General features: G+C 36.1%; 1 protein-coding gene across 3 annotated transcripts; it reads left to right on the top strand.

Annotated features, from left to right (window-relative positions):
• The first annotated feature begins 14,347 nt into the window (after positions 1–14,347).
• Positions 14,348–56,438, top strand: LOC131165774 (probable protein S-acyltransferase 12). Of its 3 annotated transcripts, none has more exons than XM_058123823.1 (7): positions 14,348–14,884; positions 42,839–43,091; positions 51,529–51,620; positions 52,261–52,387; positions 52,487–52,572; positions 53,555–53,620; positions 56,003–56,438. In XM_058123823.1, exons 1-7 carry the CDS (start codon positions 14,696–14,698, stop codon positions 56,117–56,119), a joined length of 930 nt encoding a protein of 309 aa, XP_057979806.1. In that variant the 5' UTR covers positions 14,348–14,695; the 3' UTR covers positions 56,120–56,438. The 3 variants fall into 3 exon arrangements, with proteins under 3 accessions (XP_057979806.1, XP_057979807.1, XP_057979804.1); XM_058123824.1 differs by having other exon boundaries at positions 56,000–56,438; XM_058123821.1 differs by lacking the exon at positions 56,003–56,438 and having other exon boundaries at positions 14,371–14,884; positions 53,555–53,929.
• The last annotated feature ends 15,651 nt before the right edge of the window (positions 56,439–72,089 follow it).

The raw sequence follows: 72,089 nt of genomic DNA, 5'->3' as shown, positions 1-72,089 counted from the left end.
TGGCCTGGTAAAAATTGGCGTCTTTAATCTTTATAGCCATGTTACTCTAGAAATAACAGAGGAAAAGTTTCCACTATTATTCTTAAGCAACAGTGCCTATAAAGAGGGGAACCTATAAGCACCCTAATTTTTACCAGGCTTTCCTAAAAAGACCTAGTGTAATAAAGTTGACTTTAAGTCTAATTTGAGTCTCGGAGCCTTAGTGCTTTAAATTGAATCCCATAATTGTAAATTGAGTCCCGGTATTTAAAATTGAGTCCTAGTAGTTTTAATCGAGTCCCGATATTTTTTTCAATTGAGTCTCGGTGCCTTAAATTGAGTCCCGTTGAATTTTAATTGAGTCCCATAATTTTTTTAAAATAGTCAAGTCTAGGTCCTTCAATGTTCGAGAGCTAAGTTTTAATTTTCATTTTGGGAGGAATAACATTGGACAAACAAAAAGCAAAAGATAATGTATATATAACATGAATGAGGTAAATGTTTGATGTGTCATGTATGTATGTATGTTGGAAAAAAAAATTTAGACTTTAAACAATGGGTCACCCAAGGCTACCTGGGGGTACATCAAGATATAGGAAAATCACAAGAATGTAATAAAAAAAAAAAAAGCCTCCATCCCCTACTTGCCAATTGGCCTCTCGTGTGTAGGTGCGCACAAAAAGCATCAGATTAGAAAAATCAAAAATACAATCTCATGAGCCCAGAATAAAGATGTTGAGAAGGAGATATTCCCGGACAATCTGTTAAAGGGAAATTGGTTGGAGGATGCTCCGCCAGAGAAAATAAGCGCCAAAGCATCATTCGACCTCCCAATAAATAAGGAGTTGCTGCACATAGCAGGGGGAAGTCATTTTTTTTATTCACTAATCACACACACAATAGGGGGGTCTTCACCTTTTCTTCACGGCAATAACCATCTCCATTATCCATCTTCCTCCAGCTCCGACCAAACGACCATACCCGCCCAGCACCTCTATAACCCCCTGTTCTTCAACCTCCATAACTCCCTGCTCATCACCTCCACAAGCTCCCTCATCCTCGCGGACAGCCATCTCACAGCTCCCATCTCCCTTGCTTTCACACTCTCATCCTCCACCATCTCTCATTCTCCACTCTCTCTCTCTCCTCTCTCTCTCTCATTTTATTTTTCACAAAAGCTTCAACTTGGACATCAAAAAATAAATAAATTATGATCTGAGATAAGACCATCGAAGGCACGGATTATATTATGTTTTTCTTCAGATTCTCTCCATCATTCTATATTCTTTGAGGCTTTTGGTTTATTCTTTACAAAAGGTTACAGATAACACAAGCAGCAGCATCATGGCAATCTATTATTTAGCATTATGATGATGATTCCCAAGTGAAGGTGATTGGACTACGAACAACATGTTTCTCATCTGACCAATCCAGACGTGCAAAGATGGTGGTGGTGCTAGAAGGCATGGAACTGTAATTGAAATTCATAGTATAGTTCTTGTTCTCATTCAGCTCACTGAAACTCAAGACCCCTAGCTCTACAGAGATATTCACCAACTCTGGCCATATAGCAGATAATTACTCCGACTGCCCCTCCAAAGAATCATGTGTTTTGGATCTGAATGCCTTCATGACCATATTTTAGAAATTGGTTTAAATTCATGATTCTCTATTCTCGTGTCCGTGGATGCATGTGCATGTGGGTTCTTGCATATCTCATGAATTTTATGATAGTTAGATTCAAGTTTTTTCCAACTTCCTGTATTTGAGGGCACCCTCTCCTCTCCGCTCTCTCTCTCTCTCTCTCTCTCTCTCTCTCTCTCTCTCTCTTCCATTTTTCTGGGTTGCTGAAATGATGACTGAGAAAGAGAGACTGTGAAAGACCCAGTGAAAGAAGTGAGAGAAAGGGACTCCAAGGTTGCCTTACGTTCGTGGTTTCCATCCCCTACACTTCTACCCAGAAGCAATGGCTTTTGAGTTCTCCCTTCTTTTATTCTTGCATTGCCCCTTTGTTTCTCGTTCTCTCTCATATGAAACTCACGATCCAGAAGTTGAAGCTTTGATGAGTATAAGACAAGCTTTGAATTATCCTCATGGAGTTCTGAACGGTTGGGATGAGTTCTCCGCGAACCCCGGTAGCTGGTGTATGATCACATGTTCCCTTGAAAATCTCGTCATTGGTTTGTGAAACAACCCGGGATTCTTACACTGGGCCTTGTCGACGAACACAGGGAATTCGTCGATGAGCGCATAAAGGGCCTCGTCGATGAAGACAAGTTTCGTCGATGAGAAGATACCGAGAAGGGTTTTTGGGATAGTTTGAAATTCGTCGACGAGGGAGGAAGTTCATCAATGAAATTATTGAAGGACTCGTCGACGAGGTGACGTGTCTCGTCAACGAATCCAGCCCTATAAATAGTTGAAACTCGGATTTTTAACCAAAATTTTAGCGCATAACGCTTCTCTCTCTCTCTCTCTTCTACGACTCCCTCCCATTATCTTTTCGATCTTGGCCCCATTTCTCACCAGATTGAAGATCCGAGGCCACCATGACGCTCTTGGCGACATTCTCTGCAAGTTTGCCGGAGCAGATCGTGGGGAAAGTTGATTTGAAATTCATCCCAAATCCAGGGTAAGGTAAATTATTCAGATTATGCCTCCCTTGTAGTTATAAGAAATGTTGTAGGTAAGAAAATACTGATATTTTTTTTTTGGGGGATATTATTTTCAGGATGTTGAGCTAGGAACCCTATGGGTATAAGGCCAAAATTTAATAGGGGCTTTTCAGAGTTAAGGTAAGGGAAATATGCTATGCTAGCAATTTTTATTATGAATACAGAAGATTATGAATGAGTGTTTCAAGCATATATATATCAGATTATTTTCCAGAGAATTATGAATATTATTTTTATAGCAGAAATTACAGAAATTGAGCATGAGACTACGTTTATTCAAATGTGTGGCATGAGTTATTACAGTACCCTACATATATAGATTTTACAGTATTTCAGATACACAGATATTCAGATATTTCAAAATATTATAAATGAATGAGACTTATAGTATTTTAAGAGAAAAACATGATTTTTAGACCATAACACTCAGACAGATTATACAGTGATAGCATCAAGATGCTACAGCATATATCATACAAAGCACATAGATATTATACAGAGCACACAAATATTATATACAGAGCACACACATATTATATATAGAGCATACAAATATTATATACAGAGCATACAGATGTTATATACAGAGCACACAGATATTATATACAGAGCATACAGATAATATAGCTCAGAAATATAGTGTTATGGTTGTTTTTGAAATCATGTTAAAAGCAGCAAGATAAGTATGTATTGTGTAATACTGTATATATATATATATATATATATATATATATATATATATATATATATACAGTATTACACAATATCAGATTCCTATGGTATTACAGACAGATATAATTACAGCAGAGCACGGTACCGTTGCTAGTTTCAGACACGTGCAACCACATGACTCAGATAGCATGTGGATTCCGTCTAACCGTGTTAGGAGAGATGGGCAGTCTCCCCGGCATGCTGGGTTGAGGTAGCCGTTTAGACGATGACAGAGGTTTGAGATAGCCCGGAGTGATTGCAGTGGGCCAAGATCTACATAAATCATCACAGATTGGTGGATGATAGAGATTGACTTACCTGGAGGGCCGACCAGAGTAAGTCCATCCTACAGGCCGCACAACCCTATCATGAGGGGATATATCATAATATATAGATCCCAGGGTATAGCAGAAGTTCCTATGTACAGATATATCACATAGAAGTAATTTATATTATTATACTAACAGTACCTTCAGATAGTAAACTCAGATACACAGTTATATTTTAAAGATTTCATGATAGATAGATATATTCTGTACATTTTATCAGTTCTCTCAGATTACAGTATTATTTTAGTATTTTAACTATTTAACTCAGCCGCCACACACTAGTAATAGCATATTTCCACTTACTGAGCGTATCTCATTCCAATGACTTACCATTTTTCAGGAGATCCAGCTAGGCGAGCAGATCGGGCTCGCGAGTAAAGATTGACTTGAACTACCCTTGTGGGAAGGGTAGGTATTTTTGAGATAACAGTATTTTTGTGATAGTATTCAGATTGTAGTGACAACACTGGATATTTTGTATTGTAAACATGTTGCAGAGTAGTATAGTTTTCTGGTATATTATTTTGTACTGTACATAGCAGTTCCCAGTTTTGTGTACCGCTGCTTAAATATGTATGACAGATAGAGTTTCGTCAGTGCTCTTTGAGCCTGGGATGTTATTTTCAGTATTTCAAACAGACAACATTTATTATGTTTAGAAAAAGAAAGAAAAAAAATTAAATAAAGTCATTACAGTTTGGTATTAGAGCCTAGGTTGCTAGGTTCTATAGACTTTAGAATGTAGTGGGTACAATATCAGAAAATAGGAAAAGAATTTGAGGATTTGTTCTGTGGTCTAAATATAGGATTATCGTGATGGGTTCTGTGTTTTTCTTGGGGTGACGATTTCAGGAAAATCATAGTAAACTATCGACGAGTTGTGTGTTTGGGTCGCAGTATTGGATTTTTGGGGTAGGAATAAGGGAAATAGTTGATAGTGAATTTGAGGTTTTAGTTGGATGGAGTAAAGTAGATTTGTATAGGATTTTAAAATAGCATTTTTTGTATTTTCAGGGATGGATCCGAGTAGCAGTGGTACAAATGCTGGAGGTGATAGAACAGGACCCTCCAATATGGGAGGTGGAGATACAAATGTCGTAGTGCGCAGCGTCAGTCAACAGGTGATGGCTGAGATGGCCAGGAGTGGAGGAGAGCGTGGTTGCACGATCGAGCAGTTTACGCGGATGAGACCTCTTTCTTTTGCTGGAGGACCTGACTCGATTGTGGTTGAGAATTGGGTTCTAGATGTCGAGGAGATCTTAGCAGTCTTGGCATGTACAAACGAGCAGAAAGTGGTGTTTGCGACATTTAAACTAACAAGAGAGGCAAAGCGCTGGTGGAGATCAGCGCGTATGATTATGGAGCAGAGGCCAGATCTAATGCCAGTGTCATGGAGTTGATTCAAGGATTTGTTCTTCGAGCGATATTTTCCTACTATCATTTGGAGCACAAAGGCAGCAGAGTTTTTACATCTGACTTAGGGGTTGATGACGGTGACACAGTATGCTGCATGATTTCTTGAGTTATACCGTTTTGCCCCACATTTAGCACTAGACGAAAAAAAAAAGGCTAGGAAGTTTGAAGAGGGATTGAAGCAGAGTTTATTTGAGCAAGTTATTGGCTTTTGAGCTTAGAAGTTTGCCGAGGTGGTGGATAAAGATGATGTTATTGAGAGTGGTATGCAGAGGAGCGCTGCAGCTCAGGGTCAGAGGAAGAGGTCTGCGCCTCAGGATTGGTAAGTGAGCTCTAGCCGAGGGCCATGGAGAGGAGATCGCTATGGAGGTGGTCGGAGTTAGATGACGGGCCATGGTGGTTTTTATGGTGGATGGGTTGCTCCTGTCTGTCCTAGATATGGCCGCAAATATCCGGGTGAATGCAGGATAGGTGAGGACGTCTGCTATCGATGTGGGAGACCCAGGCACAGATCTTGGTTGTGTCAGGGATCGACAGCTCAGGAACCAGCTCCCAGACCATACCGGGGTGGTTATCAGGCGCCCCGTGGAGGACAGCAGAGGAATACGACACCGATGAGAGTGTACGCATTGACATCGGGTGACGCCAATGCAGCTGAAGACGTAGTTACAGGCACCCTTACTGCTTTCTCATTTATAGCTATTGTTTTATTTGATACAGGTGCCACCCACTCTTTTATTTCTACGGTATATGCTAAGTTAACGGGGTATGAGGCACAATTTCTAGATATTGGGTTAGCTGTTGCCACGCCGACTGGGTCAGTGGTGAGATGTACAAGGGTACTCAGGAGATTTCCAGTAACTATTCAGGGAAAGATATTGCTAGGTGATTTGGTGATATTAGATATGCAGGGGTTTGACATCATTTTGGGTATGTATTGGTTGGTAGATAATCATGCTAGTATTGAATGTCATTTGAAAGAAGTGATTTTCAGACCTCCAGGCGAGCCAGAATATAGATTTCTTGGTTTGCGGGTACATTCTTTGCTATAGCTTGCGTTAGCTATTTAGGTAAGAAAATTGATCCAAGAAGGCTACCAGGGGTTTGTGGCTTACATTAGGAATCGCTGAAAGAAGAACTGAAACAACCTGATGTCCTTGTAGTTAGAGATTTCTCAGGTGTTTTCCCAGAGGAATTACTGATTTGCCACCAGACCGTGAAGTTGAGTTTACAGTGGATCTTCTACCAGGGTCAGCGCCAGTATCTAAAGCTCCTTATTGGATGGCCTCAGTTGAATTAAAAGAATTGAAGGATCAATTGCAAGAATTACTGGATAAAGGATTCATTAGGCCAGTGTGTCGCCCTGGGGAGCACCAGTCTTATTTGTAAAAAAGAAAGATGGGACCATGAGGATGTGTATAGATTACCGAGAAATAAATAAACTAAAAGTTAAGAATAAATATCCTCTTCCCAGGATCGATGATTTGTTTGATCAGCTCCAGGGGACCCAGGTTTATTCTAAAATTGACCTGCGGTCAGGTTACCATCAGGTGAAAGTGAGGGCAGAGGACATCTCGAAAACGTCATTTCGTATGAGATATGGGCATTAAGAATTCTTGGTGATGCCATTTGGGTTGACTAATGCACCAATGGTATTTATGGATTTAATGAACCGAGTGTTCCATCAGTACTTAGATTAGTTCGTAGTTGTATTTATTGATGATATACTGGTCTACTTGAGGAATTTTGAGGACCACGAGCATCATTTGAGGCTGGTATTGCAAACATTGAGAGAGATAAAGTTGTATGCGAAGTTTAAGAAATGTGAATTCTGGCTGAAACAAGTTTCTTTTCTTGGCCATGTGATCTCTAAGGTGGGTGTATCTGTTGATCCGAGCAAGATAGAGGTAGTGGTTAATTGGGTGAGGCCTGGAAATGTTCAAGAGGTTTGGAGTTTTCTGGGATTGGTAGGCTATTATCGACGCTTCATAGAGGGATTTTCCAGTTTATTAGGTCCGTTAACGCAACTTATGAGGAAAAATGTAAGGTTTGAATGGACTAATGACTGTAAGCGAAGCTTCCAGGAGTTGAAACAAAGGTTGGTTACAGCCCTAGTGTTGGCTATTCCATCAGGAGAGGATGGGTTTGTAATATATAGTGATGTGACCCTAAAAGGGCTTGGGTGCGTATTGATGCAACACGACAAGATTATTGCATATGCTTCTAGACAGCTTAAAGAATATGAGAAGAATTACCCTGTGCATGATTTGGAGTTAGCTGTAGTGGTGTACGCTCTTAAAATATGGAGACATTATTTGTATGGTGGGAAATGTGAAATTTTTACAGATCACAAGAGTTTGAAATATATTTTCACTCAGAGAGAATTGAATATGAAACAAAGAAGGTGGCTAGAGCTTATTAAAGATTATGACTGTACTATTAATTACCACCCAGGAAAAGCGAATGTAGTAGTAGATGCACTGAGTAGAAAATCAGTGGGACCAGTACTAGTAGCCATGGAGATTTAGCACTTAATCCTGATGGATTTGGAGAGACTTAGCATAGAGTTGGTAGAGGATAGTCCTCAGGGTTTTGTTGCCAGCCTAGTTATACAGCCTACCTTATATGAGAAAATTAAAGCAGCTCAGGGAGATGATGCAAAGTTGGCAGAGGTGATGGCTAGAGTGAGGGATGGTCAGGGAGAGGAGTTCATCATATCAGATGACAGAGCCCTGCGTTTTTGTACTAGGCTATGTGTTCCCGCTGATACCGAAATTAGGATAACTATATTGGAGGAGGCTCACAGATATCTATTCACAGTCCATCTTGGCAGTACTAAAATATACGGGGATATGTGAGAGTACTTTTGGTGGAGTGGAATGAAAAGAGAGATAGCTGAGTTTGTCTAGTAGTGCTTGACATGCCAGCAAGTTAAGGCTGAGCACTAGAGATCAGTAGGACAATTGCAGCCATTGTTTATTCTAGAGCGGAAGTAAGACCACGTTTCTATGGATTTTGTTACGGGGTTACCATCAGTGCAGCAGGAATTGAATGCAATTTAGGTAGTTGTTAATCGTTTGATGAAGGCTGCCCATTTTATCCCCATTAAAGTCAGCTATTCCATGGACAGACTGGTAGAGATATATATTTAGGAGATAGTTCGCGTCCATGGTTTACCAGTATCCATAGTTTAAGACCGGGATCCTCGGTTTACTTCACGATTCTGGAAAAGCTTTCAAGAGGCTTTGGGTACATAGTTAGCATTTAGTATAGCTTTCCATCCCTAAACAGATGGTCAGACTGAGAGGACAATTCAGACCTTAGAAGATATGCTTCGTGCGTGCATGCTAGACTTTAGGGGTAACTGGACTCAGTTTCTGCCACTAGTTGAATTTGCCTATATAGCTACCAGTCTAGTATCGACATGGCTCCATATGAGGCACTGTATGGCAGGAGATGTCATTCCCATCTCTTCTGGGATGAGGTAGGAGAGAGGAGAGTTTTGGGTCCAGAGATCGTTCGGCAAGCTTGTGACAAGGTCTGACTAATTGAAGAAAGAATCAGTATCGCCTAGAGTCGACAGAAAAGTTATGCAGACACTCGCCGCCGAAAGTTAGAATTTAAAGTAGGGGATTGGGTATTTTTGAAAGTAGCGCCTATAAGAGGGATTATAAGATTTGGGAAGAATGGCAAGTTAAGCCCTAGTTATATTGGCGCTTTTGAGATAATTGAGAGAATAGGGTCAGTTGTCTAAAGGCTAGCTTTGCCGCCAGTTTTATCCAGAATACACGACGTGTTTCATGTTGCTATGTTAAGGAAATATGTCCCAGACCCGTCCCACATCATTAGATATGCAGAGATAGAGCTTAAGGATTCACTAGCTTATGACAAAGCACCAGTACAGATATTAGAAAAAAAAACACAAATACTGTGCACTAAAGAAATTCAGTTAGTAAAAGTTTTATGGAAAAATCATGCTATAGAATAAGCTTCTTGGGAACTCGAGGAGCAGATCAGACAGAGATACCCCAATTGTTCCAAGAGGTCTAGAGGTAATCAAGTAAAGTATAGTATCTAGATAGTGTTTCTTTTACAAGTACATGTATTAAATAGATAAAAGTAGTTATTATTTTTATATATGTAATCTCCCAGAACATAGTATGTAATCACTGTATTCCTCCACCATAAGTGAGGGCAAGTAATAAAATAAGTAGACCCTTTTCCTTTATGGGATGATAAATGGAGATACAGATAGTAAATTTCGAGGACGAAATTTTATAAGGAGGGGAGAATGTAACAATCCGAGATTCTTACATAGGGCCTCGTTGACGAACACAGGGAATTCGTCGACGAGCGCATAAGGGACCTCATTGACGAAGACAAGTTTCGTCAACGAGAAGATATCGAGAAGGATTTTTGCGATAGAATGACATTCGTCGACGAGGGAGGAAGTTCGTCAACGAAATTATTGAAGGACTCGTCGACGAGGTGACGTGTCTCGTTGACGAATCCAGCCCTATAAATAGTTGAAACTCGGATTTTTAAACAAAATTTTAGCACAGAACCCTTCTCTCTCTCTCTCTCTCTCTCTCTCTCTCTCTCTCTCTCCTAGGACTCCCTCCCATTATCTCTTCAATCTTGGCCCTATTTCTCGCCGGATTGAAGATCCGAGGTCACCATGACGCTTCTGGCGAAGTTCTCTGCAAGTCTGCTAGAGCAGATCGTGGGGAAAGTTGATTTGAAATTCATCCCAAATCCAGGGTAAGGTATTTTATTCAGATTATGCCTCCCTTGTAGTTATGAGAAATGTTGTAGGTAAGAAAATACTGATGTTTTGTTTTGGGGGATATTGTTTTCAGGATGTTGAGCTAGGAACCCTGCGGGTATAGGACCATAATTTAATAGGGACTTTTCAGAGTTAAGGTAAGGGAAATATGCTATGCTAACAATTTTTATTATGTATACAGAAGATTATGAATGAGTGTTTCAAGCATGTATATAAGATTATTTTCCAGAGAATTATGAATATTATTTTTATAGCAGCAATTACAGAAATTGAGTATGAGACTACGTTTATTCAAATGTGTGGCATGAGTTATTACAGTACCCTACATATATAGATTTTATAGTATTTCAGATATACAGATATTCAGATATTTCAAAATATTAGAAATGAATGAGACTTATAGTATTTTAAGAGAAAAAACATGATTTCTAGGTCATAACACTCAGACAAATTATATAGTGATAGCATCAAGATACTACAGCAGATATTATATAGAGCACACAGATATTATATACAATACACACAGATATTATATACAGAGCATACAGATATTATATACAGAGCATACAAATATTATATACAGAGCACACAGATATTATATACAGAGCATACAGATAATATAGCTCAGAAATATAGTGTTATGGTTGTTTTTGAAATCATGTTAAAAGTAGTAAGATGAGTATATATTTATATATATGTATACAATATTACACGATATCACATCCTAGTGGTATTACAGATAGATATAATTACAGTAGAGCACGGTACCGTTGCTAGTTTCAAACACGTGTAACCACAAGACTCAGATAACATGTGGATTCCATCTAACCGTGCTAGGAGAGATGTGCAGTCTCCCCAGCATGCTGGGTTAAAGTAGCCGGTAAGATGATGACAGATGTTTGAAATAGCCCAGAGTGATTGCAGTGGGCTAGGATCTACATAAATCATCACAGATTGGCAGATGATAAAGATTAACTTACCTGGAGGGCCGACCAGAGTAAGTCCAACCTACAGGCCGCACAACCCTATCATAAGGGGATATATCATAATATACAGATCCCAGGGTATAACAGAAGTTCCTATGTACAGATATATCACATAGCAGCAATTTATATTATTATACTAACAGTACCTTCAGATAGTAAACTCAGATGCACAGTTATATTTTAAAGATTTCATGATAGATAGATATATTCTGTACAATTTATCAGTTCTCTCAGATTACAGTATTATTTCAGTATTTTAACTATTTAACTCAGCCGCCACACACTAGTAATAGCATATTTCCACTTGCTGAGCGTTATCTCATCCCAGTGACTTACCATTTTTCAGGAGATCTAGCTAGGTGAGCAGATCAAGCTCGCGAGTAGAGATTGACTTGAGCTGTCCTTGTGGGAAGCGTAGGTATTTTTGAGATAACAGTATTTTTGGGATAGTCTTCAGATCGTGCGCCGCCTATAGCTTCGTTTCCATCTCCTGGCTCGAGATCGCTCCCTATTAGCCCATCGTCTTTTACCGCCATATCCTCAAGATCCTCGCTCTGATTGCCATCTTCTGTTTCTCTGCCGTCTATGGCAACACCTCCCTTCACTCACTAACACACAACACTCACCCATGTACGCACCATTCACGCACGACCTGACTCTCCTTCATTTTCAACAACCCACGACACCAACCACTCAATCCTCTATCGTCTCCATCACCCACCGTTGGTTCTTGCCGTCAACGCTCCCAACAAGATCCCCCACCTAGCCTCCTCGTTAAGACCATCCTCTAGAATCTCCGGCCACCAACTCTCCACTCACCATAGCCACACAACCACCTCACTCCCTTACGACCACCTTTACCAACTTAATCTTCGGTCACCCCTACACTACCTCACGGCCTGCACGCGCCCACTCTCCCAGCATCACCTCACGGCTTTCATGTACTCACACACACATTAACACCTACTGCTACACACATTAAAACACATGTTGTTTCACATAATAACCTGCTACACACTAACACACACACTGCTACACACCCTAAAACACACAATGTTTCACGCACACACACTACTACACACACTAAAATAGACGTTGTTTTATGCAATCACCTGCACACATACTGACACACTCACCTACACACACACTGATATACACTCCACTAACCCACCAATTTAAAATCACCCATCAATTTAAAATCATACACACACACACACACACACACACACACACACACACCACTAACCCACCAATTTAAAATCACCCATTCACACACATTTTTCACATTCCTTGCACACACATTTTTCACATTCCATGTACACACATTTTTCACACACTTCATGCACGTACACATTGAAACATACAACTACACACTCTAAAACATACGCTAATTTACTCGCCCCATGGGCGTCGTGTGTTGACATTGGTCTCGACCAAGACCTTAAACTGGTTTTTCCCCGGACCGGTTAGTGCTTAACGGCTTCATTCCTGAACCGGTTCACCTCGGTTCTCTTCATCTCACTTGTTTATTATTATTTAGATATCTAGAAAATTCACAAAAAAATCAAAAAAATCTCAGAAAATCCCAAAAATATTTGCATACTTTGATTTCCATGGTTTTTATTTGTGTTATTTTAAAGTTCGGAAAAAATATTGAAAAAATCACGAAAAAATGTTTTTACATCAATACGCATCAAATCACTTACAATTTGATTAAATGCATTGATATGTTGGTTCAAATCTGAATCCTCCACCATCTTAAGTCAATACAATTTTTGCTTAAGAATTAATTTGTTCGATAAAGGCTTAGACATATATCGACTTTTCAGTTTTCTCCAAACTGCTATCGAAGAATCCTCATCCATGATGTGATACAACACGTCATTAGCCAAACAAAGTCGGATGGTTGACACTACCTTTTCCTCCAATTCATTCCAACTTGCTTCATCTATGCTTTCCAGTTGAATTCTGTATAAGGTCTTCACCATACCTTACTGCACTAAGAGATCCTTCACCCTTCTCTACCACAAACCAAAATTTTTGGTTTTATCAAACTTGTCAATGTCAAATTTTGCAGATGAAGTTCCATAGGTTATTACAACAATGTTTTGATACCAATTTGTTATGAAAAATGAATTGCATAGCAGAAAATATAGGATCAAACACACGCAACACTTAATGATGAAATACAGAAACAATCCATAACAAATATATGAAAGCAATAACAACACAATACGCAAGAAAATACATGGTTCGACAATGCCTACATCCATGGGAGCAAATGACAACAATTCACTATCTTATTGTCCAAAAGACATGAACAATACATCAACCATGTACAACTAGCCTACATATACATATGAGACAACGTATATATAAAGTTCCCGGAGGTTTTCCCTCCAAACCCCAACCAACTTAACGTCCCTTTATTCAAAATTTGAAATCTGCGCTAGGTTGCTTGGGCCAAATTGTCGACGGTTTCAAGCAAAGAGTAAAATCTCTCAGACACTGCTCCAAACCGTCGACGGTTACAGGGCTATCGTCGATGGTTTCCCTTGTTGCACCCTGATTTCCATCATGTTTTTTCTTTGTGCATGTCTTCCACTCAGTATGTGAGTCACATATCACAACAAATGGAACACAACAAAGTTTTAACACAATTTGGTCTTGGAAAATAATTTTTTTTTTTCATTTTCAAATTTTCAAATGATTGCAAAATGCCACCGTGTTTTATAATTTTCTCAATTTGCATAAGTAAGTTAGAAAATATCTTCATATTTATTTTTTATTTTTTTTGAATTTCTTATGTAGACACCCAATTTTAATCGAGTCTCTTCTTAATTTGGTCTCGATCTTTATTTCTTCCCTTATGGAAAATGAAATAAACTTATGTGGTGCTTTGTCACAAGTTTGCAATATGATGCCAATTTTTATAATATTTTTCATTTCAGAAATGTAAGGGTCCTTTGAATAACATTTTATTTCATTTATTCCAATTAGTATTATTTTAACCTTGTCGATAGCATTTCTTTTTTATTTTCTCCTTAATTCAATTAGGTCCTCTTACATTTTTTTTATTAGGTCCCTTATTTAAACTAAGTCTCTTTCTGATCGACCCTTTGCATATTATCCAATCGGGTCTTGCGGACATGAGCATGAGTCTCACATAGTGTACCATGGTTAGACCAAGTGTTTATGCTGTGAAGAAACTAGATCTCTCTTCTCTCTTGTCCTACATTGTTTAGAAAGAAGCAACTAGTCACCATCTAAGTCTTTCATTTAAATTTTAAATAAATTTAAAAATTTATTTAAACAAACCCATCATCATTGATTTTATAGTTTGTGCTTTCTACGAGTTTGTAATTTATAAACCTTCAAACTATCCACATCAAATTTTTAACTTAGTTACTCACGTTTCTAAATAAGTCAAACTTTGACCTCAATTTATTTGTCAAATAAACTTGGGACTTGAGCTTAAAAATTTCATATTTACATAATAAATGAGTCAAATGTGCTCTGACTTGGCAGAAATCCTAAGCCGTACACTTTTCTCTCGCACTGCGTAAAAGGTCTCCGGTCGGGGTGCTTCCATGAAAATGACGCCGTTTTCCCGGTGAAAACGTCGAAGCTCGACTAGGTGACGGCGAAACGCGAAGCCGCCGGGAAGCAAACGACAACTCAGATTCGTTGCCCACGTCTATTTGGCATTCACAATACGGATCCGCAAACCTGGCTTCAGATATCTGGAAACGCCTATTTCCGACACGAACCAGGAGGCGCGCTTCATTCGGGCCCGGCCGGCTGATCACTTCCGGAATGAATCTCAACCCGTTCAAGCTCTGCTCCGGCCTCAAAGTTCTTGGCTACTTTATGATCCTCCTCGTTGCTGCTATCGTCGCTGTTTCGTATTACGCCGTTGTCGTCGTCTCTTCGGGTCCTCACCTGCTTCGCGGTGGCCTCCAGTCCCTTCTTTCGTTCTCTATAATCACCGTGTTTCATATTTTGGTAATTTAATTTACTCGTTTTAATTTCCATTTATCTGTTGCATTCGCGTTTCATACTATTCTAGCTAGAAAAAGTTCGAAAGGACTTGAAATTCGTCGAAGTTTATTAATTGGGTCCTTTTAATGCCGTTTCTGGTTCTGGCCGGTATGGGTGAACATGGCCCGCCGTCCACTAGAATTAATTATTGTAGTTTACGAAAAATCTTTTGAAAAAATATAATTTTGGAAAATAGATGTATTTGTGTCAAAAATGGTTTTGAATTCTTTTTCAAATTTTGTAGGGTAAGGGAAGCCTTATTTTCATCTCTACTATTGGAAAGAGATTTCTCCTTCTGGTCTGGTTTTTAAAGTACCCAAAACACCCTAGTAATTACATATAATTGAGCCACAACTTGAATGAGAGGAACTTAGATAGCCTAACTTAATGATTGCTACACCTAATTCGAGGGACAGGAATCCTTATGGATCATTAATGATAGGAACCCTTTTGAAAACAATCATCTTAACATAATTTTGAACTAGTCGTGCACACATTGTGGCCCTCAAATTTCCCTAATTTTCAGATATTGTTCAAACTAATATTCAAAAGGGGAGTTTCTCTTTCTTGGTTTGATTTTTAAACTACCCAAAGGCCAAAATTCCCCCCGAACGACCTATAATTGAGCCACAACTTGAATGATAGGAACTTAGATAACTTAAGTTAATGACAGCCACACCTAATTCAAGGGGCAGTAATGCTAATGGATTATTATACCTTAATCATACAACCTAATGATAGTAACCCCTATTTGACCATCATCTTAGCATAATATCGAATTAGCGGTCGACACACATTACATCCCTTGAATTTCCTATTTTTCAGATAGAATGGGGATTTATGGAGATATTTTGGAATTCAAAACTAAAATTAGTTTTTCAAATTGCCTATGTATTAATGTTTCGAAAATGTCATTAAATGCTAACTTGTAAATGTTAACATGAGTTAAAAAAAATAATTTTTGAAAATTGTCAAGCAGTTGTGTAATTAATTGTAGAGATACTAGGAACACATCCTTTAGGGAATATCTCTGTGTTTAGAGATTAGAACTTTAATATTGGAGGTCTCAAGTTCGAATCTTAGGAGGAATATCCCTTAGCTTCACATTTAGGTTGAATGATTTTGATTGGTTTGCGATAGAATTTATCTTCAAATCATCAAGATCCTTTTGTTGCAATGCACTACCACATTGACAACATCGCTCTTCTCTCCCAACCAACATACCTTGATTTCCAGAATGAACTTGACTACTGTCGCCTTTGCCTTTTTTGCCTTCTAGCACCTCCTGACTCTACGATTTGTGATGTGAAGAACTATATGTAACTACATCTCGAGAATCCTTATGAAATTCCTTAGCTAACTTGAAAAAATTGCTTTTGAATTTTTGCCACCCATTGACCTTTGTGCCATCACGAATAAACATTGAAAATTTCTTGCCTTTTCCACTCTAGCCCTAACTTCAAACACTTTCTCACTTTTTGTCCACCTAATCAACATCCAATATTGCGATACCCTTACGTAGACTTTGGAATCCTCTTCCATTCAACCAAAGATTGACAAGCATTACCAAAGTGTTGCCTATTTAGAAAACCTAACCCACTTATTTTGAACAACATTATTCTTGACCACGAGCAAAGAAGAGATCTCCTTGACCTTGCCTTGTCTAAATGCAGATTGAATGGTTTTACTTTGTTTTGGATCAACGATTCGACATAGCTATAATAAAAGGCTCCATAGCATTGTTTGCATAAAAGGGATAGAGGGTCATTAAGAGAGGGAGAGGGAGAGAGAAGGAGCCCTTTGACAATGTGAAGGATCTATGCTTGCTCTTTTGGACATTATGAAACCGTTAGAGGTATAGATAGGTGCGTCGACTATGCCCTTGGTGGAATTTTGTTACATAAATGTCATCTTGTTGTGTACGAGAGCCATAAGCTTACTTAAGCTCAAGGGAGGGAGGTCTTAGCAGTGATTGGTTGTTGCAAGAGTTCCTTGCAGAATTTGATTTCCTTCTTAAGCACAAGGCATGGTGAGTGAACCATGTCGAAGATGCATTGGCATGAAGGTTGAGCTTGCGTAACATACTTGGCAGTGAGTAAAGTTGCTCGACAATATGAGGGCCCATTAAGGAGAACCTTGTCAAAGATCCACTTGCCCAAAACTTCATGAAGTTGGTGGAAGAGGGCAAAACATGCCAATTGCAATTAGTGGACTGCTTCCTGTTGACATATGGAAGCTGATTGTTTGTTCCTTGTGCCAATGATACCTAGAAGACACCTGTGAGAGTGTTATGATACTGGTAGGTCGCCTAAGATGATACAAGACATAGGTATGATTGAAGCAAAGTTACTATTGGCCCTGTGAGACGAGGTGGTTGAGTATACATGGCTTTGTCTCATTTGCCATCAAGACAAGATCAAGCAAAAGAAAGATTGTTGGCTGTTGGAGTCTCTTTAAGTGCCGACGAGATTGTGGGAGAGTGTTTTACTTAGCTTTATAACCATTCTTCCTAGAATCAATTATGTGGGGTCACTACTTGTGGTTATGGATAGAATTTCGAAGTATGATACTTGAAAACAAAGGTGTAGTCCCAAGAGGGGGGGAGGGTGAATTGGATTTTAAAAATTTTCTTTCAAATTTTTTAAGAATTCTTAACCTCTTATTGATTTAACAATCACACAAAACTAAATCAAACAAAATATATTCAATCAATCAAGATGCGACACTTTGATAGCTTCAGCTTTGTTGTATGTAGCCCTATGTATATGATTTATATTCAAGCCCTGTAGTGAATGTGAATTTGAACCAAGCTCTGTATATATGAAATTGTTCCTTCAATGCAAACCACAACTCAATTCCCAAACAACTCAGAATTTAAATAAACTCTTTAGTTAATTTGTCTTTGGGTGTTAACCAAACAGCATACTTCCTTTTCAGGTTTCTGCAATCCCAAATCAAAATTAAACTTCAAGTTTATTTAACTTCCAAATTACGTAGTTTGTATAATTAAGAAAATTAAATCATCCACGCAGTTTATATATGCTGAATGTAAAGAGAGTAAGGGAAAGAGAGAATGAGACCGAGTTTTTACGAGGTTCTGCTTATCCCTAGCCTATGTCCTCGCCTTTGACAAACCACTAAAGGATTCACTAAACCAGTTCCTTTGCTGGGCGGAACAACACCGTTACACAAAACATTCCTTCAATAGGCTAGAGCTCGCCCCTCCAAGTGATATCCCCTCACTCGGTCGCTCGTTCAATAGGCTAGAGCAACACCTCTCTAAGCGATACCCCACGCTTAGCCAACGATCCAAACACCTTGGAACGTCAAAGAACTACAAGAACCTCAAGATACAAGTTGCGTACAAGTATACTCTTTCAAAGAGTAGTTTAGTACAATTTCCAAACTATATACTTCAATGTAATTCAAAATATGAAATTCAGATTGAAGCTTTAAAAGTATATCACCGAATGGTTCTTTCAATGGATGAAAGAATTAGAACTTGTAGCACAAGATTGATGATTTGGAATCAGTAAATCCTCAGTAGAATTCGTGCAAGTTGAGAGTGAGAGAGCCTTTGAGAATTTTGAAAACAATTGAGAGAGATTGAATGTTGAATTTAATTCTTGATGATTAAATCAATTGAACTTGGGTGTATTTATAGAGGTAGAAAAGTATCTAGCTTGTTCCCTAAGTTTACTTGGAATAGGGTCCAAGTTTTAAATAATTTTGAGCCCCAACTAATTTGAATTTTTCAAAATATGTCTGTTATGTATTTTAAAATCTGCCGCGTGGCAGTTGACTGTGAGGTTTCTATCAGTCGACTATCAATGCATTATTCATATAAAATACACAAGCAGTAGTGGTGGCAGTCGCCTATCAACATGGGGTCAAACACCTGTCATTGAATAACTCAGTTTTTAAAGACAAACGGAAGGGTGACAGTTGACTAACAAAACTCAGTCAGTTGTCTTAAAATACACTGTCAGTCGCCTGTCAAGTCCTAGACAGTTGACTGACATGTTTCTGTCTGTACATTTTAAAATGTTTAATATGACAGTAGACTGTCCATCTGGAGTCAGTCGTTTAGCAAGTAAAAAGTCTGGTTTTAAACTTAGTTTTGTTCTCTCTCTCTTTGCCTACTTATTTCTTGGAATATCAATTTGTTTTCTTTTAAAAATATGTTCCAAGATTTAAAACTAAGGTCTCTAGGTCTTGTTTGCCTAATGAGCTTCAAAATGAAAATTCATACTTGAAGTACTTTCAAAGCTTGTCCTAAAGACTCATTTGACTCTTCTTTGCTTTGAGTTCTCTTTATTGCCGAGCTTCAATGATCCTGAATTGATGTGAGCTTTCAAGATTTATCTCTCTTGATCTTTCAATATTGCTTTAGATTTTGAGCTTTATTGATCTTTGAGCTTTCCATGTTGATCACTTGAGCTTTCTTTCTTGAAGCTTTTTCTTTAATATCAATGCTTTTATGATCTTCAAGTTTTAATCCATGCCTTAAGCTTGATATAATCATCCTTCTTTGAAGTACAAGCTTTCATGAATTCTTTAACCTTGCATTCATCATTGAGTCCTGAAAAGACATCACTAAACAAAGCATGTCAAGTTCTACTTGTTTGTTAGCATCAAAACAGGATGTTAAGCCTTATAAGACCAACAATCTCCCCCTTTTTGATGATGACAATCAAGAAACAAAAATTGGAGTGAGCCTTAAAAAGACTCCCCCTTTTAATAAGTATCATCTTAACAATAGTCGTAAGATCAATATTAATTTTAAAAACTCTTTTACAATCATGCTCATCACTTCATTTTACAATCATGCTCATCACTTCATTCAAGTTCAAGTTTATCAATCAATATCAAATACTTCTCCTCCTTTTGATATATATTATGTTCATGCTCAATTTTTGCAATACCATACTCAATTTTTGCTTAAAACTTCTCCCCCTTTTGACATCAATCAAAAAGAGTAAAAAAAATGATTAAGTTCAAATAAAGTCACATTTTGAGCATATCATCAAACATGCATATCAACATATGTATACACTCACTTTCTTATTTTTCAATGTAGTGTGTTTTATTAGTCATGCATATGTATTGTAACATCTTTACTAATAACATTTTTCCCTTTGACATATTCAAGATACCAATTGATGATTTCATGATACTACTTTAACTTTTGATTTGTGATATCAATTTAGACATTAAATAATACGAACCAAATTAAAATTCATGATACCAATTGATACCAATTGAAAAATAAGGAAACGACCATAATATAAGCAATAAGTCATAACTCTCCCCCTGAATTTAATATATTCGGTTTTGTTACCAATTGAAAATAGAATAGTGTTCCCAATTATGCTTTTATCATCCAATGTTTCAAAAAACATTGATTCATATCATGTATCAAATACCAATATCATGCCAATATCATCAATGTCATACCATGCTCATAGATATAATCATACTTGACATGCTCAAAAACCAATTGAACTTTTAGATTGTGATACCAAGTGAGCTTTTAAATTGTGATATCAATTAAAATATTCATGGATACCAAAGTCCTTTATAGATACGAAAGCCAATATCACATCATGCATAGCTCATGGATATCAATATAACTATTATTATATCTCTCATAGCTTATAGATATCAATATAAAGAGCAGTAAGTTTATTTATGTGATTCATTGATAGCATACATGGTCAAGAATTAATCTCATATCAAAATTCATGCTTATGCTCAATAATCTCATGCTCAAATTTGCAACATAGTTGGCCATATACCATAAGTTATTTTCATGTTTTTGAAGATTTCAAGATGTACACATGTAGTATATAGCCAATCAGCATAACATTTAAGTAGGGGGTATTTCATTTTCATTTGCTTTGTACCACAATATTGTTCAAGTTGTTCTCAAGTATCTTTCATTCTTAAATGTTTATTATTTTGTTCAAAATTTTTCTTGATCAAAATATTCATGCAATAAGCTTGATTTTTTTTTTTTTTTGATTTCATATGAATTTAAAAACTTCATATTTCTTTCCAAATTTTAAAACTTTCTTAATTTAAGCTTGTATGAATTATCCTATGATTTTGGCTAACAATGTTATTTATTTGTCTCATACTAGGCTTTTTATCTAGGTACCCATACCTTCTTGGGTCCGGTAGGTTTAACAAAGGATGTTCCTTTTACTCTCCATATGCTACCTATGCAAGAAAAAAAGGTCATATTATGTTTGAATGTCCATTTAAAAGAAAGGGTGTGAAAACTTTAACAAGGGATGTTCCTTTTACTCTCCATACTTGTTTAGTTTTCACACCCTTTCTTTTAAATGGACATTCAAACTTAATATGACCATTTTTCTTGCATAGGTTGCATATGGTGTTAGTGTAGGCATTAGAAGATGTGTTAGCTTAATCTTTGGATGCTTTTGAAAAATAACCCATGTAAAGATCCTTTTTTCTTTGTATTTTCAACCCCATTAAATCCAATGTCTTTTTTGTTTAAGGTCATCCTTTGTGGGCCTATCATTTTGTCAAAGTTTTCTTTACCTTTTGTGAAGTTGTAAATGATCTTTTCTTTATCTTCAATTTGACTTTTGAGATTATTGATTTCTGAATTTTGTATATTTTTACCTTTTTCTTGATTTTGAGACATTTTTATGATCTTATCCTCTAATTCAGAAATATATATGTCTTTTTCATATTCCATAGAGGATAGGGATCGAAGATCTTCTATCATCTTCTCATTCTTGCTTTCTAATTTCTTGATTTTTGAATCCTTTTCTCTTTCAACAATTTTAAGGGATTCTAACTCTTTCATCATACCTTCATTTTTATTTTTCAATGGAGTATATCGTTTAGTCACATTAACTAACATCTTATGCACTTTGAGTAAATCATTTTGAAGTTCTTCATAAGATGACATACTCTTATCATCGGTTAGATGAATCACTACGATACTCTTTATCCATTTGGATGAGGAACAATGTTCTTCATCATCATCCTATTCCATGAGGCAAGTATAAGCAACCTCTTGGTCACTTGATTCATATTCCGAACTACTTGTGCTCAAATTATCCCAAGTAGTGGCTTTCATGACCTTTTTGTTTTTCTTCTTAGAATCTTTCTTAAGTAGTGGACATTCCGGTTTTATATGTCCAGTTTTGTTGCAATTATAACATTTAGGAGTTTTATTTTTTGATTTTTTTTTGCTAATTTCTTCTTCTTCTTTATCTAATTCAGATTTGGATTTTCTTTTGAATTTATTTTTCCTTCTTAGTATTCTTGCTAGTTTTTTGGATATGTAGGCTAATTCATCTTCATCCATTTCTTCTTCACTACTAAAGTTTGAAGCTGTGAAGGCTATTAGATTCTCGGGCTTTAGTTTTTTCACTTCTTTCATTCATTGCCATTTCGTATGTGAGGAGTGAACCTCTAAGTTCATCTAAGGAGGTGTTTTTCAAATTTCTTCCTTCCGTTATGGCAGTGGCTTTTGGTTTCCATATAGGTGGCAGACCTCTAAGAATTTTTCTTATCATCTCATAGGTAGTGTAGGTTTTTCCTAAGGCATTTAGGGAATTTATTATGTGAGTGAACCTAGTTGCTAGTTATGGATTCATCTGGGTTCATCTTAAAAGCTTCATATCAGCTTGTAAGCATATCAATCCTATTATCCCTAACATCTATAGTGCCTTCGTAGGTTACTTTTGGCTTGTCCCATATTTCCTTAGCCGATTTGCAAGCCATTACTCTATTAAATTCATTCATATCAAGGGCACAATACAATGCATTCATAGCACTAGAGTTTATTTGTAACATCTTATGGTCTCTTTCAGTCATGTCCTTTTTCTCCTTAGGGATTTGTTTTCCATCTACTAGTTTGTTAGGAATTAGATCACTATCCGTGACAACCTCCCAAGCTTTCCAATCCATAGTTTGAAGGTAAATTCTCATACGCTATTTCCAAAAAATATAGTTCAAACCACAAAAGATAGGTAGCTGGGTTGAGGATTGATCCTCTTTGAAAGGAGCTACTCCTATGCGTGCCATATAGATCTTTATATAACTACTTGTTAGGATTTGTTATAACCCTGCTCTGATACCAATTGAAAACAAAGGTGTAGTCCTAAAAGAGAGAGAGAGAGAGAGAGAGGGGGGGGGATGAATTGGATTTTAAAAATTTTCTTTCAAATTTTTTAAGAATTCTTACCTTCTTGTTGATTTAACAATCACACAAAACTCAATCAAACAAAATATATTCAATCAATCAAGATGCAGCACTTTGATAGATTCAGCTTTGTTGTATGTAGCTCTGTATATATGATTAATATTCAAGCCCTGTAGTGAATGTGAATTTGAACCAAGTTCTGTATATATGAAATCGTTCCTTCAATGCAAACCACATCTCAATTCCCAAACAACTCATAATTTAAATAAACTATTTAGTTAATTTCTCTTTGGGTGTTAACCAAACAACGTACTTCCTTTTGAGGTTTCTGCAAAGTTTTGATCAACCAAAGTACTCCCGTTCGGTTTTTGCAATTCCAAATCAAAATTAAACTTTAAGTTTATTTAACTTCCAAATTACTTAGTTTGTATAATTAAGAAAATTAAATCATCAACGCAGTTTATATATGCTGAATGTAAAGAGAGTAAGGGAAAGAGAGAATGAGACCGAGTTTTTACGAGGTTCGGCTTATCCATAGCCTATGTCCTTGCCCTTGGCAAACCACCAAAGGATTCACTAAACCAGTTCCTTTGCCGGGCGGAACAACACCGTTACACAAAACACTCTTTCAGTAGGCTAGAGCCCGCCTCTCCAAGTGATATCCCCCCACTCAGTCACTCCTTCAATAGGCTAGCGCAGCACCTCTCTAAGCGATACCCCACGCTTAGCCAACGATCTAAACACCTTGGAACGTAAAAAAATTACAAAAACCACAAGATACAAGTTACGTACAAGTATACTCTCACAAAGGGCAGATTAGTACAATTTCAGAACTATATACTTCAATGTAATTCAAAATATGAAATTTAGATTAAAGTTTTAAGAGTATATCACCGAATGGTTCTTTCAATGGATGAAAGAATTAGAACTTGTAGCACAAGATTGATGATTTGGAATCAGCAAATCCTCAGTAGAATTCGTGCAAGTTGAGAGTAAGAGAACCTTTGAGAATTTGGAAAACAATTGAGAGAGATTGAATGCTGAATTTAATTCTTGGTGATTAAATCAATTAAACTTGGGTGTATTTATAGAGGTAGAAAAGTATCTAGCTTGTCTCCCAAGTTTACTTGGAGTAGGGTCCAAGTTTTAAATAAATTTGAGCCCCAAGTAATTTGAATTTTTTAAAATATGTCCGTTATGTATTTTAAAATCTGCCGCGTGGCAGTTGACTGTGAGGTTTCTGTCAATCACCTATCAATGCATTACTCATATAAAATACACAAGCAGTAGGGTGGCGGTCGCCTATTAACAAGGGGTCAGGCGCTTGTCATTAAATAACTCAGTTTTTAAAGACAAACAAAGGGGTGACAGTTGACTAACAAAACTCAGTTAGTCGCCTCAAAATACATTGTCAGTCGCCTGTCAAGTCCTAGACAGTTGATTGACATGTTTCTGTTTGTACATTTTAAAATCTTTAATATGACAGTAGACTGTCCATCTGGAGTCAGTCGTTTGGCAAGTAAAAAATTTGGTCCTTGCATTCATCATTAAGTCTTGAAAAGACATCACTAAACAAAGCATGTTGAGTTCTACTTGTTTGTTAGCATCAAAACAGGATGTTAAGCCTTGTAAGACCAACAATTGGTATAAGAGTTTAAGGCATTGATTAAAACTTGAAGATCATGAGAGCATTGATATTAAAGAAAAAGTTTCAAGAATGAAAGCTCAAGTGATCAACATGGAAAGCTCAAAGATCAATGAAGCTCAAAATCTAAAGTAGTATTGAAAGATCAAGAGAGATAAATCTTGAAAGCTCACATCAACTTCACGATCATTGAAGCTCAGCAATAAAGAGAACTCAAAGCAAAGAAGAGTCAAATGAGTCTTTAGGACAAGCTTTGTAAGTACTTCAAGTATGAATTTCATTTTGAAGCTCATTAGGAAAACGAGACTTAGAGACCTTAGTTTTAGATCTTGGAACATATTTTTAAAAAGAAAACAAATTGATATTCCAAGAAATAAGTAGGCAAAGAGAGAGAGAGAACAAAACTAAGTTTGAAACCAGATTTTTTACTTGCCAGACGACTGACTCCAAAAGGACAGTCTACTGTCATATTAAAGATTTTAAAATGTACAGACAGAAACATGTCAGTTAATTGTCTAGGACTTGACAGGCGACTGACAGTGTATTTTGAGACGACTGACTGAGTTTTGTTAGTCAACTGTCACCCTTCCGTTTGTCTTTAAAAACTGAGTTATTAATGACAGACGCCTGACCCCATGTTGATAGGTGACTGCCACCCTACTGCCTGTGTATTTTATATGAGTAATATGCATTGATAGGCGACTGACAGAAACCTCACAGTCAACTGCCACACGACATATTTTAAAATATATAACGGACATATTTTGAAAAATTCAATTACTTGGGGCTCAAACTTATTTAAAACTTGGACCCTACTCCAAGTAAACTTGAGGAACAAGTTAGATGCTTTTCTACCTCTATAAATACACCCAAGTTCAATTGATTTAATCACCAAGAATTAAATTAAGCATTCAATCTCTCTCAATTGTTTTCAAAATTCTCAAATGCTCTCTCACTCTCAACTTGTACGAATTCTACTGAGGAATTGCTAATTTCAAATCATCAATCTTGTGCTACAAGTTCTAATTCTTTCATCCATTGAAAGAACCATTCAGTGATATACTTTTAAAGCTTCAATTTGAATTTCATATTTAAATTACTTTGAAGTATCTAGTTTTGAAATTGTACTAATCTGCTCTTTGTGAGAGTATACTTGTATGCAACTTGTATCTTGTGGTTCTTGTAGTTCTTTGACATTACAAGGTGTTTGGATTGTTGGCTAAGCGTGGGGTATCGCTTAGAGAGGTGCTGCTCTAGCCTAGTGGCCGAGTGAGGGGATATCACTTGCAGAGGCGGGCTCTAGCCTATTGTAGTAGTGTGTAACGGTGTTGTTTCGCCCGACAAAGGAATTGGTTTAGTGAATCCTTTGGTGGTTTGCCAAAGGCGATTACGTAGGCTGGGAATAAGCCGAACCTTGTCAAAACTCGGTCTTATTCTCTCTTTCCCTTACTCTCTTTACATTCAGCATATATAAACGACGTGGATGATTTAATTTTCTTAATTATACAAATTACGTAATTTAGAGGTTAAATAAACTTAAAGTTTAATTTTGATTTGGGATTGTGGAAACCGAAAGGGAGTACGTTGGTTGATCAAAATTTTGCGGAAACCTCAAAAGGAAGTATGTTGTTTGGTTAACACTAAAAGACAAATTAACTAAATAGTTTATTTAAATTCTGAGTTGTTTGGGAATTGAGTTGTGGTTTTCATTGAAGGAACAATTTCATATATACAGAGCTTGGTTCAAATTCACATTCACTACAGGGCTTGAATATAAATCATATACACAGGGCTACATACAACAAAGCTGAATCTATCAAAGTGCTGCATCTTGATTGATTGAATATATTTTGTTTGATTGAGTTTTGTGTGATTGTTAAATCAACAAGAGGTTAAGAATTCTTACAAAATTTGAAAGTTTTTAAAATCCAATTCACCTCCCTCTTGGGACTGCACCTTTGTTTTCAATTGGTATCAGAGCGGGGTTATAACAAATCCTAATAAGTAATTATATAAAGATCTATATGGCACACATAGGAGTAGCTTCTTTCGGAGAGGGTCAATCCTCAACCTGGCCACCCATCTTTTGTGGTTTGAACTATACTTTTGAAAACAATTGAGAGAGATTGAATGCTGAATTTAATTCTTGATGATTAAATCAATTGAACTTGGGTGTATTTATAGAGGTAGAAAAGTATCTAGCTTGTTCCCCAAGTTTACTTGGAGTAGGGTCCAAGTTTGAAATAAGTTTGAGCCCCAAGTAATTGAATTTTTCAAAATATGTCCGTTATGTATTTTAAAATCTGCCGCGTGGTAGTTGATTGTGAGGTTTCTGTCAGTCGCCTATCAATGCATTACTCATATAAATTACACAGGCAGTAGGGTGGCAAGCGCTCGTCAACATGGGCTCAGGCGCCTGTCATTGAATAACTCAGTTTTTAAAGACAAATAGAAGGGTGACAGTTGACTAACAAAACTCAGTCAGTCGTCTCAAAATACATTGTCAGTCGCCTGTCAAGTCCTAGACAGTTGACTGACATGTTTCTGTCTGTACATTTTAAAATGTTTAATATGACAGTAAACTGTCCATCTGGAGTAAGTCGTCTAGTAAGTAAAAATTCTGGTTTCAAACTTAGTTTTGTTCTCTCTCTCTCTTTGCCTCAGTAAAATACTTCTTTGCATTGAGTTCTCTTTATTGCTGAGCTTCAATGATCTTGAATTTGATGTGAGCTTTCAAGATTTTTCTCTCTTGATCTTTTAATATTGCTTTAGATTTTTAGCTTCATTGATTTTTGAGCTTTCCATGTCGATCACTTGAGCTTTCATTCTTGAAGCTTTTTCTTTAATATCAATGCTCTTATGATCTTCAAGTTTTAATTCATGCCTTAAGCTTGATATAATCATCCTTCTTTGAAGCAAAAACTTTCGTGAATTCTTTAACCTTGCATTCATCATTGAGTCTTGAAAAGACATTACTAAACAAAACATGTTAGTTCTACTTGCTTGTTAGCATCAAAATAGGATGTTAAGTCTTGTAAGGCCAACAATACTTTTATGCTAAAATTGAAGTATTGCTAGACAAAGGAGACAACTCAACTTTTCTTCAAGCACATTGTGAAATCTTGGTGTGATCGTTAAGATATCATCAATGACTAAAACAGTAGATTTATAGGGTACTTTGGCTCAGAACATTTTAGAATCCTTGGTTCGTAGCTTGACATCTTCTCCGTCACACAAAGAAATTCGATGGGCTACTAAAGGAGTACTTGCGCTAGTTCGTTAACACCAACTAGGAGAAGTGGGTGCAACTACTCGACATGGCTCAATTATGTTTCAATGCCCCAAAGAGTTCAACGACCAATAAGATTCTTTTGAGTTTGTTGTTGGCAGTTATTGTTACCTCACATAATGAATGAGGTACAAAGGAAAGAGTTCAAGAACACACATTTTCCCCAAATAGTAAAGATAGAATGTCGAGATTGCCAAAGCGTACTTGGTGAAAGCTATAGTAAGTGATGAAAGGCTACTTTAGAAAAGTATTTTTTTAGATAAATATTGTTTTCCAGAAAAGTACATTTTCTATAAGTAGTTCCAAATGATCCCAAGTGGATAAAGAAGTGGGTAGATCAAAGGAGAAGTTTGTTACACTTCAACATGGAAGACCTTGTGCTTAAGTTCCATCCAAAGTAGATGAGGGTTAAAATAGGATCATAGGAGATCACTTTGCAAATATGAAGGACAATCCACATCTTGGCCTAATCTGAGAAGGCTTTTTACTAGGTTGATCTTTCAGCTTAGATGAAGGTGCACCTTGTGTTTATGCCCATTTATGACTGACATAGAAGATCAACTCGCAGTAAGTCAACCAAAGCACCCATTGCACAACTTGGTAGATGAGAAGTTAAAGCTCCTTGTAGATGGAGAATTCATATTATCAAGGTGACTACAACACAAGTTCTTAGTGAAGTGGAAACGCCTTGAAGATGAAGCAATTAGTTGGATGTTAGAGGAAGACATGCATCTATTCATGGATAAAGTTGAAGGGTACTTAGTGTCAAAGTCTATCACAATGTTGATCACATAAGTGGGGGGTAATTTCATGAGTCAAACTTGTTTAGGGCCTTATGTTTGCTTGTGATAACTTGTTTCGTGCACATTAGGTGGGTAACCATCATGTAAATACTATTGTATGGTGTATTCTTTAAGTAGAGTAATGCCTTAGATAAAAGGAGAGTATGACTTGTTGGTTATATAAATCGATGTTTCCTTGTGCTAGAGTGGGACTAAGGGGAGTTTCGTCAATCTTTGTATAACTAACTAGCAATTATAGCATACTTGCCTTCTTGGTTAGGTACACATTGCTTATGATGGTGTAATAAAATGAACAGCATTGCTCTACTATTTACATGGCTTTTGTGTTTACTACTTGCTTGCTTACATCTTATCGTGTACTTTGTATTTGATGCATGTGAACCTGTTTTTGTAGTGAGTTAGCAGTTTATTTTTGGCTAACTAGTTAAGCTTGTGTGCTACAACTACTGCCGCACAACCCTTAACATGGTGTGAAGGGTTTTTGCAGTTTATTTTTGGCTAATTAGGTTTGTGTGCTACAACTAGTGTTGCACGACCCTTAACATGGTGTGAAGGGCTTAGCTCGTGACACATACGAACACATTGAATTTAATAGGTAGGTAGGTAGGAGATCTCCTTGAGAAGGGTTTTACGAGACATAGCTTTAGCCCTTTCCAATTGCCAACCCTAATTACCCCAAAAAAGAACGGATCTTGGAGGATGTGCGTAGATAGTAAGCCCATCAATAGGACCACCATTTAAATATATGTGTCTTATCCCTAGACTCAAGCATATGCTTGACATGCTAGCCAACTCTAATTGGTACAAGATCGACCATATTAGAATTAGGTTGGGAGATAAACGGAAAGCTGCCTTTAAGATCCAAGATGGTTTAGTTGAGTGGTTGGTCATGCCCTTTAGACTTTCTGATGCTCGTAGCACCTTTATGAGTGTTATGACACATGTCTTGCAGCCATTTATATGAAAATTCATAGTTCTCTATTTTGATGATATACTAGTCCATAATAAGATTAGGGAGGAGCACTTGGAGATCATCAGATTTTTCATTTTTGTGACTTTGAGGGAAGCAAAGTTGTATGCTAACCTTTCTACAATTTAAGGTGCTGTTTCTTGGTTTTTGTGGTTTCTACGCAAGGAATAACCACTACGTAGTAAGATTAGAGCTATTAGGGAGTGGCTTGAGCCTTGGACTATTTTTGAGCTTCGTAGCTCTCATGACTTAACAAAATTTTATAGGCAATTTGTTGTAATACGTGGCTCATATATCGAGTGAAATACGTGTACAAAGAGAAAACATCGTACAAGATAGGAATGCTGACTTGCAGGAGGAAACTGTCGACGGTTTCAGGGAAACTGTCGACAGTTTTGCCAGGTGCAGAAGAAACAGTCGATTGTTTTTGGTCCTATTACAGTTGATTTTGCTCGGTTATTCAACGCTGGTTTTTGAATTTTGAATTGGGAAGTTGTATAGGTTAGGTTTCGGGGTGAAAACCTGTGGCAGGGTTATATATACATGTTGTATGATGTAACTCAATGTCTTTGGACACAAGATAGTAAAAATTCATTGCCATTTGATCCCATGGATGTAGGCATTGCCGAACCACGTAATTCTTCGTGTCATTGTTTTATTGCTTTTATTATTATCTACGTGATTGTGTTTTCTGTATATTTCACTGTTAAGTGTTGCATTGTGAGATTGTTTGTTTCTGCTGTGCATTCATTTGCACAACAAATTGGGAAGTTGTATAGGTTGGGTTTCGGGGGGAAAACCTCCAGGAGGGTTATATATACATGTTGTTTGATGTAATTCAGTGTCTTTGGACATAAGATAGTAAAAATTCACCGCCGTTTGCTCCCGTGGATGTAGGCATTGTCGAACCACGTAATTCTTTGTGTCATTATTTTATTGCCTTCATTATTATTTGCGTGATTGTGTTTTTTGTATATTTCACTATTAAGTGCTGCATTGTTAGATTGTTTGTTTCCGTTGCACGTTCATTTGCACAACACAATTCATTAGGTTTCTTTGGCGTCGTTATGGCTCTCACATTGTCTTAAGCTTGGGGCATTGGATAAGAAATGGGAATTTTATTGGACGACTCAGCTCGAGAGCTTTTGAAAATGACTAAAGCCCTTGTGCTCAAGGTTGTTAGGTTGTAAGAATTGGATCCTACATCGGATTGGGTTGACAAGGTTGGGTTGTAGGATCGGATTAAGGATCATAAGATTGTACTAGTGATATGAATTAAATATGAAATGCACTTATATAAGTTTTTTTCATAAATTTATAAATTCTAATTTTGAAACATTGTCTTGTTTTCAACATTAGGAAAAATAACAAATATCTTAGAGGGTAGAGCCCCTATGTAACATAGAGATCAAGTGTTCAATTTGTTGCATTCTTAAATCAATCAAATTTGCTTGTAATGATAGAGGAATAGGTACATACCAAAAAAAAAAAAAAAAAAAAAAAATAATTTTAATATAAATTAGTCAACAAACAACTTTACAACATGAGTATCCAAATATATTTAAAAACTAGCTAGCAAATGGCAAAAGCTAATCTTTCAAGCTAGTTCATTAAAATCAATATCAACAATCAGACCTCTATTGGGTTCATCAATGTTATAGAGATCATCATGGCAACTTCATCAACCCTTCATTAAATTCGTCATCATGAATTGTAATTATCATTATTATCATCCAATGCATTAGATATTAAATATCTACATATATCCTCAAGCTGAATATTTATATTTGACGTTTGAACCATTAAATACGTATATAAATGTAAAAAAAATTTATTTTTCTATAATTTTGTTAATATTATATTTACCCAAATCACTATCTAAGTTGTCCAATCCTCGAACAAGTTATGGAGGACAAAATCAAGATTGTAGTACAAGTGATTTATAATTTTTTTTAAAAAATATAATGTATTTTAGGACCTTATGATCCTACCACCATCCCCCTCATCCTATCAATCCTACTACGATTCTACTCCGATCGTGCCAATTTTTGATTCTATAAAGGATCAGGATTTTGTTTGGAAAGTTGAATTTATGATTGTACGATCCTATATAAATTTTTAGTGAAAAATACTCAGAGGCTAAACATAAATTAACACATATGACAGAGTTTTATGTCATGGTGTGATCCCTCAAACATTGAAGGTATTATTTGTTACCCTGGAGCCAAGAGTTTGTACTTTTTTTGTACCACTTTGCTTTGTAATATTTGAGTTTAGTAAGCATGTTATTTGTTCTTAATGAACATACCCTTGTTGTTAAAGATGTTGAGAATAAGGTAGTTGATGACTAGAGTAGAGTAGTTGCCCTTATCCATGTCATTTGATTGTTTGGAGGATGAGAGTGTTACTTGTCGTAATTTGGCCTTATTTTTTACAAGGCCTATGATATGAATCCTTATTGATTATTCGCTGGGGCATTCCCTACGAGTGATGTGTTGCATTTGTACCATCTGGGTGTAGCAACAAATGGGTGAGGGTGGGCTAGGTTGTCGCCCCTAAGTGACGTGCTGTATCAGTGCCTAGGTATAGTGTCAAATATGTGAGGGTTCTCACATCATTTTGGATGTGGGCAGGTAAAGAAGTTAGTTTAGGAGATTAAGATTAGATTAACAACATGGAATATAGGGACACTAATGGGAAAAAGTATGGTGATGGTGGATGCAATGATTAGAAAAAAAATTAATGTAATGTCTTCAAAAAACTAAGTAGGGAGAAAGTTTGAGAAATTGAAAAAACATGATTCAAACTTTGGTGGATGTTAGGATTCCCAAATTAATTGGGATTTCTAATTAGTGTATTAGGATTCCCAAATCAATTGGGATTTCAAATTAATGTATCGGGATTCCCAAATCAATTGGGATTTCTAATTAATGTGTTTGGATTCACTAATCAATTGGGATTTTGAATTAATTTGTTATGATCCCCAAATCAACTGGGATTCTATTTAATATTAGGATTATTTAATGTTGAGATTTTTATTTAACTGTTGGGATTCCCAAATCATTGGAATTGAGTTCACTAAGGACTTGGATTGGGATATTTTACATTCCTAATAGGAGTAAGTTTCCCTACCCTATTTATATAACCCTATGAGGCTTTTCCATTCAAGCAATAACATAATTCAAAGCCTTTGGCTAATTTAGATGCTGACATAATTCAACCAAGTGTCAGTCAATATCTTCTCCTATCTTATTGGTGAAGAAGAAGGATGACTCTTGGTGGATGTGTGTTGATTATTGAGCATTGAACAAGAACATTGTGAAGGATAAATATCTTATTCTTGTTGTGGATGAATAGTTAGATGAGTTGAGAGGTGCCCAACAATTCACCAAACTTGACTTGAGATCAGGCTATCACTAGACGCGAGGATGACATTCAGAAGACTGCGTTTAGAACTCATGATGGCCATTATGAGTTCTTTGTTGTGTCTCTTGGGTTAACTAATATGCCTTCAACCTTCCAAAGTCTCATGAACGGCATTTTCTAAACTTACCAACGTAAGTTTGTTCTCATATTTTTTGATGATATCTTGATATATAGCTCATCTCTTGAAGATCATTTAGGTCATTTGCGAACTTTACTCAACACTCCTCGTGAGCATCATTTGTTTGTCAATAAATCTAGATGCTGTTTTGCCCGATCGCATGTGGAATACCTTGGGTATATTGTTTCCTAAGAAGGTGTTTCAGTATGCAAGATTGGCCTATTCCACAAATAATCAAAACCCCAAGAGGGTTTTTGGGGTTGATTGGTCACTACTGCGAGTTTGTCAAGGATTATAGAAAGATTGGCATTCCACTGACCGCTCAACTTAAAAAGGATGCATTCAAATGGAGTAAGGAAGCTGAACAAGCCTTTGTCAAGCTTAAGCATGCAATGTCCACCACACAAGTTCTTGCCTTGAAAGATCAACAAGGTGTTCATCATTGAGTCTGATGCATCATGAGTTGGCATTAGTGCAATTTTAATGCAAGACAGACACTGCATTGCTTTTACCTGTAATGTTCTTTCTTTATCCCACATCAGCATGTCTATATATGACAAAGAGATGCTAGCCATTGTGCATGCAATTACAAAGTGGAGAGTGTATTTAATTGGTTAGAATTTCCAAATCTGAATTGATCAAAAGAGCCTAAAGTATTTTTTGGAGCAACTATTCTCTTCCATGGAACCACAAAAATGGGTCACTAAGTTGTTGGGCTATGACTATGAGATTATTTACAAGAAAGGGACCGAGAATATGGTGGTGGATACACTCTCATGACTTCTTGAACAAGTTGAACTTATAACTATTTTTGTACCTGCATGTGCTACTCTTGATCAAATCAAGAAGAAATGGTGACAAAGTATAGAGACTAGAGTAATTACACAAAAGCTACAAAAAGAGCCAACTTCAGTCCCTCCTTACTTTTGGGACTCTTTTAAACTTATTGTATAAAGGGAGGATTTTATTAGTGCCTCAGCCCACAAGAAAACTATACTACAAGAATTACACACATCACCGGTTGCAGGTCACACTGGTTTTCTTAGTACAAGCACATTTCTCAAGAATTTTATTGGAAGGGGATGAAGGGTGAAATAAAAAAGTTTGTGGCATAGTGTGATGTATGTGAATGACAGAAAGGGGAAATCGTGGCGAATCTAGGGTTTCTACAGCCTCTTCCTATTCTAGAAGAAGCTTGGACTGATATCTCCATGTGTTTCATTGAGGGACTACCATCTTTTTAATGTCTTTACTAGCGAATTTTGGATGTTTGGAAGGAACACAATTGAATATGAACATTGCATATCATCCACAATTAGATGGGCAAACTGAAGTGGTAAATAGGTGCTTGGAGACTTATCTTTGTTGCTTTGCTAGTGACAAATCGAAGGATTGGGTGTGATGGCTCCTATGGGTAGAATGGTGGTATAACACCACTTATCATTCCTCCATCAAGTTGACTCCATTCAAGGCTATTTACGGTTTTTCTTCTCTTGTTCTTGCTAGATATTCAACCGGATCATCTAGTGTTGATCAAGTTGACAAGGAGTTACATAATTGAGATAAAGTGCTTAAGCTCCTCAAGGAAAATCTTGTTACGACCCAAGTTCGTATAAAATAGCAAGCTGATAGCACCATGGTGAAAGGGAATTCTCAGTGAGAGATTGGGTATTTCTCAGACTACAACCTTATAAACAGATATCTGTGATTGTTTGTTCTTCAATGAAGTTGTCTCCTTGGTTCTATGGGCCTTATAAGATCTTGAAACGTATAGGCCTTGTTGCTTATTATGTTGACTTACCAACATGTTCTGAGGTACATATAGTTTTTCATGTCTCTTGCCTCAAAAAAAAGTTAGGGGAGCAAGTTACTGTGTAGCATCACTTGCTTGATGTTGCACCTAGCGGTAAGGTTCAAGTGCAGCCACAAGCAATTCTAGATCGCAAAGTGGTCAAACATAGAAGTTGAGACATCATTGAAGTTTTAAGTCATTGGTCTCACTTACCATCTGAAGATGCAACTTGGAGAACTTCTTAATCCTTGGAGGAGAGATTCCCGGAGTTTATTGCTACTGAGCCTTGAGGACTAAGCTGATTTGGAGGAGGTGAGAATGTTAGGATTCCTAAATCAATTAGGATTCTAATTAATGTGTTAGGATTCCCAAATCAATTGGAATTTCTAATTAATCTGTTTGAATTCCCAAATTAATTGGGATTCTATTTAATGTTAGGATTATTCATTGTTGGAATTTTTATTTAATGTGTTAGGATTCTCAAATCAATTGGAATTAAGTCCATTAAGGACTTGGATTGGTATATTTTACATTCTCAATAGGAGTAAGTTTCCTTACCCTATATATATGTTATCCTACGAGGCTTTTCCATTTTAGCAGTAACATAATTCATAGCCTTTGGCTAATTTGGAGGCAGATTCCCTTGAAGTGATCAAACCCTATTTTCTTTTATTATTTTCCCTTTTTTAAATTTCCTCAATTTCTCCACGATAAAACCCTAGTGGTCTTATCAATACACTGGAAAGGAAAAACATAAGAGTAGGGTAGGGATCATTGTAGATAGACTTAAATGATAATGTCGTAGATGTCAAAAGAATAGGAGATAGAATCATAAAAATTAAGATGGTCTTAACTAAGAGATGATAAATGTCATTAGTGCTTATGCCCCTTAAATAGGCTTAGCAAAAAACATTAAGATTTAATTTTGGGAAGATATGCATGGTATTGTTAAAGGGATATTGGGGACTAAGAAAATATTCATAGGAGCTGATTTGAATGGACACATGGGAAAGGATAATAAAGGTTATGAGAAGATACATAGAGGACATGGATATGGAGATAAAAATGAGTATGGGGATATGATCCTAGACTCTACTATGTCATATGATCTTATTACAATGAATACTTGCTTTGAAAGAGAAAAGAGCACTTAATAACTTTCAAAAGTGGACAAAATAAAAGTCAAATAGTTTTTTTTTTAAATTAGGAGGGTAGATTGTTTATCATGTAAGGGTTGTAAAGTTATCCTAGTTGAACGTTTCTTATTGTAAAGTTTCTCTCTTTCTCTCTTCTACGAACTCCTTCCTCCCCTTCACGTGCTCAATGCCATGGAAGCTTCTATAGTAGTTGATGTTGAAACGATCGATCGAGATTGAAGATAAATCCTTCGATCTATGATTAGACAAGGTTGGAGGGTTTGCATCCTTGCTTGTGGTTCATTACAATGTCTCTTGTAATAGGGAGTTAGGTTCTCTAGAGAGGCTGTGTTTTGGTTTGTTGATGACATATCTACTTCCAATCGCTCGCAAATTGGGTTTCAATTTGTTTGATTGGGTATCACAAAGCTCTGATGTTGATTAAATGGGCAAGGATGGAAGTTTTTTTTGGAGTTAGGGTTGGGATGGAAAGGGAAGAGGTTTTCAATCTTTATTCCCTAGGGTTAAAAAGGAGATGGTTGGCAAAGTTTCACTAGTGCCTTTTGCGAGATACCAAAGGATTTTCATGAGGAAACTGGGAATGTTGGTGCAGATAACTCTTCACAACACAAATCGTGGAGTCAAGTTATGTTAGAAGGCAAAAATCCTTATGGTGATGGCTGTGGTAGTCAAGCCTATTCCATAAAGTAGGGTTTGAAGGTTGGGAAACAAGAGCCGTGCTATTGGTGGGGAGATGGGTTGCATTGGAATGAACTTAAGCCATCGCAAATCAGTCAACTTTGATTGATAGGAGTGAGAAGGAAGCTAGGGTTCGCAATGGAGTAGAATCGATCAAGGGGTGGCTACGGCTGTGTTTGGGGAGGAGGCTCTGAAGAGAATTGGGCTAGGATGCATGCTTCTCATTTGGACTTGGTCAAATAATTGAAAAAGGGGATACTTCTTTTTTAACTAAATTGGGCCAATTATTTGAAAAGGCCCAGTGTTTAGGAAATGTTGATATGGGCTTCAATTTGGATCCAAAGGGCGTTCTTGTCATATGGGCTTCTCACAAAAGGGTCTTGGTGATAAGCAGACATATGATTCATAAATTAAGGTTTCTAGTATTGCTATGTTGCCTTTGGATAATAGACAAGCCCAAAGTATTGCTCCTACTTCTCAGAAGATGAGTACTGGGAAGGAAGAAGATATACCCTCGAGTAATGGAAGTCTTATTCAACTTCTAGTCGATAGAAATATTATTTAGTCTATAATTATGAAGAATATGAATTGAAATGATCAAAATTTGGAGGAAGTTAAGGATGTCGGGAGAATAGATTCAGTTCAAGACACTGGTGATAAATTTACGTCTAGTCCTGTAGAGTTTTTAGAAGATGGTGTGAGAAAGAGTGAAAAAGAAGTGGGTTTGTTGGAGAAAATCAGATGATTGTTGTATTTATGCTCATCGAAAGTTTGCTTGTTTGGGTGCTCAAATGAAAAAGATATTCGTAGATAAGAGAGAAAATTCTAGTTAGTCTACGACAAGGGTATTAAGGAGAGATTCTAAAGGAGAGTTTAGCATTGTGGAAGTTCCTCAAGTTGAGAAGAATGGTGGAGGTTCTAATGAAACTAGAAAAGAAAAGGAGGTAAAGAAATGGGGGGATTTTTTAGATGCAAAAAGTGATGATAATAGTGATTTTGATTGCGGTGGGGGGTTGTTGGATGAGATACGAGAACAATATGGCTATGTTTCTGACTCTTGCGATGAAATAGGGGATTTATCTAATGATTATCCACCCCTATTGGAAGGTTTGGAGGGAGTTTCTATTTTTGATAATGATTGGTTGGCGAATATGGTACAACGTAGGGATGGGATTTTGCCTACATTGGTGGAGGAGATATCAAAGGAGCAGTCAGAATCTCAAATTCTTTTAAATAAAATGGATTTAAAGTTGAGTGATGTGGGAGGAAATGAAGTGCATTTGGATACTGGCAAAAGTTGAAAAGTGAAGGATCATAAGGAATTAGCAAATTCGAAGAGTTCAGTAAATTTTGATGGAAAGGGTTTGAAAAGGGGGTTTCTTGGTTAATTTTGTTTAGTTCAATTTTGTGATCTTGTTCCATTTTTTTTTCTTTTCTCTTTTTACTTGGTGGACTTCTTGTCCCCTCATGTTGTACCTTCTCTCCTTTCTATTTAAAATAGTTTCTTTTTGTTATAAAAAAAAGTGAAAGCTATGCAACACCGAATTTTAGTGTTGTATATATTCATTTAAAAATATGGAAGAGAAAGGGTAATATAAATCAGTGCAAAGGAACTAGGTGGTAGAACCTAGAGGGAGAAAATATAATAAAATTTAAAGATAAAATGATCATAGATGGTGATTGGACAATAGGGGATGGTGTAGACACAAACACTTGTTGGAATAGGATAGCTAGCTTTATTAAAAAGATAGTGTTGAATTAATTGTATAGAGTGTGAGTTGATTTCTTTCTATTTGTAGGCACTTGACTTTATGTATAAAAGCACTAATATGCAATGACATTATACACAACATAATAAAAAAGTCATTCATTAGTTTTTTCTACTTGGTATTAGAGCCTAAGATTCTTAATACCCTAGCCTCATAGTCCTGAAAAAGCTCTAGCTGCACATTCCATCCTTGGGAAAACCCTAGCCACCATCAGCTTCTCTAGCACACAGACTCAGACTGAGAAAGAGGTTCAGCTGCAACCCTATCAGGCCGAGAAAGAAGTCCAGCTGCGAGGTTCAGCTGCCACCCTTTCAGGCTGAGAAAGAAGTTCAATCTCCATCCCCTTTTCAAACAAAACCCTAGCTGCCGCACATCCCTACCCACCTGCAACCAGAAACCTCACAAATCACCATGTCTGTTGACAATAAACATCTTGTGTCAGCTATGCAATTCAACAGCCAGCATGATAAATCCAACCTCCCGATGGTGTTTGAGAAGCTGAATTCCACTAATTCTGTCAATTGGGCACAATCAGTCAAGATGACCATCAGAGGGAAGAGCAAGTTGGGATATCAAGGTGGATCTAAGAAGCGGCCAGAAAAAGATGAAGCTGCAGCAGAGAGATGGGAAGATGAGAACTCTCAGGTGTTGGCTTGGCTGATCGACACTATGAAGCCAAACATTGGGTGTAGCTACCTATTCATGGAGTAGGCAAGCAATCGATGGGCTGCTGTGAAAGAGGAATTTTCAAGTGGAGGTAATGATGGTTCATTGTATGAGTTGGAGAATCAGATCCAAGAAACTAAATAAGGTTATTTTAGTGTTAGCTCCTATTTCAGTATTCTAAGGGGATTATGGATGGAATTGGATTATTATCAAAATTTAGAATTTGAGAATACTCATGTGCCAAATAGAGTTACTCGCCTTATGAAGAAGGGTAAGACATATAAATTTTTGGCTGGTTTACGATCTGAATTTGATAATGCGTGCTCCATGGTGATTAGTAGAACTTCTTTTCCTTCCCTTACTAAAGCTCTCTCGATGGTACGAAGTGAAGAGAGAGAAGAAAGACCATGACTAAGGATTGGAGTGGAGAATTCGTGGCCATGACAGTTAACAAAGATCGTAGACCTCCATATAGGAGGAAGAAAGGGAACGACAAGGACAATTTTTGATGTGATCGATGCCATAAATGGAGGCATACTATTGACACTTGTTGGGAGATACATGGAAGACCAAGAGCTAATAGAGATTAAGGTAAAAAAGTGAGTAAAGCACATATGGCTGATGGTGCTCAACCACAGGAGGAGACTGAGTCAGCTTTTACTAACAAGCAGCTTGCAGAACTAATGAAGTTACTAGAAATCCGTGCTGAGACTGCTAACTCCACAGGGGGTGGTAAAACTTCCTATGCTCTCTCTACCACTTCAAATAACTGTAATACGTGGATTGTTGATTCAGGTGCTTTAGACCATATGACAGGAAATAGCTCTGTTTTTATCTCATATATACCTAGCCTGGTAACCATAAAGTTGAAATTGCTGATGGTTCAGCATCAGTAGTTGCAGGAAAAGGAACAATTCATCTTGGCGGGAAACTGACATTACCTTAGGTTCTGCATGTGCCTCAACAATAAGCAAACCTAATCTCTGTTTAAAAGTTATGTAGGCAACTTAACTGTTTAGTGTGTTTTTTGAATCTGGTTGTTTTCTTCAAGATCTGACCTCAATGCAGAAGAGTGGTCTGGGTGAGGAAGAAAATGGGTTGTACCTGGTGAAGATGCACAACGAGCACCAACAGCAGATACAATCCACAAGTTTTCATGAAATGCAACGACCTAGTGATCCTCTTGAAGCTTGGCTGTGGCATATGAGACTTGGTCATCCATCTTTTCTTTTTTTAGTAAAATGTTTCCTAGCCTAATAAAGCCCTTTGATGTATACCAGTTTCGTTGTTCTACTTGTGAATTAGCTAAACATCATAGGGTGTCTTATCTGAAAGTCAAGGTGTTATCCCAAGAGGGGGGTGAATTGGGTTTATAAAAATTCTTTTAAGTGTTATTACAAATTTTCAACCTTTTGTAAACTTAAACAAACACACAAGAATGACTTAATTTTAAATCAACCGCAATCCAAACACAAGCCAAATACCAATCACAAACCAAACAATGATCAATTAACCAATCACAATATTTAACCAAATTATGAAAGCTTGCAACACTTTCTTATTTCAGCGTTTTGCCAAATTTCAGTTTGTAACCCTATATGAATGAATTTTTAACCGCTCATTTTAATCAAGATTTCCGCAAGCGGTTAATCAACGTACTCCTTGTAAGGTTTCTGCAAAAGATTAACCAAACGTACTTTCTTTAATTAAAAGGTCTTCTCAATCAATCAATGTAGCTAAGGGAGAAGGTTCCAGTGGAGGAGGTTAGTCATGAGGCAGCTAGGGTGTTCTGCATGAACAATGGAATAATGAAGGTCGGATGGGCTGCGCCTCAGTCTTTGATGATTAATTTAGAAATGGACCAGTTGTTTGAAAGCAATAAAGGCCTTTCAAAATTTTTGATGTGCCTGTTGGTTTAGGAGGCTCAAGAGCATAATTTTGATTCTATATTGGGCTAGATTAGAGAGGAGAAGCTTCAGCAAGGTAAATCATAGTTGGGCCAATTGGAAGGGCAGGCCCAAATGCTTAGTCAGGTTTCCACTTTCTAGTCAAAAAAAGGTCTTATGAAAACTTGTGAGGCCCAACACAAGGTTATGGAATTCCAGGTCTTTCCCATGCCTGATATTATCATTGATCTGGTCCATTTTGCTGGCCACTTGCAGAAGTCAGATAAGGGGGAGATGGATATACAGCCAGTAAACAATTTCCAAACTCCCTTTTCAGTTCTTCAAGACAAACAAAAGGGACTCAGCATACAGTGTGTCATCAGGATGATTTTAATATGGTTTTGAGAACAGGTTGGGAAGAAATTGATGATAATAACCTAATCATCAGATCAGTGGTTGATTTGGGTTTCACACAGGGGTTAGAGGCTGGTATATCCAGGAGAAATAGAAAAACAGAAGATGAATTGGGTACAAAATCTGATGTTTCAGGTTTTAATTTTGAAAAATCTAAGGGCACTAAGGTCAATGCTCATCAGAAGGCTGCTTTGATGAGTGCAGAAATGAAGAAATGATATGAAGAGAAGAGAGAGCAATCAGGTGAGATAAGGCCAAAGATTATAAGGAGAGATTCTGCAGGGGAGTTGAGTATCGTGGAAGACGCACTAGATAAGAGGAAGGATTTAGGAGTAAAGGAGTTTGCTAAGGAAGGAGGTTATGAAATGGGGAGGATTTTCTGATAATGATACTGATGACTTTAGTGAGTTTGAGTGTGATGCTGGTTTGTTGTTAGATGAGATTCAAGAACAATATGGTTATGTTTCTGATTCCTGCGATGATCTCGGTGGCTTATCATATGTTCATCCAGCCCTGCTTGAAGGATTGGAGGGGGTTTCTATATTTGAAAACAATGGATTGGGTAATAACTTGCAGTGCAATGATGGAATTTTATCTACACCAGTGACAAGCCAAAGAGATACTGGATAAATTGGATTTTAAAATGTGTGATGCTGGGGGAATGGAAGTGCGTTTTGTTGGTGGGTAGGGAGCTTGCATATCTTAAGTGCTCAGTGAATTATGATGGAAAGGGATTGACAAGGGATTTTCTTGGTTAATTGCTCTTTTTGCTTTACTTTTTTGTCTTTATTTTTATTGTTTTATCTTTTTTTATTTCCTTTTTGTATTTTCTGTGTTTCTTTTTTTTTTTGGGGGGGCAGATTCCTTGTCCCTTTGCATTGTAACTTCTCTTTCTCAATCTAATACACTTTCTTTTATTATTATTAAAAAAAAAAATTATTACTACTATGAACCTTCATCTAGTTTTTTTCTAGGGCTGTTTACAGTGTTTTATGCAATATTTATTCAATGGATTGTGGATGAAAGAATTGGCTTCTGTGAGCATTGCATGTCATTTGGCAGAAAAATCTTATAAAGAAACAACTCCAAGGAGGGAAAACTGAAAATTCATTCTTTGCAGCTTGTACTTTTGGCATGGAGCTACTTTATGGTAGTGTTTCAGGATCCTGGTTCTGTTCCTAAAAACTGGAGTCGAGTATCCGAGGAGGAAACTTTGGTGGCTGGAAGTTCTACCATGTTGCCAGAATCTGCAACACGTGAGGCATTGGCTTCTACATGGCCTCCTTCAGATGAGTTGGAAAGAAGACGTGATGTAGGTTATTGTAATCAATGTCAGAATGGCAAGCCTCCTCGTTGTCATCACTGCTCTGTTTGTAAGCTACTTCAAGTCTTTCTAACTTGTGCTAATGTTCTTTTTATACCTCAGTTTCTTTGGCCATGTATTTGTTTCTTCCTTACTTGAAAGTATATTATTGATCATACAATGTCAAATTCCATTCAAGAGAAAGGAGAGACATTTTTTGATAACTAGTCATTTCATTTTACATGCATTGCACATGGGCGCATGGCTGCAAGTGATTGATATTACATAATTATATGATTTTATTCAAAATAGATATATTTTTATTGGATTATATGCATTAAAGTTAATATTTAATATTTGTTAAGTAGATTTGCGTCATGGCATGTCAACACTCAACGCCAAAGAAGTTTGTGTCCTCTCACCAATAAGAGAAGCATGGATGTATGCTTTAAAAAAAACTAAAGAGAGATAAAGTATGATGTGATACAAATATGTTTATAATAAAAAAAGTTATAATTAATTACCCCAAGTGAAAAGTATGAATATCCTGCGGACTGGACCAATGATCCTATGTAGGATCCCAATTCTGAAAATCTTGTTTGCTTGTCAATGCTCAACGCTAAACAAGTTTATGTCCCCTCATCAATAAGAAAAGAGATTTAATAATTTGAGTATTTCGTTTAAATTTAAGAATCTAAAAGATATGAACAAGAGATCATATATATAGAATTCTTTTTCTGTATTGCAATTCAAAATGCTGCTTTGAAATTTCAAATAAATATGAAGAGTAAAGTTTTAATGCTAAAGAATATATTTATAGGGACTTGTAATTCTGTAAATAATGCATGTAAACAAGGCCAATCCAAATTCTAATGCTTACCAATTGAACCTCATTCAAATGGTAGTAGGTTATGTTATATGCCGCCAAAAACAATCCCACCCCAAAAAAAAAATGTATATGAAATCAAGGATGGGAAAAAAAAATAAAAGAACAAATCGATAACTATAACAATGGCCATGTAAGTACACTTTTTTTTCTTTCTTCATTTTTTTTTAATCAAATTAACCAAGCTTGAATATGGACAAATGGAAATGGGCTTGACAGGTTGTTGGAAGACCACCAGTGGATAACTTTTCCGTAGCACAGAGCTATTGGTCTCCTTACCCCAACCAGATCATGGTGATACTCCAAGAGTGCCTTTACTGCCAGTAATGCTCGATTCCCACCTTCCACTTTTCCATCTGCTGCTGAAGAATCTCATCTGCCTCTTCTGTTGTCTACACCATCCGACATTTCCCCAGAGGAGTCAGTCAGCGAGGGAGCTGAGGTGTGGTAGGACCACTGTCCTTACAACCGATTTTGCGCCTATGGAGAAAATCTCACTGTGCAAATAGTCACAGCGTGCATGGTCTCCCGGATTACTCAGCTGCAATAACCAGCTGGAAGTTACTCCTTATGCAGCCTATAAAAAGGCTACATCCAGCCCTTTCCAAAACACAACCAGAGAAACATTTCTCTTCTCTTTCTTACATACTTATTCTCTCCTTCATCCAGTAGTAGTCTCTAGTAGATATCTTGTTATTGTTATTTTTTTCTATCTTAACCTTGTGTGTTTTGTTTTTTTTTTTGTTTTTGTTTTTTTCCCCCCCCTTTCCTCTACATTGGGTAACCATATACTATAGCTCCTAAAGCTCTAGAGTTTGTGAGTGCACACAAACCAAAGCCTAGCTCCCCGTGCGCATTGTGACTATTTGCACCGAGAGATACAAATGTGCTTTCATCTACATAGGGGATGGCAAGAAAGGGCTGATAAACCAAAGCAGCTTTGGCTGTTAGGGAACGAGGTATGAAAAATACGACACGCAGGTTCACTAGAACTAAGACAGACACATATCATCAAATGCGTACAAGACACAGACTATATGCCCTATCAAAGGAAAGTCTATCAGGTCCCCTTTGGTCACCTCTTTAGTTGGTCTTCGCTGCGTCTTCCATTGATCGAATATATTTGCTTCCTTCGATCTAGGCGCTCATATTTTAGCTATGGATTTAGATATTAGGATTTTTCTTTTAGTTTCGAAAGTTTGGTTATTCTAGAAGTTTTATTTAATTTAGGTTATTTTCAATATTTTAGTTTTTTAGGGACCCACAAGTGCAGCCAATCTAGAAGTCATCTCAGGCCTCAATTTAATAGGAGCAAGGCCACACTTACTTGAATTAATCTGAAGACCCGAAGTCTAAATCATTGACTTGCAAAAGAGTGAGAATATAGAAGGAGCTCCTATCATCTAACAAGAAAAGAATCGTATCATGAGCAAACTGCAAATGAGACATGATCACACCATCTCTACCCACATAAGATAGGAGTATTGCAAATTATTTTGGAGAGATGAAGTGTATTCATGAGGAGCTTAATGCCTTGCATCCTATAATTGCCAACGTTTGTAAGATGCAGAAGCAGAGGGAGCAGATGATAGTTTTACCGCCTATACTGCTACTGTCACACCTTTTCAAATTCATTGTCGCTTGGGTCATCCTTCATTGGAAAAGTTAAAAAGTATTTTCCTAGTTTGAGTTCTTTGTCTAGTCTCGATTGTGAGTCTTGTTAGTTGGGAAAGCACCATCATGTTTCTCTCGTTTTCCGAGTCAATAAATGGGCTGCAAGCCCTTTTATGTTAGTTCATTTAGATGTTTGGGGCCCTAGTAGGGTCGTGTCCAAGTTGAATTTTTGGTACTTTGTAACCTTTGTGGATAATTATTCTATAATGACTTCGTTATATTTAATAAAAGATCATTCTGAGTTATTTCATGCATTTTGTGCCTTTTGTTCTGAAGTAAAAACTCAATTTGGTTTGCCAGTTCGAATACTTTGAAGTGATAATGCTAAAGAGTTTTTCAGTGCACAATTCACTACTTATATGACTCATTTTGGCATTATTCATCAATTGTCTTTTGCTCACACTCAACAAAATAGGGTTGTAGAGCGGAAAAATAGACATCTTCTTGAAATCACTTGCACCTTACTTCATCAAATGCATGTGCCTGAAGTGTTTTGAAGTGATTCTGTACTTACTGCTTGTTATTTGATCAACAAAATGCTTCTTAGTGGCAAAATTCCCTACGCCATTCTCCTTTCTAATTTATTTTTATTTTCTCTTCCTCCTCGCATATTTGGGTGTGTCCTTTATTCATTAACTAGCTCCTGGGATGGATAAGTTGGATCCTCGTGCCATAAAATGTGTCATCCTGGGTACTTATATAAGGAATATCGTTGTTATAGTCTTGCGCTGCATCACTTCTTTATTTTTGTTGATGTTACCTTTTTTGAATCTTCGCCTTACTACACCCAGTCGCTAAGCGCTTCTGAGCTTAATGAACTTCTTCCTTTGCCTAATCTTCTAGATTATACGTTGCTGTCCTTGCCCAACCAACCTTTTGAATCTTTATGTAGTTCGAGTCCTTCTCATTGTCTTGATCATCCTAATTTGTAGGTGTATTCATGACGATGGCTCCAAGGAGGAGAGCCCCCTTTAGTTTCTACTACGATGCCTTTGGTTTCCTCGTCCAATGATCATACTTCCCATGATGTTGATCCTCTTATTGCTATTTGGAAAGGTAAACGCACATGCACTCGGCGCTCCATTTCCAACTGTTTCTTACTACTCCTTTTCACCCTCCTATTATTGTTTTGTTACTGCTTTATCATCTACTATCCTTCCTAAATCTGTTTCGGAAACCTTAGCCCATTCTGGGTGGAGGGATGCTACGGTTGAAGAGATGAACACTTTACATGACAATGGTACTTGAGACTTGATACCTCTTCCTCTTGACAAGTCTGTGGTTGATTGTCGCTGAGTTTACATTGTGAAAGCCAACCTTGATGGTTTTGTGGCTCGTCTAAAGGCCTGTCTTGTTGCTAAGGATATACTCAAGTGTATGGTCTTGATTATTTTGAAACTTTTTCTCCAGTTGCCAAACTTACATCAGTACGTCTGTTCATCTCCTTGGTTACTACTTGTCACTAGCCTCTGCATCAGTTAGATGTGAAAAATGCCTTCTTGCATGGTGACCTTGAGGAGGAGGTTTATAGGGAACAATCACCTAGGTTTGTTGCTTAGGGGGAATCAGGTGTTGACTTCATACACTTGCTCTGTATGCTACGTTTGCTACCCTTCTCTTTTTGATTGATGTCAAAAGGGGGAGAGATTTGAGTGCAAAATTGAGTATGCAATGAGTATGCAAAACTGAACATGATATACGCATAATATTGATATTAATCTTGAAATCTGATATGATATGAGATTGATATACTATTTGAGCATGACAATGAAATTGATCTTAATTGAACTGATTATGATATATTTTACGTAGTGAAATTGATCTTAATTGAACTGATTATAATATACTTTACAAACATTGTTATGATTATGCTTATTGTAAGGGGGAGCCTTATCAAGGCTTACTTCATTTTGCTCCTTGTTTGTCATCATAAAAAAGGGGGAGATTGTTGGCCTAACATAACTTAGAATCTGATTTTGATGATAACAAATCAAAGGAACTTAACATGTTTGGTTAAGATAAGTTTCAGGGCTTAAAAGTTTTCATAAAAGATCAAGCTCAAGTGTTTAAAGAAGATTAAATGACGATTATGCTTAAAGACATGGCTCATGATGAAGCAAAAGTCAATTGAAGAAAGAGCTCAAGATAGTCACAAAGAATGGAAGCCAGTGCATGAAGACTTAGCACGAAGAACGTTATAGCTCATAAAGAGTCTCATGTAAGTACTTCACAATTTCAATATAAATGTTTGAAGCTCTTAAGAACTATTATTGACTTAGAGACCCGTTTTTGAAAACCATGGAAAATATATTTCAAAAGTCTCATTTCAATATTCCAAGTTTAAAAGCTAGAGAGTTTTTGGAATCAAATTTGTTAATTTCATAAAAGTTGTAAGCTCAAGTGACTGACCTTGATTGATCAACCGATTGACCCTTTTATGTGCTTTTTAAGAAAGCAAACATAAGTGAGTTAGGCGACTGGCCATCAGGCATAGGTGACTGACCCCATTTTGACTTTCAAAATACGCTGTAATTTAAAGGCACAGGCTACTAACCCTTTGTGATTTCAAATTTAAAATGAGGGAATGTTTCCAAAATTGATTGCTTGGCCTCCAAACTTTGAGAAAACTTGGGAAAAACTCCAAGTAACTTAGGGAATACGAAAATTTATTTTTTAAACTCTATAAATACAAGTTAATTTCAAGAATTACATACCAACAACAATCAACATTCAAGCATATACTTACACATTCAAAGCTTTATTGTTCAAAAACCTTTTTCTGAAGCTTTTGCTGTTTTATTGCTAATCAATAGTCACGATTTCTGATCTTTCTACTGAGCTTTTTCAATTCAAATGAGAATCACGGTGATATTATTCTGAGCTTCATTCTTTATATTGATTATTGATTGAAGTATTGATATTCAACTGTACTAATCTGCTCTTGTTGAGAGTTCTACTTGTACACAAGATTGTTTCTTGTTTCTCTTGTTATTATTTGACAATTCAGGATTGTTGGATTGTTGCCTAACGAGAAGGGGTATTCTTGTTAGAGAGGGATCTCCACCTGATACAGAGAGGTTGTAACTTAGCCTGGAAATAAGTTGGAAAGGAAAATCCTCACAGCAGTGCTTGGGGCAAGGACATAGGCTGCTGGCCGAACCTTGTAAAAAAAATTCAGTTCTTAGCTTTTCTTCCCTACTCTCTTTACTTTACAACAAGTATACAAATTGCGTGTATGTTTAAATTGATTGCTGAAAACTGTTTGGCTATTGGAATTGCTGAAACTTTGATAAAAAAAATTGTATTGATTGATTGATTAGATCACACTTGAATCTTGAACTGCTGAATATTGCAGCTCTCTAAAATACTGATTTTGATCAATATAAAAATCAAGAAACTAATTGATTGTGTGATTTAAAAATTCTGAATACTGAGTTTTTGGAAACACAACTGATATCAATCTTATGAAATTTTATCTTTGATATGTTCTGAAAAGAAAATCTGATTTGAATTATTATTTGCTAAAGTAAGTTGAAATCATAATTTTTACATTGGATTGTTGGTTAGTAAATTAAAAAGGGATTGTGTAATTGAAATTAAAATTAAAAAAGGTTATACTTAATTAAGGAGTTTACAAAGAAAATTTTAAAACCCAATTCACTCCCCCTCTTGGGAGTACACCTTACTTCTCATCAGGCTTAGTGTGTCAACTCAAGAAGGCTTTATATGGTTCAAAACAATCTCCCAGAGCATGGTTTGGTCGTTTCAGTGCTATAGTACTCAAGTTTGGTCTTCCATGGTGTGCTGTGAATCATTTCGTGTTTTATCATCATACTTCATCGGGGAGGATCTTTCTTGTTGTTTATGTGGATGATATTGTTATTATAGGTGATGATAATAAAGGTATTCAGAGTCACAAACTTTTTATACAAACTAAGTTTTAGACTAAAGATTTGGGACCGTTGAAATACTTCTTGCTTATCAAAGTATCTAGATCTCATACTGGAACTGTTGTGTCACAAAGAAAGTATGTTTTTGATCTATTGGATGAAACTGGCTTATTGGGATCTAAACCAGTTGATACACCCATGGATCCTAATAGCAAGTTAATGCCAGCTAAGGGTGATTTGCTAAATAATCTTGGACAATATAGTAGATTTGTTGGAAAGTTGAATGATCTCATAGTTACTCGGTTGGATATATCTTTTGCATCAAGTGTTGTGAGTCAATTTATAGATTCTTTGAGGACAAGTCATTGGGACACAATAATTCGCATCTTGAGATATCTCAAAGGTGCACTTGGGAGAGGTATTTTATATCGTGATCGGGGCCACACTTATATCCATGGATATATAGATGCAGATTGGGTTGGATCGCCTTCCAACTAGATATCCACCACTGGGTATTGTATTTTGGTTGGTGGTAATTTGTTTTCTTGGAAGAGTAAGAAGTGCTAAATCAGAATATAATGCTATGGCTCCAATGCTTGTGAACTTGTCTAGTTGAAGAACATGTTGGAAGAATTGGGCTTTTTGCATTCTCAGCCCATGAAGTTGATGTGTGATAATTAAGCTGCTCTTCATATTGCCTCCAACCTGGTTTTTCATGAGCGGATGAAGCACATTGAAGTTGATTGCACTTTGTTTGGGATAAACTTGTGCAAAAGCTCATTACAACCGCTTATGTGAAGTTGGACATGCAGTTTTTTGATTTTTTTACCAAAGCGTTGGGGGGGGGGGGGGGTGGTTCTCGTGTTAAATTCATTTGTAACAAGCTAGGAGCATATGACATTTATGCTCCAGCTTGAGGGGGTGTGTTAAAGGTTATACAAGTCTTTTAGTATTATTGCTATAGAGTGTGTTAGTATGTTAGTGAGAGTTAGTAAGGGTATTGTTGTCATTAGAATGTATTTAATTTGTATTATAAATAGGGAAAGAGACCTATCTTCAACTTAGATCATTCATTTTAATCAAATCTTAACAGTTGTAAAAATGAATAATTAGCCTTATAGAAACTAAAGTGAAAAATGAAAATTGTTTTCCACAACTAAATGTACCCTTAGGTTTTTCTATTACTAAATTCTCACTCTTTCAACAGCTATTAATGGAAATTTCCCTTGGATGCCCATCTGGAAAACAGGAGCTCCTACAAATGTTGGTTTCTTTTGATGGGAGATAACTCTTGGGAAGATTCTTATGATTGAATGATTGACAACCTGCAAAAAGGAGGCCTGCCTCTTGTCAACAGGTGCTACACTGCTGCTTGTGTTTGAATAATGCTGAATCAATCCAGAACATCCTCTTGCACTGCTCCTAGACCAGACATTTTTGGAACCTGACCACTTCTCTAATTAGGCAGTAGTGGGTTGCTGCCAGAACAGTAGAAGGTGAGTTATGGGCGTGGAAAGGAATCCACTAAAGCATTGAAAGGAAGGAGGCTTTGTCCCTCATTCCTCTTGCCATCTTTGAGCTTTTGAAGGAATAGTTACCCCACTTCATGTTGTTAAAGAGTGACAGATTGCTACTGCCACTAGCTGGCAGAGTGGTTTTGTTTTGAATGACATGTAATACTTTTTGACACCCTGCAGTGGGTGATTTTCTTTCATTGTTTGTGCTTTGGTGGGGGCATCCCCTTGATGCCCTTAATGAACTCTGATTAGAAAAAACAACAATGTCAATGGAAGCTTCCACAAAGTCAAGTTTTGAATAGACTTCCATATCAGTGGATTCATGGGTTAATTACACTTATTGAAACATCTTTTCAATGCCTTTTTTTTTGTTGAGTAAGAAACATGGCAAACCTTTGCATTTGTGTTTATTTGTAAATCTTCCCCTAAAGAGCCAGGTTGCCTTAGTATTATATTTGTGAACAGCATGTCTTGTTAGTTGACTTTATAAGATGATACTTCTATGGGAAATTTAGTGCTAATGTGTTCTCTGTTACTTAGGCCAAAGATGTGTTCTTAAAATGGACCACCATTGTGTATGGGTTGTTAATTGTGTGGGCGCACGTAACTACAAGTTCTTCCTACTTTTTCTGGTAATTTTCTATCCTTCTTTCCCATTGATCTTATGATTTGAATGCTTTTATAGTTTAGCAATGGTTTAATTGCACTCATGCACAGAAATTGGGGTGTTATTGGTCGCATGTCTGTGGGATTCTATTGTTCAGTGGTAGGTTCTTATATTTAGTCAGTGTTTTATGATTATTGAAATTCAATGCCTAAGAACTGGAGTGCCATATAACAGAATTTCTTCCACACTACAGTTCTTTTATGTTGTAAATCCGAGATGAGAAGTCAGAATTTAAGTGGAATTTTTATGCAAGTATATCATAAGATTACTAAGAAAATTTTCTAGCTGGTAATTTAGCTGGAGATCTTTGGCTTGCTACTTCTAAATTTATCTAAACTGCACATGATAATCCACTGAAATCTTGCTTATTCTTGTTTTTGTTCTTGCTTATAAAAAAAACTCGGTTGTGATTACTTTGTGCTGCTCTCTGTACAACAATTATTTGTGAAGCATACTGGGTGTCCTTAAAACAATGGGTCATGAGCAATTTACTGAAATGCATTTTATGCCTTCCAAGTGCAATGGAAGCACGCTTATCTGTTGCAACTAATGTTGTCTTTTGTCTTTTCTTTACTCCCTCTTTCTCTCTCTGTCTTTTTGTCTAGCTATATACATTTCTGGAGACAACAATGGATACTTTAGTATTGCTGCCGGGTTTCATCAAATTCTTTGGAGGAACCAAGAGTCATTCAATGTCACCTGGCAATCTTGCTGTCACTTTCTTGGCTTTCGGTAAGTTGTCCCGTCTTCATTAAGTATTGTTGTCTTCAAATATTGCTTCTGCAGTCTCATTGTTCTCATGTTTCTTACAGATTTTGTCCCTTGATGCAGTTCTCAATTTGGCATTCTCGTTGAGTCTTCTTTGTTTTATAGTAATGCATGCTTCTCTTCTGTCAAGCAATACCACAACAATAGAGGTAATAAATATAATAGTTGCTCTTTTAGGTTTTTTGGTTTTAATTTAATCACATGTTATTGTAGGCTCACACCATGACTTGTCAATAGTCGTTGTGGACCGTGTATTTATCCATAAAAATGTGTGGATGATATGATTTTGATCATAATTGTCAAATCAGATACAAGTTGTGAATTGAAATTTTAATTTTGAGAATTGAGATTGGAAAAAAAGTTGTAAGATTCAGTGCAAATTCTAAAAATCTGATGTACGATATATGTATATATCTTAAACTAACAGTGAAGTATATTGTTCAAAATTGAATTATTATGTACCCTAGTACACAAATATCTATGGATGAAAAGTATAATATTTATTAGAAAGTTGAAATAGCGGAAGCAACTCACCTTTGAAATGTAATGTTAGAATGCCCTCATATCTAAACACATATAGCTTCAAACTAAACTATTTTTGAGGGGAGTCAAACAATTGGAGTCTAGGGAGTAGCAAACTCAGGAGAAAGTTTGGGAAACTCGAAGTTTGAAAACAATTTAGAAGAGGGGTAACAGTAAAATTTTATTTATTTTGATTCTAAAGGCCCTTGGAAAAGAATTTAAGGCTTTCTACATTTAAAGGCAGTGAATTTTTGGATTTTTAGATGGTCAAAACCATTGGATCTGTTGGATTTGGATTGGGTTTGGATTCTTACTGAATCATAAATTGTAAGATTTAAATCATAATTTGAAAGATTTGAGAATCATAAGATTCAAGGTTGATTCTTGCTTATTTCAATTTGTGGAAGATTTGATGATACGCTAGCGAATTTAACTTAATCGTATTATTTGAATTGAGAATTGTATGATTTTGACAGTTATAGTTTTGATAGCCACTAATGTCAGCAATCATCAAGAGAACTATAAGTCTATGACTATGAAGAAGTTACTTAAAATGCGGTTGGGAAAAGCTTTAGTTTACTCTCTGACAACCTGAAAATGACGTTTCAGGTTTATGAGAAGAAAAGAGCAATCAGGTGGAAGTATGACTTGGGCTGGAAGAGAAATTTTGAGCAGGTGAAGTTCACTGGACCAGCTCTCTCTCTCTCTCTCTCTCTCTCTCTCTCTCTCTATAAAAACACAAGACACACACTAGTAATGGTGTCACGTACTTTGCATTTTCTTACAATTGAATATCTTGTGTAGTATATTTAGAAAATATTTAATATAATATTTAAAATTTTAAAAAATAAGTTGATAATATGTTGTCATAATTAAATTTAGAAGTTGAGATAGGGATGCTCTAAAATTTGTATAGAAAAGTATATTTAATTTTTTAAACTATAAAACACATTGCCATAGGACACTGCTACAATGCAACAAAAATATGAGACGGGCAAATCCTAAAAGTATAGGACACCTCTAAATCAAATCATATAATATAACATTTAATTGTATTATAAATATTTGATTTCTTCCATTGGAAATTTCAATTAGTGTATTATAAATTTTCAAAAAACCCAAAGTTCTCATGTTTATTTTTTTATTATTATGATTTTTTATGAATTAATCAATAAATTTATATTACAATGCATCCTTGTATACGTAAAACATATGAAGTATGGGAGGAGGGTCCAAGATGCACCCGAAAAGTGTCAAAAACGTGTAGACAATAGAAATATATTTATGAAGTTATTGACTTGTTCAACAAGTTCAATAAGCGCAAATGCATGTTGGAAAGTGTCCATAGAGTGTTAGTATTACGGTTACAACATGGACACGATGCCTTTATAGATGTGCTAGTGCCACATGGTTTTAAAAAAATAGAATACTTGTGTTAGATTAAGCTTATGTTTTCCAAAATTTAGAAGAAAAATTTTAGTTCTTATTTTTACAAAATTGTAATATAGTTTCTATTCAAACAAATCTGTGTGTTTATCTTTATATGTGAGGAACATCATAAGCGTTGTTGTTGGCTCTTCTTAGAATGAAATCTTGGCCAGCTGATTCTTCTTTTGAGTAGAAGCATCTGCTTGGGTTTGGACATTTGCCTCAGTGAGGTTGGCACCTGCTTCTCCTTTGTGAGGAGCAACTCCAAAGGTTTGGAGATTTTGTTTAGTCCATCAGTTTCTTTCCTCATTTGTATTTCCTGGTTTTTAACTCAAAATCTCAACAGTCACCCATGATCCTAGCCATGGGATAGCAATTGTCATTATGGAGGAAGAATATGGAAAGATGGCTTGGGAGATTTTCAAAAGATTTGCTACCTTGGGAATTTTAAAGTAAATCAGATCAACAAACGCATAGCGTTTATTAGAGGCTTCCCTAAGCAACACCTTCTAAAGCTTGTGAATGCATGAATGAATGGATGAAGCATGACGAGGTTCCATGTTCTCTGTTTATCATTTTGCATCTAATGAATGAATGAATGAATGGGTCGATGAAGAAGTTAATGAATAGATGAGTTGTATGTACAAGAAGTATATGTAAGCCCTCTTTTCGAGTATATGGTGGCATGACCGGCAGGAACTTTGTCTATGAATGTATGAATTTCTTAACAAATGAATGAGTGAATGAATGGACTTTTCAAGCCAGAAAGAATTCACAGGAAAGGAAGTGCAATACAGGACTAGCAGAAGGCCCCTCTTTTTTATTCCTTCTTTTTCAGCGATAGGTTGCGAACAGCCACAAAGGCTGCACAAACTCTGGATGGTTTACAGACCATCCTAGAAGGTACATCAAACATAGCTCTGAGGTTCTTTGCACGCTTTGTCATATGGAAAAAAAATTTCGAAATGTCTCAGCCAACTGATTTGATCTTAGGATATACAACACTTTGATGCTTGAAAGTGGTTATGCAATGATTTTTTTTTTTTTTTTGGGGATCGGTGGTTTGGGGTATGTTTTAACTGGTGTCTGGACTTTAGAGAGTTTTGTGTTTATTTTTTGTTGGTCCATTTTAGTCAGACAAACAGGTGTTAGTTTTACATTAGGGTGTGTACGGATGCAGGTTCAAGCAAAGCAGACTTTCATGAATGGTGATCCAATTGTATCACCTTTTCAGTGCAGTTCTTGAAAATATCAATCTTTGGCTTTGTTAGTTTTACACTACATTCCTCTGATGATATACAAATGCTGGATTTGGATGATTTGTCTAAAATATAGCATTGATTTGTTTAAGAGGTGAAATAGGTATCTGCACAAGATAATTTCCTAAATCTCGGGGGCTGATTTTATCGGAACTATATTCAGGGTGCTGATGTTGTGTTTGAAATGTACAATATAAGATTGCTTTATAACAATGTCCAAGCACATCATGAGTTAAAATGTTTTCACTTTCACCCAAAATGGAGCGCTAAACAGTAGCTGCGATGGAATCATTTGTTTTTGGTCATACACATTCTTATTTTACTGGTTTCATTTTCAAGTGTTTTTTTTTTAATATTTTATTCTCAGTAGGTTTTTGGCACCAGAAAGGCACTGTGGTTTTTCCCTTTGTTCTCGAGAGAAGATTTGGATAATATAGCTGCGCTTCAAGGTGTAGAATTCCCCACTCGGACAGATGTTGAGGCTTAAAGTGGGGCGAATTTATCCCTCCTGCAGCTGGAGCAACTACCAGTTTCTTCTTGGATCAAAATATGTAGTGGTATATTTTAATGCACACTGCAATTATGTTTTCAACCTCGGTCTGTAAAGAATGATTCTATGTTGAATTTGGTTATATATGTATATAATATTTGTTGGCATGAAATTGTCTTTCGTGTATGGGAGAAGAAAATTATCTTGCCCTGATAAAATTTTCAGGTGCAAATCAAATGATTGTAATTTCATAACCAGTCATATGTACTTGTATGTACCATTATTGAAATCTAATAGCATTGTTCATTTCCTTGGATATATGGTCTGATTTTTCTATTGAATATGCATATGGGCATTGTGAAATTTCTGCAGAATCGGTGAACATATTTTAACGAAATGTTTGGCACGATGAAAAAGCTATGCATAGCAAAAAGGGGAAAAAAAATAATAATATTTAGGTCCTTCAATTCGGTGTATAATTATATTGTATATATAAAAATGGGAGTGTCGATAACTTCCATCATATCATTGAAGCATCTTACACTCGAGTACATTGGGACTTACCTTGCTGTGGTAGTTAAGACAGGATCGTTGAATACAATATTATATATTATGTGACCCCTCTCTCTCTCTCTCTCTCTCTCACACACACACACACACACACACATTTTAATTTATTTTTCGTTTGCATTATTGTAAATGTAAGCCCAAATATCATATTTTTCGGAGAAGGTTCCCTAAAGGAAAGGCATATGACCATGTGCATTCACATGGGTGCACGCTATTTTTTGAAAAATTTTATAAACCCTATTGTCTAATAAAAATACAAAGAGTCATCTTATGATGTATTATGATCATTAAACCCTCATTTGATTATAAGTCAAGCGTATTTTTATGCACAAAAATATCCTTTAATATCCTTAAATCATGATGATGATGATGATGATGATATATGTGTGTGTATATATATATATTGAAAAAACATTTCGAAGGCCATACATTACAATTTTGCATAAATTATTCTTCTTAATTGTTCAAACACTAATTGTTTAAACAATGGAGGCTATCTTTATTTATAAACATGGAATTGAGCTCATGCAAATGTAAAAATGATGAACAAAGTTTATGACATGCAATTTTATATACATTTAATAATTAGTAAGTACTCAACTAATTGGTTTTGATCCAAGAATTTTTCAGGGTGTTCCATGGTAAATCTTTTTCTTTAATAGAAAAATCAATTGGAATCAATCCAAACGATGTCTTTGGGGGACAAGATTTCAAGAAATTTGTTCAAATCAAAGGGTTGCTTCCAATATTTAATTAATTTACTTTAAACTAATATAGGCAACTCCAAAAGTTTCCAGATTGGGAGAAGAGAAATGGAAGAATGCTTCGATTGGAAGATTCATAGTGAAAGCTCCTACTCACTCATATATAATGCAATTGTGGCGAGAAGGTAGGAGCAGTGGATATTTCCTTCGAATGACTCCTACATTTTTCAAATTGGGAAGACGAAAAATCTTGGATTCTTGAAAATAGTTATTGGTTCATTGGTTACAATCCCTTATCTCTCTCCCATGAGTCGTCTTAAACTATAGATCAATGTTTACAATTGGTTACAATCCGATATCTCTCTAATGACATTGAGCTAATGACCCCAAAAGTGGAATATAAGGTGGTTGATTTGAAATGCGACAATTTCTAAATTTGGGCAAAGTGATTCGGATGAAAAAGGAAAAACGAAAAAAAATCGAAACCAGTGTTAAGACTCTTCTAATTTCTCTAGTATCCTCAAGGATTTGAAGGAGGAATTTGAAAGGCCTAATTTGGAAGAAAATAATAATGAGGATGCGAACTCAGTTTGTAATAATAGGCAGGTTAAGATTCTACAGGCAGGAATGAGGCTGGTGCTGTTATGGCCTCGACATCCAAACAAAACACCCTCCTCATTATGATCTACGAGGGAAGGAAATTGTGGAGACATTGTTTTCCGGCCGATGAGCATCTAAACTAGGTAATAGTGGCCGTGGGGTACCCTCAAAAGGTGGTAGGGTATCTCTTTTTAACCAACATATTTCATGACTATTTTTATAAAATTAAATTAAAAAATTATTTATTGATTTCCTCACTCGCCTATATATATATTTTTTTAATTTTTAAAACAAATTCATTTTTTTTTTAATTTTAAAAATGTTACAAGTAAAGGAAGAACTTTTTAAAAGTTTGAGTTCGGATATTTATGAATAGGGAAGTTAATCCATTAATTTCCAAAAATAGGGAATTAATTGGCTAAGCATCCTATTAACACTCTTTCTAAGAATGATTATAGTAATTTTTTGTGTGTTTGCGCGTGTCTCCCTTCGAAAATAACTTACTGAAATTAATTTTTAAAAATTTGTACAAACATGGAGGGCAAGAATCAGTCGACCACCCTTTAGGGACTGATTGACTGCACATGTTCTCGTGTTAGGCCAGTCAGCTAGTACATAGTGGGTAGTCGTTCGTCTGCAACAAATTACAAAATTCATTTTAATTTTTCAATAGTGTTAAGTGATCTTAAACTTACGAAATGGTAGTTCACATTATCTATGTAGAGGCATGATCTTCATGAAAATCCTATTATTTGGTTACTTTTCTCTTTTTTAAAAAAAAAAAAAATTAATTATTCAAGCATGCACAAAAGACATAAAATAAAAGATTATAATGATTATTATTTTTTTTTTGGATTTTGTTTAGTTTGGGTGGACCCATATATGAATACAAGTAGCCTACATACCGTTAGAGAGATCAAGCCACTATAGTTCTCAAAAAATATTGTCAAAGTGATTTTTAAAACATTATTTAAGTTTCTAATGAAGAAACCTTAGATTTGTTTTTTTGAAAAAAATTATTATTTTTGAAGAAGAGAAAACTTTGATTTTTTTAAGAAATATTCTTTAAAATGCTACAACTAAAAATCTTTTTTAAGCTATCTGAAAGTCGCATCATGGATAGTATCTTTAGAAATAATTTTTCTAAAAAGGGAATATTTAGTTTATTGAGAAAAAATCTATTAAACATGCAAAAACTACTAAACTTGAAACCATTGATTTTTTAGAAACAGATTATTTTAAATTTGTTCAAAAGCCACTTTATGAACCTTGAGAACCTTCTTTCTAAAAAGATGGTTTTTTTTTTTTTGATCATTTTTTGAAGAAGAGATACCATAAAACTGATTAAAACATTAATTCAGAAGACTTGGCCAATATTAAAAAAAGTCACACAATTTTGGAAATACCACAAAATTTAAAAAAAGCAGTCTAGAAAAAAGCCAAAATTAGACTTTAGATTGACAGATCGACTGCACCTTAATGGTCGGTCAATTGCACCTTAATGGCTAGTTGATTGCACCTTCGATTTTGATCGACCTCTTGAATATACATTTCAAATTACAGAAAATTCTCATGCAACTTTCATGCAACCAATACATCACTTTACTCTTAGATGACACGTAAAAACAAAATACTGACATGCACATGTAAAAAACATGCTAAAAGATTCATGCACTTACCTTTTTGAAGCATGATTCGTTTTAGAAAACAATATCAAAGAAATTTTCATTTGAAACATGGCAACTTTATTTCATCCTATTTCACAATCCAACATACCAAAACAGAAAATTAATATCTTAAATTATAGACAATACTATACTTGCAATAAAATGCATTTCATATGAAATAGAACATACTTGGTGTTAGATTACCACTTTACCTAAAAACTTAAGCTGTTAGGTTGTGGGCCAGCAATGTATATTAAGTTTTAACATTCCCCCGCACGTGTAGAGACAAATAAATGATAAATAATACCACTGAATAAAAGTGGATGACAGGAGTAGAACCCAAGACCTCCTGGTAACTAGAATTTTGATACCATGTTAGATTACCACTTTACCTAAAAGTTTAAACTGTTAGGTTGTGGGCTAACAATGTATATCAAGCTTTTACACTTGGAAATTTAGAAAAGATTGTATAGGGGACTGACTTGAAGTGTTAGCCATGAAAAGGCTGTGGGAAAACACAAACTCTCACAAGGTAATAGTGAAAAGTGGAATGAAAATAAGAGAAAAGGTATTGAATATGGAATTTCGCAAAGAAACAAATGGCATGAACCAAAGAATAAAGTGTGTGAATTCCCAGTTTTTCAAAACATTTTTTCTCTCTTTTCCTCACTGCATGTGTGCCCCAAAAGGAGCCATAAAGGATCTCTATATAAACGGAGGGAAAATTTTTGAATTTTGAATTCAAAATTCAAAAAATCAACCATCAAAACTAGCTTGTGTGCGATAGGGTAGTTACCACTATTTTGGTTTGTTGGCCTTACAAGGCTTAGCATCTTATTTTGATGCTAACAAACAAGTAAAACTTAACATATTTGGTTAAGTGATGTTATTTCAGGATTCAATGATGAATGCAAGGTTAAAGAATTCATGAAAACTTATATTTCAAAGAAGGATGATCAATATTAAAGCATGAATTCAAAAATGGATTTAAAGATAAAGCTTGAAGATCATGAGAGAATGAGGATTAAAGAGAACTTGATGAAAGCTTAAAGAAAGATGAAGTAAGCATAAAAACCTCAAGGAATTCAAGAATTGAAAATTTGAAAGAGTTTATAGGAAATTTCATGTAAATACTTCAAAGAATTCCAATATGGATGCATGAAGCTCTTAGGTAAATTTATTAGACCTAGAAACCTTTGAACATACTTTGAAAATATTTATAAGGTCAAAAATTGTTTCAAAAATGTTAAAATTTTTTTTTGGAATGAAAAGCACCAAAAAGAGGATTTTTCAAATGCTGTCAATTTTTCTACATCCGCATTGAGGTGCATTTTTCTCTATCCAAAACTATTTATTTTAAAAGGTGTTCAACATGAAAGTTGTAGGATGTTTACATAACTTTCATTTTACACCAATATCATCAAATTTTGAGTTATATAGAAAAACTTATGACTAAGATACTAAAGGGTACGCGAAGCTGATAGCAGTGTTATGTTCCGCCAATAGACTGCCTGAACCATGACAGGTGCCTGGGTAGTCAAGCTAGGCGATTGGCTGTATCCTAGCAGGCAACTGCCACCCTACTGCTCCTAATGCCCCTTTAAAAATAACATGGCAGATGATTTCCAGATCGTGGCAGGCGACTGCCACTCGAATAGAATTTTAAAAAACTCAATGGAAACATTTTTTAAATGGTTTGCTTAGGGCTCAAACTTTGCAAAAACTTGGGGAATACTCCAAGTCACTTAGGGATCAAGTTACATACCTTTTCAAGTCTATAAATAAGCCTCAAAGATCATTGAATCAATGCACCAAAAATTCAATTCAACAATAAATCAAAATCTCTCTCAATTGCTTTCAAATTCTTAAGGCTCTCTCTTGCTCTTAACTTGCACGAATTCAACTAAGTTTTTGATGATCTTCTTCTACCATAATTATGCTACAAATTCTAAATCTTTCAATCATTAAAAGAATTAATCGGTGATATACTTCATTGAACTTCAAGTTAATTTCCATATTGTTATTTACTTTGAAGTATATTATTGTCCTGAATTGTTGTACTAATCAACTCTTTTAGGAGCAAATTCTTTGTACACAAATATTTGATTTGTATCTTGTAGATTGACGATTCCAAGGATTGTTTGGATCGTTGGCTAAACAAGGGGATATTACTTAGAGAGGCGGGCTCTAACCTAGTTAAGGAGTGACCGGACGAGGGGATATCGTTTGGAGAAGGCGGGCTCTAGCCTTAACTAAGGAGTGTTGTAAAGGCATTGTTCCGCCCGTTAAAGGAACATGTTTAGTGAATCCTTTGGTGGTTTGCCAAAGACGAGGACGTAGGCTTTGTATAAGCCGAACCTCATAAAAATCCCTATCTCACTCTTTTTTTCCCTTACCCTTTATTTTTAGCATATTTAAATTGCGTGGATGGTTTAATTGATAAACATATATACTACGTAATATAGAAATCAAGTAAACTTGAAGTCTAATTTTGATTTGGGTTGCGGAAACCGAAAGGGAGTACGTTGGTTATACCATATCTTGCGGAAACCATACGAGAATACCTACTTGGTTAACAGCCCAAGGATAAATTAACTGATAGTTTAGTTGAGTTCTGAATATTGAGAAGAGTGTAGATATTGTGTTGATTGGATGTTATATTGCACATCATATTGAAGAAGCAAATCCATCAATACAGGACTTTATATCAGTAAGTACAAAATTTCATATATACAGGGCTTATATAAACCAAAAAGCCATTTTAAGGTTTTATATTACTAAAGTGTTGTATGTGTTAATTTTGGTTTGGTTGTTTGTTTTCAAATTGAGGTTGGTTGATTGGATGATTGATTACTTGGATGGTTGAATGATTGTGTTATTGTGAATTGAATTGAGAAATAAGCTTTTGTTGAAAGTTTGAAAATCAATAAAAAATTAAGAATTCCTAAAAAGATTCAAAAGAAATTTTTATAATCCAATTCACCCCACCTCTTGGGACTACACCTTGCTTTTCATGGTTGTTGTTGGATACTTGTCAATAGTTAAGGACATGTGGCAACACTCATGAACCATCCAATCAAAGTTAAATAACACAAATTGTGATGCCTTGGTTTTTTTTTTTTTTATAATAAATATGTAAGTATATTATAATTCTATACCTTTGTTACCATAATAATATTAACCAAGTCAACTTGAACCCACGGTGGGGTATCAGGGATCCACCTGTCAATATTCACATTCTAACAGTGCAGCAAAAAACATGATACACCTAACTTTACATACAATACCAGAGTACTAAAGTCTTCAAAAATATACATACAAACCCCCAAAATTCATCAGAAATCCTAAGGATTATACAACATATCTCCATTCCCAAAAATAAATACACATACCTTGAACTATAGGGACTACATCTCCTTTATCTCGGAGCTCACTCTGCCTGGCTGCCTGAATTTCCTAAAATGTTTAAGATCTTTGGGGTGAGACACCCCTCAGTAAGTGGGAATAAATTATTATTAGTGTGTGACAAATGAGTTTTAGAGTATCATATCATGTTTATATAAATATCAATTTAACCGAGAATTCATAGTAATTATACTCATATCTATATACATACATACATACATACATACATATATATATATATATATATATTCTCGAAAATGTGATCATGCTCAGTAAATATATCTATGTACAAAATAGCATATTTGCCAAGTACAATCATATGAGTGTATCGCATCTGTAATAAGGAATCCATTTATATCACCGTCTTGTAATAACCCCACATGACCGGGTTGTGTGGCTCAAAGGCGGGACTCAACCCTGGTTGGCCTACCATGTTAAGTCAAAATATCTTGTTTGTAGTACAATTGGCCCACCACAGCCTGGTCTGGAACCAGGGACAACCAACATCTCTCTGAAGTCTCAATCGACTTCCAATACCAACACGCTCCTTGAGCTGTGCGGTTCCACTAACTTAATCACTAGCAACAATACTATGCTCTAATATCATTAACCAACCGCATTCTCATTTCCACCATTCAATATACATAATAATATATTTCCAAAAACTTTCATATCTCATAAACATGTTCAAGCTCATGAGTATTCACGTGTATGTAACACATCTCGTCAACTCATGGCTGTTCATCATATTTGTTAGCATAAAACCATCGCGTTTTTATCTATCATATATTATCATATCTCATAAAAACATGTCTGTATAAATCTTGTTTCATCATATCTGTATAAAACATATCTATATATACTCATATCATCATATCTGTATATATATAACATATCATCATTTCTGTATAAATCATATCTCAATATAAATCACATTTCATCATATAATATTTTCACATATTTATTTTTCAATAATCAAAACCATTCCTTATGCCACATAGATTTTTAGTAATATTTCATAACATAATACTTGTCTGGAAAAACATATGATAATTCAAAGCCAAAATTTTCATATGCCTAATAAGTCAGAAAATTACATATAATATATATATATATATATATATATATATATATTCATATCCTACTTTAAATTAATCAATTAATTTCTAAAAAGTCCCAACGTAATTTATTCCCCTTACCCGATTTCTGGAGAAATGCCCGAACAAATCCTAAAGCAGTGCTTGCAGCGTTCGCACAAATCCTTGTATTCACATACCTTAGTTTAATTAGCTCAACCTTGGAATAATTACTATCCTAACATCCCTAGGCTTACACGCACCTGTTAACCGATTAAATTCTAAAGAAATGCGGGTATGATCCACTTCCCATATTTAAATTTTATTTCTAACATATTTAAAAACACCAATATGATCAAATCCCCGTAGTTTAGTCTAATTCCAAAATATTCCCAGAAATCTAATTTAATCAAATCCCTTCAATTTAACTTAATCCCAAAACATTCCCAAAAATATGATTTAATCAAATACTGCAATTTATTAATTAAATATTAAAATTTAATCAATTAAATTTTTTAAAACAACAGACATAATTTGTACTCCTCACCTTAACCTTGGATCCCCAAATCAAAAATCTTTTTTGATTAAAAGGATGAGGACCGAAGTTCGGACTCCATGGTGGTGTTCGTTTTTCAATTCAGCTTATGGGTGGGGAAAAATCTTAGAGAGAGAATTACGAGAGAGAGAGAGAGAGAGAGAGAGAGAGAGAGTGAGGAGAGAGAAATTGAATTATTTGAGAGGGGAGAGAGAGTCTACAGATGAGGGGGGTGTTTAGAATTCTCAGGATACTTCCTTAAGAAAGTATCCTTATGTTAACCCTTATATATATATATATATATATATTATAATAATAATATTATATTAATGAAGGAATGAATGAATTATATTATATTAATTATTAATTAATTAATTAATTTTAATTTTAATTTTTTTAGAATTACTACATTCTCATCTCCTTATAAAAATTTCGTCATTGAAATTTGCTAACTTTCATTTATCTTAACTTCCTCTAGGAATCACTGGAATGTTTATCCGACTCTAGAAAGAGTCGGCGGCCACCCACATAGCGGCTCTATCCCAAATTTATTAATAATCCTCACTTGTGGTGGAGGAATACTGTGGTTACAATAGAAAGATTATTATGAAGCCTCGAGGAAATCCAAAAGGGTGAATGAACTTGTCCCCCTCGTAAAAAAAAAAAAAAAGAGAGAAAAAAAAAAAAAAAAAACAAAAAACAAAAAACAAAAAAGAGCATAAGATGTAGTAAAAAAGGGGAGGCACAAAAGAAAAAGGAAAAGAATAAAAGGCATGTTTCGTAGGTGGTCCTTAATCAAATAGTACCTTTGACGCAATTGATGATTTTTGGTCTTATTAAATCCTTTTCTTCTTTAACCTATGCCCCCAGCCTAGATTACAGTCCAAATGAAAGTTCTGACCAGATTGGTACATATTGTTATCTCAAATGAATTATTAAACTTAAAGTGAGAGTTTGAACTACGTTATGACCTGATCCTAGTAAGGTATGTAGGCAGCTTGTTCAAATAACAAGTTCAGTCAATATCTTGCACTACTTGGGGTAGGAAATCTTGTATAGAGAAGAGATTTTGAGCTTTTGTTTCCTTTTTATTTTAAACAACCATATTCTTAGCCACACATTTTATACCGTGTTTAAAAGACCACCTTGAGATCGAAACACTAATAAGACACTTACCACACTTCAGGAATAAAGGGTTAAAATGGGTTTGCAAGACCAAGATTAAGAAGAGCCTCATTTAAGGAGGGCATCAGATTTATAGCAGCATAATACAGAAAAAAGGGGTACTATGGGTAGACAAAATCTGCAAGCTTGGGTCGTCAAAGGGAAAATCTAAAGGTGGGTGTCGATTGACTAGTTTACTAAGTTAACATCGAAGCTACATGACCTCAAAATACTTGTAACGATCTGCCCATTTTACCATAATTTTTTTTTATAACATTTAATATAATAATCCTAATATCCTATTCAACTGATTACACATAATCAACTTGGACCCATGGATACTAGGGATATACTTGAAATACATCTCTAATACCTATGCAGTGGAAAACATAAAATGATATACATATCAAATCATCCAACCAACACAAAACCAGAGTTTTACTAAAACTGTTAATTACATATACACATCCCAAAATGATCAGAAAGTGCCCTAGGGTCACAACCCAAAAATCCATCAGACCCTAGCATAATGACTTATCCTTCTGACAGGGTAGAACAATCGACCTTTAACGCTGCGGAGCTCTATCCGCTCTTCTATCTAGGGATCTTGAAATGTTTATATGGCTGGGGTGAGACACCTCTCAGTAAGGGAAATAAACTAATATCAGTGTGTGGCAAAATGAGTATTTTCGTGTTATACATATGACAATACATAGATCACATTGGCCAACCTGTTTGTTTCGTAAGTTAATAAAGCATAATTTATCATAACATGAAATAACATACTGAGTTTCTATACATGAAATCATCATATAGAGTTGTACATGAAATAATACCATGGATGGATAGCTAACTGATGTCATGTCTTACCCCCACATGACTAGGTTGTGTAGGTCGAAGGTGGGACGTAGCAATGGCTGGCTGACCATGCTATATCAACATAAGTATGTAAGTATGATGGGTCTACCCCTCTTAGTTCGGATTCCAGAGGGATGCCTGCATTACCATAAAACCACATCGACTGCCGATCTCCCACTGCCTGTTACGACATGTCGTAGCACTAACATATACATGATAAATATCATATAGCTATGGTACCATGCTTCGTGAGAGCCTAAACCAAGCCATTCTGGTTCTGATAACATATAGTAAATCTCAAATAACGATACACAATTGTTTCATAATAATATCTATTATGATAGTATTTTCATGCAATTTCACATATCATAACATATAAACCATGGCCCTTGCACTGGCATTTTGTATCTTATAAATCACGGCCCTTACGTCGGCATAGTAAAACATGAAAACCACGGCCCTTACGCCAGCATAGCATATCATATAAAAATCACGACCCTTACGCCGACATGTCATATCATGTAAAATCGTGACCCTTACGCCGACATATATTTTAACATACATAGTTTAAAATCCCTGTGTAATTTTTAATATCTTTCTTAAGACAATATTAACATGCTTATACCGAAACATAATATCCTGTTAGTACATAAAATCATAGAATTTCATACCTATGCCACACAAAAGTGATTATTGTTCTATTCAAAAAATATGCACAAAATCATATTCCCTGTTGAATTGTATTAAAATCATTTTCCTATTAATAGTAGTATTTCCAAACTCAGTCTACAACATACATAATTTCCTTAAAATAAAAGCTGATATTGATAAATAATTTCATGGAAATACTGACTTAATTTATCCCCTTACCTAACTTATGGAAAAGCCCACAAATTACTCCAAAATTATACTCGTGTGTTCCCCAACTCAACACCCTAAAATTGCATTTCCCCTAACAAAACTTCAGTATTAACCCATCTAATACCTTTCCTTAATCCAGAAATACCAAATACCCTAATAAATATTAAAATAATTAACTTACCCAAATTTTGGGATGGTGCCCAAGTTAGCCTAACCAACGAATCACTCTAATAGATTTGTAAAGAATCTTCCCAGGAGTAATGTGACGGCTTCGGATCGTTAATCTGGCAAAAGACGGAGCTGAAATTAAAGAGAGAAAGAGAGGGAGTCATAGGAAAGAGGGAGAGAGAGAGAGAGAGAGAGAGAGAGAGAGAGAGAGAGAGAGAGAGAGAGAGAGAGAGAGAGAGAAAGGGTTTCTATAAAAATCTTTTACAGAAAAATGAGTTCTTAAGCTTATATAGAAAACTTGTCCACGTGGCCTTGTCAACGAGTCACATCTCCTTGTCAATGAGTCAATGAAGGGCGTCCATCGATGAACACCTTCTCCTCGTCGAGGAGACGCATGTCCCCGTCGACGAGCACTTCTTCACTCATCGACGAGACCTTGCTAAAATCCCTTAAGAAAATTTTCCTTTTCTTTCCTTATTTTATTATTTAATTACTATAATTCTTTAGGTCTCTACATTCCCCCCTCCTAATAAAAAATTTTGTTCTCGAAATTTACTATCTATGTTGACACCATATTTTAAAGAAAAATGGGCTACTTATTTATTACTTACCCTCACTTGTGGCGGAGGAATACCGTGGTTACATTTAAGGTTGCGGGAGATTACAATACACAAACTAAAATTCTCCCAAAACCAAAATACTACCTATTCTATAACTTAAAATACTACTCATACATAACTCTGTTTACTTTTCATAAAATTAAATCATACCATATTTACTTTACCCACATACCTAGTGTTGATCTAGATTGAATAAATGCGAGTATTTCTGTCATATCTGCTTCTCGAGCTCCCATGAGGCCTCCTCTATTGCATGATTTTTTCACAAAACTTTTACTAGAGGAATCTTCTTACGGTGCAATTCGTGTTCTTTCCTATCCAGAATCTGCACTGGTACCTCCTCATACGCCAGAGTATCCCTGAGCTCTATCTTACCATAACTGATCATATGAGAGGGGTCTAGGACGTATTTCCTCAGCATGAAAACATGAAATACGTCATACATTTTGAACAAAGTTAGTGGTAAAGCTAACCAATAGACAATTGATCCCACTCTTTCAAGTATCTCAAAAGGGCCAGTGAACCTAGGACTCAAGTTACCCTTCCTCCCAAACCTCACAAATCCCTTCAATGGTGCTATCTTCAAAAACACGTGATCTCCCATATCAAATTCCAGTTTCCTGTGGCAAGTATCAGCGTAACTCTTCTGCCGACTCTAAGTTGCACTGATCTTGTTTCCGATGAGCCAAACTTTATCATATGCCTGCTACATTAGCTCTGGCCCCACCACTCACCTCTTACCTGTCTCATCCCACTAAAGAGGAGAACGACACCTCCTACCATAAAGCGCCTCATAAGGTGCATTGTCTATGATGGCCTAATAACTGTTATTGTATGTAAATTCCACTAGCGAAAAATACGGAGTCCAACTACCTTCAAAATCTAGCACGAACACCCGCAAAAAATCTTCTAATCTCTGAATTACCTTCTCAGTCTGGCTATCCGTTTGAGGATGAAATGCTGTGCTGAAAGATAATTGAGACCCCATAGCATCTTGAAAGCTCTGCCAAAATCGTGACGTGAAACATGGGTATCGGTCTGATACTATAGGCACTGGCACACCATGTGATTGTACTATCACTTGAATATATAATTTCTTCAATCTGTCCATGGAGTAGTTGATTTTAATAGGAATGAAATGAGTAGTCTTCATCAATCTATCAACATTCACCCAAATAGCATTCTGACCATGCGGTGCTAGTGGCAAACCCATCACAAAGTCCATAGATACATGTCCCACTTCCACTATGGGTTGTAAAGCGGCTGCAACTAGCCCGCCGGTCTCTAGTGCTCAGCCTTTACTTGATGACCTGTTAGACACTACTGTACGAACTCGGCAATTACCCTCTTCATGCTCCTCCATTAGTAAGTCTCTCACAGATCTCTATAAATTTAGTACTACTTGGATGAACTGTGTACAAAGACCTTCGAGCCTCCTCTAAGATCATCCTCCTGATATCCATATCTGTGGGCACACACAACCTAGAATGGAACCTCAAAGCCCCATCATCAGAAATACTGAATTCATCTCCATATCCGTCCTGCACTCTAGCTATCAGCTCTGCTAATTCTGCGTCATCTCTTTGAGCCATCTTAATCCTTTCTTGTAGAGTAGGCTGCACTACTAGGCTAGCAATAAATGCCTGAGGATCACTCTCTACCAACTCTACATCGAGTCTCTCCAGATCCATTTGAATCAGATGTTGAACCTCCACAGTTGCCAGTGCTGATCCTACTGATTTCCTACTCAGAGCATCAGTTACCATATTTGCTTTCCCTAGGTGGTAACTAATAGTGCAGTCATAATCTTGAATAAGTTCCAACTACCTCCTCTGTCTCATATTCAACTTCTTTTGGGTGAAGAAATACTTCAAACTTTTATGATTGAAGAATATTTCACATCTCTCACCATATAAGTAATGCCTCTAAATCTTTAACGCGTGTACCACTGTAGCAAATTCTAGATCGTGGGTAGGGTAGCTCTTGTCATACTCTTTTAACTTTCGAGAGGCATAAGCTAAAACCCCACCATGCTGCATCAATACACAACCAAGTGCTTTCAAAGATGCGTCACTGTAAATGACATAACCATCACCCTCTGATGGAATGATCAACATTGGTGTAGTGACAAGCCTCTATTTCAATTCCTGGAAGCTTTGTTCGCAATCCTCATTCCATTCAAACCTAACATTCTCTCTGGTCAAATGCATGAGAGGTCCAGATAAATCTAAAAATCCCTCTACAAATTGACGGTAATAACTTGCCAATCCCAAGAAACTCCTAATTTCATGAACATTCTTCGGCCTAACCTAATTCAACACTACCTCAATCTTTTTAGGATTCACTAAAATACCCTCCCTTGAAATAAGATGCCCCAGAAACGACACTTTCTCTAGCCAAAATTCACACTTACTAAACTTAGCATACAACTTTTTTTCCTTGAGCATTTGAAGTACCAGCTGTAGGTGCATCTCACGCTCCTCAAAACTCTTTGAGTAAACCAATATGTAATCAATGAAAACTACAATGAATTGATCTAAATACTGGTGAAAAACTCTATTCATTAAGTCCATGAACATAGTAGGAGCATTCGTTAGACCAAATGGCATAACAAGAAATTCATAATGCCCATACCTGATTCTGAACGCTGTTTTTGAGATGTCTTTTGCTTTTACTTTCACGTGATGGTAGCTTGATCAGAGGTCAATCTTAGAATAGACTTGCGTTCCTTGAAGCTGGTCAAATAAATTGTCTATCTGGGGTAGAGGATACCTTTTCTTGATTGTCACCTTATTAATTTCCTTGTAATCTACACACATCCTCATAGACCCGTCCTTCTTCTTTACAAATAACACTGCATCTTCCCACGGTGATACACTAGGCTGAATAAAACCCTTATTCAGAAAGTCTTGCAACTGATCCTTTAGCTCTCCCAATTCTGTTGGACCCATTCTGTAAAGAGCTTTAGAGATCGGTGCCATCCTGGGAAGTAGATCAATAGCGAAATCTACCTCGTGATTGGGAGGTAACCCAAGTAGATATTCTGGAAAAATGTCTGGAAACTCCTAAACCACTGTTGTATTGCCAAACTTCAATTCACTTTCTTACACCTCCTTTACAAATGCCATAAACCCCTGACAACCATCTAAGAGTAATCTCCTCACCCATATGGCTGATACTAACTGAGGCAGGGATTGCACACGCGACCCTATGAACCTAAATTTTGGTCTTCCCGGAGCTTTGAATATTACTTCTTTCAAATGACAGTCTATACTAGTGTAATTAGCTGCTAACCAGTCCATACCAAAAATTACATTGAACCCATGCATGTCCAATACTATCAAGTTAGCTAGCAAGATTTTCCCCCGAATATCAACTTGTCAGGCACGGAGCACTCTACTACACCTCACTACTAAACCTATCGGTGTAGTTACTAATAGTTTAGTGTCTAACAACTATGTTTCTATCCTATATAATCTAATACACCCCATAAACACGAACGAGTGTGTGGCTCCTAAATTAAGTAATACAATAAATATAAATGAAAGCATGTTAATCATACATGTCACCACATTGCCGACTGTCTCAGCATCTCCAGGTGTCAAAGCATAAACCGTTGCTGGAGCTACATTCCTTTGCTAGCCTCCATGGGACGCCTGATAGTCTCCTCGGTACGGTTTGGGAGCAGGAGCGGTACCAGGTGGTGTAAGGCAATCTCACACCAGATGTCCTTGCCTAT

This window comes from Malania oleifera, chromosome 10 (assembly GCF_029873635.1).
Source record: "Malania oleifera isolate guangnan ecotype guangnan chromosome 10, ASM2987363v1, whole genome shotgun sequence".
In the NCBI taxonomy this organism is placed as follows: domain Eukaryota; kingdom Viridiplantae; phylum Streptophyta; class Magnoliopsida; order Santalales; family Ximeniaceae; genus Malania; species Malania oleifera.
Note: the sequence above shows the minus strand (reverse complement) of the source record. Positions and strands in the feature narration are given on the sequence as shown.

Bases quoted from the DNA above. Each gene is read 5' to 3' on its own strand.
- LOC131165774 (XM_058123821.1), top strand. From the start codon at position 14,696: ATGAATCTCAACCCGTTCAAGCTCTGCTCCGGCCTCAAAGTTCTTGGC. The intron at 51,621-52,260 runs GTAATTTTCTAT...CTTTTTGTCTAG, and splicing joins AGTTCTTCCTACTTTTTCTG to CTATATACATTTCTGGAGAC. The intron at 52,573-53,554 runs GTAATAAATATA...ATGACGTTTCAG, and splicing joins GCAATACCACAACAATAGAG to GTTTATGAGAAGAAAAGAGC.